The sequence below is a fragment of the Tursiops truncatus genome (genome assembly GCF_011762595.2).
Source record: "Tursiops truncatus isolate mTurTru1 chromosome Y unlocalized genomic scaffold, mTurTru1.mat.Y SUPER_Y_unloc_1, whole genome shotgun sequence".
Classification (NCBI taxonomy): Eukaryota; Metazoa; Chordata; class Mammalia; order Artiodactyla; family Delphinidae; genus Tursiops; species Tursiops truncatus.
The window spans coordinates 917,948-990,036 of NW_022983136.1; the positions used below are offsets into that span (position 1 = coordinate 917,948).

At 41.4% G+C, this 72,089-nt stretch overlaps 1 protein-coding gene across 6 annotated transcripts; it reads left to right on the forward strand.

The window, feature by feature from the left end:
- Positions 1-5,359: 5,359 nt before the first annotated feature.
- On the forward strand, positions 5,360-41,324 carry LOC117310592 (immunoglobulin-binding protein 1-like). Of its 6 annotated transcripts, none has more exons than XM_073799770.1 (6): positions 5,360-5,573; positions 5,958-6,251; positions 15,220-15,301; positions 16,874-16,953; positions 17,650-17,762; positions 32,454-36,902. In XM_073799770.1, exons 1-6 carry the CDS (start codon positions 5,383-5,385, stop codon positions 32,636-32,638), a joined length of 945 nt encoding a protein of 314 aa, XP_073655871.1. In that variant the 5' UTR covers positions 5,360-5,382; the 3' UTR covers positions 32,639-36,902. The 6 variants fall into 6 exon arrangements, with proteins under 6 accessions (XP_073655871.1, XP_073655870.1, XP_033706199.1 ...); XM_073799769.1 differs by having other exon boundaries at positions 5,363-5,573; positions 15,106-15,301; XM_033850304.2 differs by lacking the exon at positions 32,454-36,902 and adding an exon at positions 40,998-41,290 and having other exon boundaries at positions 5,366-5,573; positions 15,106-15,301.
- The last annotated feature ends 30,765 nt before the right edge of the window (positions 41,325-72,089 follow it).

Below are 72,089 nucleotides of genomic sequence, written 5' to 3' on the forward strand. Positions count from 1 at the left end.
GAGGAAGGATAGTCTTTCCAACAAATGGTAGTGGGGCAATTGGACAACCATAGGCAAAAAATAAACCGCAACCTTATACAAAAATGAACTCAGAATGGATTACAGACTTAAATGTAAAACACAAAATTATAAAACTCTTAGAAAAAAATAGGAGAACATCTTTGGGACCTAGGGCTAGGCAAAGAGTTTTTAGGCTTGACTCAAAATGCACAGTCCATAAAAGTAAAAATTGATAAGTTGGACCTCATCAAAATTAAACATTTTGTTCTGGGAAAGACATGTTTGACTCACATAAAAAAGACACGAATGTTCATAGCAGCCTAAAACTGGAAACAATCCAGATGTCTTTCATCAGGTGAATGGTTAAACAAACTGGTGCATCCATACCATCTGATACTTACTATTCAGCAATAAAAAGAATGAACTCTTGATATATGCAACAACTTGGATGAATCCCCAGGGAATTATGCTGAGTGAAAAAATACAATTCCAAAAGGTTATATACTATATGATTCCATTTACATAAAATTCTTGAAATAACAAAACTGTAGACATGGAGGACAGATTTATGGTTGCCAGGGATTAGGGATGAAGGGAGGGAAGTAGGTGAGTGTGGATATAGAGGGACAACACGAGGAATTCCTTGTGGTGATTGAACAGCGCTGTGTCTTCTAAGGCTGTGGATACATGAATCTCCACATATGATAAAATTGCATTAGAACAACACACACACACACACATACACACACACACATACAAATGAGTTCATGTAAAACTGGTGAAATCTAAATAAGCTCTGTGGATTGTATCAGTGTCCGTTGACTGGTTTTGATATTATACTGGTAGTTAGGATGCCAACATTGGCAGAGGTGGGGTAAAGGATGCACAAGACCTCCCTGCAGCTTCCTGTGAATTACTTCAAAATAGAAATTTCAAAACAAACAACCTTAGAAGAAACAATTAGAGATTCTAAACAATAAACTTATAGAGTATTCAAGCAAAAAATTTTGAAGACCTCCACTATGTCAGTTTAAATAAACAAAAATAGCTTAACAGATTTACTAGCATTCATACCTAAAAAAAATCAGTTCCTCAAGAGAAGATCAGAACTACTTATGATCTGACATTAATATGGGGATATTCAAGGTGACAATTAGTCCAATACTGTTATATTACAGATGGGGAAAATGAGGCTCAGAGATAGGAGGCTACTTGCCTAAGGTCATACAGCAAAGAAGAATGGTGAAAATAAAGTCCTCTTGGTTCCTGGTTTCAGTGAGGATGATAAGAGACTCGGCAGGGGAAACAAGGTCAGGTGCCTCCCCCTCTGTGAGCCTTTCTCCCTTAAACTCTGTAAAATGTCTGGTTTGAGTATGTAAAGAGCCTAGCCCAGTGCCTGGCACCTAATTGGTACTTATAAAGTGTAATTTCCCTACCCCCCCGTTTGTTGAGAGAGGGACCCCCATGCCTTCATTCAAAGCCAGAGGGAAAGAGACAAAGACTACAGCCACAGCAGGGAGTCACCCTCACCTTCCTTTGAGCGCCCCCTCATTTCTAGACTTCTAGTAGGTATTGATCCTTGTTATGTCCTGGGGGTAAGGTTGAGGGTCACCATGGAGATGCCTGGGGGGATGGGATGACATTTCTGTTTCTATGGTGACAGCCTGAGAAGCAGGATGTGATTTGGAAGAAAGGTTGGGGAGCATGGAGTTCTTTCCATGGAGATGGGGAGGGGGCTCTCTGAATCTCACCTAGGGGTGGAGGTAGGGGAATTAGAGAAGTGAAGCCACTCATCTCCATGGTAACAGATGGGGAAGGGGTGGAGTCACCTAGGGAACAGTGGGAGGTGAAGCCTTCTATCTCTAATGCTAGAAGGCTGCTAGGGGTATCGCTTAGAGCTATTTAAATGTTTTAAGTGGTCCTCCATGTACCACCTAAATTCATCTGTCATATCACCAGTATGCCTCCACATTTTGGAAAGACTGACCAGTATACCTACTGTAGTCTCTCTCAGAGCTACTGTGGGGCGCAGTTAAGACATTTCCAAGTTCTTTGGAAAGAAGTGCTGTACAAATGGGCATGCAGTAGCTCCTGCTTGCCTTGCGATCCGCAGGCGCAGGAGTTTTGTCTGTCTCATTCACTCCAGCACCTAGAACGGTGTCTTGCACATAGCAGGCATTCAATAAATACACGTTGAATGAATTAATTACCTACCTTTTGTTGCATCCAACTGTAAGTTCCAATAATAGTGAAATGCTTCAAATTCCCTACACATCCTATCACCATTCAAGACTCAGTTTTGGCATCATCTCCTTTGAGATGTATCACTCTCAATGTATCACTATGTATCACTATAAAATCATATACCACTTTACATTGACTTTTTGTCTGTTTCCCTCACCTGGCAGTTAGAGCTTTGGGAGCAAAGACTATGCATATTTATATCCCAGCAGCTAGCACAGTGGTTGGCATATAATAGGTCCTTAATAAATATTGAATTAAACCAAATGCCTCCTTATTGCTTGCAGCACATCAAGTCTACACACTTCTGGCTGACTCCACATCCTCCATAATGTGGGCCAGCCTACTGATTCAGCCTTCCTTCCTTTTACTTTTTAGCACAATCTGTTACATGTTCATTTCCCCTTTCATTCTTCACTGGGTCTGTAATTTACCCCCTCTTTTGTAGTATAGTATAGTGGTTGAAAGCATGGGCTGTGGAATAGGATCTGGATTCAATGCAGTTGGGTTCAAATAATGTGGTAAGGGAACACTAAAGGGCCAGTTACTTTAACCTCTCTGAGCCACAATTTCCTCATCTGTAAAATAAGGATATAACAACACCTATTTCATAGGGCAGTTGTAGGGATTGAGAAAATGCATATAAAATACTTAGCACAGGCAGGAAATGAGCACTCAGAGAAGGTAAGGTATTATTGTTTGTAATTCATTTAACACTGAGTCCCTACTTAATGACCCCACAGTGTCAGGTGCTGTGCTGAGGTAAACAAAGTCAAACAAGACACTCCCTGACCTCAAGGAGCTCTCAGGCTACTGAGAGACAGCTGTGAATAAAGAAAACCATAGTCCAGTACTGTCATAGGGAAATGAATAAAGTGCTGTAAGAGCTAAGAGGAGGATACCTCACCTGCAGGTAAACGAACAGGAAATGCTTTCTGGAGGAAGTGATCCTTCAGCTAAGTTGTCAGTACTAAATACAGATTTGCCAGGCAGACAACGGAGAGAAGGACATTGCAGGCAGAAGGCACGACCCATGTAAATGCATGAAGGCCTAAGAGGACATGATAGTTTGGAGAACTAGGAGAGTCAGCTAAAGGTGGAGCTTAGGATCCATGGGTGAACAGAATGAAAAGGATGTCAGCAGCAGGTCAAAAGGATCAGAAAGTCAGGTATGGAGTTTGACCTTTAACAGAATGCCCCCCTCAGGGCTAAAGTTATTCCCTCCATTCTTACCAAATTCCTATTTGATTACTTGTTTACTGGTCTTTCCCATTGAACTATGGGCCCCTTAAGGTCTCAAACCCAGTGTCTTGTTCTTTAAATTTCCAGTGCCTAGGATTTAGGTAGCACATAACTAATGTGGAAAGGAAGGAACTTCTGTAAGGTCACACAGCTACTCAGTAGCAGACGTAGGACTCAAATATCAGTCTCCAGAGTGTTTGTAACTGTTTTACCACATTCCTCAGAGTTGGATATACAAGGAATTTAAATCTTTCATTTAATTCAGTCTTCATTGTACTGGAGTTTTTCCTTTCATGGCTTAATGAACTTCTTCATTCAGAAACAGGCTACTAGGGAGGCAAATTCAAATCTCAGAAATACTTAGTGAAGATAGTTTGAACACTAGGGATTAAGTCATTATTCCATATATAATTTTTGGCAAGTTACAGCCTGCTCTTGGCTTTACACTGTGCACAATATGACCTCATCTAGTGTTATTGCTGGCATTACAGGTACAAATATCAGTAGAACATTACTCGCTCAAGACAAAACAGCAGTAGACCAAAGAAGGTCTAAATTGCCAAGTGCCTCAATTCAGACAGGCCAGAAAAGGTCTACTATACCATTTCTCTCATGACTCACAAAATTTATCTAAGATAACAAATCTGTGTTGGTCCAAACATGACAAATGAACATCATTTCGATCAGAGAAGCACAACAGGAAATACTTGAAAGGTCATCTCATTTCTGTAGTTATGCATAGATTACTTAAAATTCTTTCTACTATTTTCCTGGACTTTAGTTTCTCCCCATTCCGACTCACTCTATATACTGTCGACCAGTTAGTCATCCTAGCTCTGCAACTTTGGGCAAGTTACCTAACTTCTCAGGGTCTCAGTTTCTTCATCTGCTAAATGAGGGGGCTGTGCTAGATTAGTGCTTTTTATACTGTGTTACTTAGAGCCCTCGAGTGCTTAGAGCCCTCAGAAGTGCTTTGGTGCCTTGTGTGCCACTGCACAAGTTGGGGAAAAGATGGGCTGAGTTGGAAGGCTTCTGTGTATCTACTTCAAACACAGCAGCCCTTTTAAAAACTATGGGCCTGTCTAAAATTTGGTTTGGAAAAAGAGTTCTGCTACTACAAAAAGTTTAAGTGACATTATACTTACAAGATTTCTAAGGGCCCTTCTGGTTCCCCTAAACTAGGATTTTTTTTTAAAATGTCTCATACACAACAGGGATTTAATGGGATAAAGTGTTTACACACAGAAACACAATAAATGACTCATTGTTATTATTACCTTTTTTCTAACCACTTTTTAGTCTTGGTATTATCTCAATAAGATGCAATGTAATACATAAATGATGATGTGAATATACGATATGCACTGTGAAAGTAACTGGCGATTCTCATGAAGACTGTCATTTTGAAAGCCATAGAAAAATGGCTTACAAAGTTCAAGACCAAATTCAAATTCTGCATATTTTTTTTTCTCTTAGGCAACAGTAAAACTATGTCTTAATCCAAGCAAATATGCAGGAACAAATTATCTTTAGTCTCACAAATACTGTTTTAGAAACAGCAGCCTCATCACACCCGCGCCTCAGAGCGTACGGCACTGCCCAGACCCGGATCGGCGACGAGTAGACACGCGAAAAGCAGCACCTAGGGTTTGCTTGTTTGTTCGCGCGTTGTGTGTCTGTAACAGATGCCTAATACTGGTAATAGACAGCCTGGTAAAATGAGTCTACGGAAACAGTTGCTAGGTTTATCTGACAGCCGCTTCTAGTAGTCGTCCGACGCCTAGGTAACAATGGAGCCACTGGACCAATGTTGCGCCCCGTCCGGTTTCGTTGCTGGCAGCCCCGCCCATTTGTCCCAGGGCCGGAAGTGAGGTCTTCGGTGTTCTTCCCTGCCCCAAGATGGCAACGGCCGAAGACGAGTTACTGCTGCCGCGGCTCCCCGAGCTGTTCGAAACCAGCAAGCAGCTTCTGGACGAAGTGGAAGTCGCGACTGAACCCACCGGCTCCCGCATCATCCAAGATAAGGTGCTCAAGGGATTGGACCTCCTGAAGAAGGCTGCCGAAATGTTATCGGAGCTCGACTTGTTCAGGTATGGGGAGAGGGTAGTATGACTGAGAACGTAGGTAATAATAGTTACCAAGGGCGGAACCGTTGATCATGGGTGCAGGAGACCTTTAAAACCCGGAGCCTTTCTTTCCTACCTCCCACTGCGACCTTGTGTACATTGTTTACATTCTCCACCTCTCTTCCGAGATAAGTATCACACGACTCTGCTCCCTAGTGTTGGCTATTTGCATAGGCATTGGGTGTGAGCGCACAGCCACTGTCAGTGAAGAAAACTGGCAGCTGTTCCCGGTGCCTCCTCCCTTTGTCCCACCCACACCCACACCCCAGCCCTTCCCTCCCCCAGGAAGACAGGGCCACAGTTTTAATGCCCAGCCAGACTTCACAGCCTTCTCTTTGCTCTTTCCAGCCGAAATGAAGATTTGGAAGAGATTGTCTCCAGCGATCTGAAGTACCTGATGGTGCCAGCATTTCAAGGAGCATTCGCCATGAAACAAGTCAACCCCAGCAAGCGTCTAGATAATTTGCAGTGGGCTCGAGAACGCTTTTTAAACTACTTAACTCAGTGCCAATACTATCATGTGGCAGAGTTTGAGCTGCCCAAAACCAAGACCAACTCCACTGAAAATAACACTGCTAATTCCTCCATGGCCTATCCTAGCCTCGTTGCTATGGCATCTCAGAGACAGGCTAAAATAGAGAGGTGGGTCATTTGAGGACTGCCCAATGGCAGTGCTGTTGGTGGGGAGGGGTGCATGTTTGTTTTTTTTTTCTGGGGGTGGGGTGGGAAACAATGGTGTGTGTCACTCTTTGGATTCTTATTTAGCATAGGCCCTGGTGAGAGCAAACTCCTGAGTTTCTCAAGAAACCACTGCCTTGGTTGAAATGATCATACCTAACTGTCAGATCCCTAGCACCTTATGGTTGCCAACAACAGCAATGTAGTTTAGCAGAGTGTCTCCCAGTCTCTCCCACATCACAGCACAGCAATACTCACATGGTACAGTGAGGTATCTCTGAAGGGCACAAATATCTTGTACCTATAGTCCATTTATGGTCAATTGATTGGGAAGCTCTGTTCTAACAATACTGGATGAGGTGTGTAACATCCTGAACTAATATTAGTACTGGCATACTTTATTATGTGACCTTGAACACCTTGCTTACTCTCTTAGTTTAGTTTTTTAAAAAGAGTGCTCACAGTGTTTAGGAGCTATGCTAGGCACTGGGGATTCAAACTAAGTATGGGTGTTTGTATGAATATGGGTGGTCTCTGCCTTGGAGGAGCATGCAGTGTGGTGAGGAATAGAGGCATAGAAACAGTATAAATTATAAAATGATGTGATAGGGAAATGCACAGCTTATCGGGAGAGCAGACAGGAGGGGCACCTAACCAAAGAGGGAGCAGGAGAGAGGAGAAGGCTCCCTGGACGAGGTGACTCCTGTGATGAGTTGTTTAAGGATGCATAGGAGTATCATCTAGAGGAAGAAGAAAGGAGGGCTTTAGCCAGCAGAGATAATAGCATTAGTAAAGCTACAGGGACATTAAAGACCACAGTGCTGGGGTGGGGAACAACCGTAAGCAATTAGGTGTTGCTAGGACACAAAGTGGGTGGTGAAGAAGGGGAAAGAATGGTGCTGAAGAATTTGTAGGGTTCACACCAAGGAGAGCTTGGAGTGCGAGGAAGGTGAAAGAATGACCTTGTTCCTGAGAACTTGGGAAGGGGGTTTGAATCCCAGCTCCAAAATTTAATCATTCTGATTTTGGGTAGGTTGCTTAATCCCTCAGTGCCTTAATTTCCCCAGATGTCAAATTGGATAATAATAGGTCCTATAAAATAGCAGAGAAAAAGCTCTTACCACATTGTCCGATACAGTAAGCGCTCAAAAGTCAGCTATTGTTGTATCTTTGTAACTGAGTACCGGTTGTGGAATGAGAGACCTGGGTTTGAGACCAGCTTTACTTATAAGACATTGAACTTTGGGTAACTTATGTAACCTGTCTGAGCCTCAGGTTTCCTCATATGTGAAGTCTAAGTAACAGTGGTACCTATCTCATAGGGTTAAGAGGCATTAATAAAATAAGCCACATAAAACAGCTAGCATAGTATGTGTTACATAGTAAATATTCTATAAATCTTACCTATTATTAGGCTATGCTAAAGAGCTTGAGATTTGTTTGTGACTAGGGATCCACCGGAGGTGGGTTTTTTTTTTTGTCTTAAAGGGTAGCAAGGTCATATTTGCATTTTAACTGGCATACTCTGGCAGCAGTTAGGAAGCATTCTGAGGGAGAAGATTAGATTCAGTTACGTCACAGAGGTGATGAGACCTTACTACTGCAATGGCAGAAGGGATGGAGGGGATATATTTATAGGGTTGAATCTGCAGAAAATGATCAATTGGTTGTGACAGGTAGGGTAGAAGGAAGCAGCAAGGAAGATGTCCATGTTTCTGATGTAGGTGGGTGGCTGTGGAACTCATTGAGATGGGGGAATAGAAGAGGAAGAACAGATAGGGGAGAGTATGAATTGTATATTGAGACATGTTGCATTTAAGGTGCCTAGGAGACATCCAAGTCAAGGTATCTGTAGCATGAAGCTCAGAGGAGAGGCCTGGTCTAGAGACCTGAAAATTGATTGATTCAGTTAACATATTTATTGAGCCTTTACTGTGTGCTAAGTAATGGAGACCCAGACAAAGTCCATGACCTCATGGAGCTCTTGTTTTGGTGGAGGAGACAGACAGTAAGCTAGTAAATAAAAATGTGATTTTAGGTGGTAAGGGCTTTAAAGAATAATAAAGTTAAGAGCTAGTGAGTGACAGAGAATGATTTTTGAGGAAATGGGATAGACTGATATGAAGTGGAATTCAGTATCATGTCCTTTGTAAGAAGGTAGGAAGCCCATTGGCATATAACAGTAGTTTAAACAGTGAGTTTGGTATCCAAATAATCGTAATATAGGAAGGTAGGAAGCCCATTGGCATATAACAGTAGTTTAAACAGTGAGTTTGGTATCCAAATAATCATAATATAACCCAAAAAAAGACTGTAAATGCACTAGAGAGATGCAAATGGTGTTGTGGACAAAGACCAGGGAGTGATCACATCTGGTTGGAGGGTTAAGGGAAAGGTTTCCGAATGTAGTTGCATTTGAGGTGAGACTAGAAGGATGGTTAAAAATGCAAATTATAGGTTAGCCTGAATGTAAAAGTAATAATACTCATTGTAGAAATTTGGAAAACAGAACATTTTTTTAAATTAAAAATAATTCTTCATCCTAGCACTCAGAGATGATCTTTGTTAACTATCTGATGTATTTCCTTCCAGATATATAGTTATTTTAGTTAATAAATTTGGAAGAATACCATAAATATAGATTTTTTAATCCTTTTTTTTTTAAACCTAACATCCTGTTTTGGTTTCCCAATGTCTTTTGACGCTGTGGTATTTAATAGTTAAATAGTATTCCAGCTTAACAGTCATATCATAATTATTTAAACTAATCTTTTATTGTCATGCTTAGCCTGTTTATGGGTTGATTTGTTGATTTGTTGTTATGAGGAAACATAACTGCATCTGTCACTGTTCCTGTAGGACAGATTTCTAGAAGGACCAGTGGCTAAATCAAAAGGTTTGAATATTTTGGCTCTTGATGGTAATTATATTGCTTTCCACAATAACAAAGTTTCAAAGTATGTCCCACTGCAACAGTATTGAATGGCAACACTTAGAAAACCCAGATGGGCAAGCAGGAAAGATACCACATTGTTTTGGTTTGCATTTCTTTGGTTAGAAAGCTTGATCTGTGAATTTGTTTTTTAATGCCTGACAGATGAGATACCAACACTATCTTTTCGCTAATGGCTCCCATATTTATATCACTAACCCAGACCTCTCCTGACTTTGAACACCATACCATATGTGGATGTTTCACAGACATCTTAAACTTAACATGCCCTAAATTGAACTGCTGGCTTTTTAATCCCCAAATGTGCCCCCACACTCATGTCTTTACCATCTCAATAAACAGACCACCACTCACCCAGGTATTAAGCCAGAAACGTGGGAGTTAGCTTCAGTTCCTCCCTTCTGAATTGCCACATCCAGTCCATCAACAAGGCCTGCAAGTTCTAGCTACAAAACGTACCTTATGTCCTTCTGTTTCTCTTTCTCCACTATCATACCTTCATCTAGGCCACCAGCATCTCGCACTTGAAATATCCAAAAAGACCTGGATGATCTGGCACCTGCCTCTCTCCAATCTCGTCGTATATCATACTCCTCTTGTTCACTAGACTGCTGCCGTAATAGCCTTCTTTCAGTTCTGAACAGATCCAGTTCTTTCCTTCTACAGAGTCTTTGTACATGTTGTTCTCTTTGCATGGAATGCTCTTTATTTATCTGTCTTTCTGGGCTTTGTCTTTCTCCCCTACTGGAATGTATACTTCATGAGAGCAGTAGCCATTTCTCTCCTGTTCTCTGTGGTATGTCTAGCACAGGGCTTGGTATATAGAAGGTGCTCAAAATATATTTATTCTTGACAAGCAGGGGGGAACAACATGAGCAAAAGCCCAAGGCAGGGTAGTTGGAGGTATGTACAGGAAATGGAGAATAGTCTGATTTGGCAGAAGCTAAGAGTAGTATGGTTGGAGGACTATAAGGAAGTGATGTGTATGGAACATTGAAAGGGAAGAGAAGAGCAGAAAGACAAGTTAACGTGTTATAATAGTACGTCAACTGGGAAGAAGTGATAAAAATGAAGTTACAACTATCAGATGTTATTTTTTTCTTACATCTTTATTAGAGTATGATTGCTTTACAATGGTGTGTTAGTTTCTACTTTATAACAAAGTGAATCAGTTATACATATACATATGTTCCCATATCTCTTCCCTCTTGCATCTTCCTCCCTCCCACCCTCCCTGTCCCACCCCTCTAGGGGGTCACAAAGCACTGAGCTGATCTCCCTGTGCTATGCGGCTGCTTCCCACTAGCTATCTATTTTATGTTTAGTAGTGTATATGTGTCCATGCCACTCTCTTACTTTGTCACAGCTCACCCTTCCCCCTCCCTGTGTCCTCAAGTCCATTCTCTAGTAGGTCTGTGTCTTTATTCCTGCCTTACCCCTAGGTTCTTCATGACATTTTTTTCCTTAAATTCCATATATATGTGTTAACATACGGTATTTGTCTTTCTCTTTCTGACTTACTTCACTCTGTATGACAGATGGGTAAAGAAGATGTGGCACATATATACAATGGAATATTACTCAGCCATAAAAAAAAACGAAATTGAGCTATTTGTAATTAGGTGGATAGACCTAGAGATATTACTTTTGCAAGAAGCATTTATATGATTAGAAAAGAAATTGTTCAAATCCTTGTTTAATTTCTGTAAGTCCTCTATCCCCCACCTCATGACTTTACACACTGAGGCCATCCTACATAAAACACCTGAATGGTATGTTCTCTCTCTCCCTCAAAACCTGTTTCTTCACATATCTTCTCTAATTCCCATCTTTGAGGCATAAGTCTTGATTAACTGTACCTACATTCTTTCAACAGAACTGGAGAAGTAGAAGCTGGGTAAGTAATGAGTCTAGTTTTAGGTTTACTGAATTTAGGTCCTGAAGTGACAACTGGACAGCCATGTCCATAGACAGATGGAAACGTGTAACTAAAACTTATCAGACTGTTTTGCTACTAGTGCTAAAAATTCAGGAGTGTCACTGGGTGTGGATAGTTTGCCAAGAAAAAACATGTAGAGAGAGAAAAAAGTCAAGGATAAAACCTTGGGGCAAATTAAGGGAGAAGGAAGAGGAAAGAAAGAGCAGAGGTAAGAGACTCAACAAGGTACAGGTAAAAGTACTTACAGAAGCATGGGGAAGAGAGAGGACAAATGTCATATCCTCTTTGAAGCTTCTCTCTACCTGTCTTCCCTCCCAAATACTGTAGCACTTAGTTTATGTTACTTACCAGGCCATAACAATCTGTTATTTTCTAGACTTGGAAGTTCTAAAGGTCAGAGACCTTGACTAATTTTATCCTTAGTATCCTAATTATATCATTATATCCTTGGTACCCAACCGGTAGTTGGATCATAGTAGGTATTTGAGGTATCTTTGGGAAGGACAGAGTAGTCATCAGAAAGATGGAAACAATAGAGTATAGCAGAAAAAACCTGGGCTTTGGAGCCAGGCCTGGGGTTACCAGTCCAATTTCTGCCACCTAGTAGATGGGTATCATCTGGCCTCCCTTAACGTCAGTTTTTCCCATCAGATAACAATATATTGCTGCTTACAAAGCACTTTCATGAATATTGTTTATTTGACCCTCTTAACAGCCCCATGAAGCAGATATTATCCCATTTTAGAAATAAGGAAATGGGCTCTGAGTACTGACTTGTCCAAAGTTACATGGCTGGTAAGTGACCAGGCTTTATTTTTGTTTTTGTTTTTTTGTGGTACGCGGGCCTCTCACTGTTGTGGCCTCTCCCGTTGCGGAGCACAGGCTCCAGACGCGCAGGCTCAGCGGCCATGGCTCACGGGCCCAGCCACTCCGCGGCATGTGGGATCTTCCCAGACTGGGGCACGAACCCGAGTCCCCTGCATCAGCAGGCGGACTCTCAACAACTGCGCCACCAGGGAAGCCCCGCAGGCTTTAGACTCAGGTCTTCAAATTCCCAGTTCTAGTGCTGTTTAGAAAAGAGAGAAAAGTGGTCATTTGAAAAGGCAGAACATGGATTGAGGGAAGGTGTTTCTAGGATAGGGGAAAGGCACCAGTAGAGTAAAAAATTGTAACTGCTAATGACAGGGAGGATGATTGAGTGAGGCTTGGAAGAATGTGGGTGGGGACAGGATTGATAGCCAAAGTGGAATGGTAAAGACATTAGCTGCTTAAAGGCAAGAGGAGAGGAGGAAAGGTGAAGCTATAGAGATTTTAAGTTAAAAAGGGAAATTGAATTTGTACATTGGCTGGCCATCTGGTGAGCATGATGGTGGCATGGAATCCACAAAAAAATGAGCAAAAAGATAGCTGAACAAGAGTGACCGTTCCACTGAGGTTTGATCATATGAATTTGTAGTTGACTCATTTGACACAAATTTGTAATTCGTTACCTCTCTTCAGCACCTTGGGAACAGAAAAGGGGAATGAATGATGAAAGTTGCCCAGAGTCAGAAGGGTGTCAGGCAGTGGGGAATTCTAGGGTGATAGGGAGTGTTTGCATGCAGCGGCTCACCATAGGAAATCTAGAACAGTGACAAAGGCCTAGGACAGTGGTTTACAATCTGTTCCTTCGAGCCCTAAGATTCCACCACAGTGCATGGGTAGGGGGCATGTTGGGAGCCCTCCTCTGATTTAACCAAGGTGGATTTTATCTTTTATTACTTTTTGGAGGTCCAAATAAGCTCTTACAAGAAGAAAGCGTTCTTCTGCTAAGACAGAAAGGTTTAAAAAACACTGGCCCCAAAGAATAGGAGTTCAGGAACTTAGAAGTCCCAAAGATGACTAGGAGCAAAGTCATAGAAGCAAAGGAAGTACAGAAGAAGGAAAGACCAGAGAATGTGACTAGACCACATGCATGCAGAGGATAGGAAAGGAAGCACAGGAACCTTATTCAAAGGCCCAATAGACTAACCAAGAATATACCCTGGATTACATACATTCTAAGGCCCTGATATGTGTGTGTGTGTGTGTGTGTGTATTTTTTCCTGACTTAGGTACATCCAGGAAAGAGGATGGGGGTAGGAGTGGCACCAGAGTTAAATGTTCTCAAGTGATATCTGTAATAGAATTCATGAAGTAGGAACTGACCTGTGTAGTGTTTGACTCAGAAGGCCACCTATGATGATGCTGTGACAGTTATTTGTAACATTACATAAAGTGCCCACTTATTGATTAAAAGGAGCAGAAGAGCCTAAAAGTTTTTATAATAAAGAATGTTTCCAGAGGGGAGGTTCTTGACTTTTTGTGGGTCGTGGACCTCCTTAACCTCTCCCCAGGGAGAAAAAAAAAGAAGAAGAAGAAGCATACACGTAGAATTCTATACAAAATTTCGGGGAGTTCAAGAACATCCCTCCCTCCAAACTCTGTCCGTGGACCTCAAGTTAAGAACTCTAGATTTGGGTGAACAAGCACAGAGGAGTGTCTGATTCTGGAGGTCTAAGTGTGGGGTTCCAGACATAGACATTTCAAGATACTTCTCTTGGAAGTCATGGAGTTTTCTCTTGACTCCTGTCTTTGCCTCAAGACCTTACATCCAATAAATCAACAAATACTGTTATATTTTAATTGCGTCCACATCTCACCACCTCCCTATTTCACGTCACTGTCTCTCACCTGGATTGTGGCAATATCCTCTTACAGATTTTCGTGCTCCACACTTGCCTCCCCCCATTGCCCACAGTCTACACACAACAGAGTAGTCCATTAAAAAAAAGTTCATTTCATGTATTCTACTTTAAAGCTTCCAGTGGCTTTCTCTTCTCAAAATATCATGACATTTGATATTTCATGTCTTCTTGGCCTACAGGTTCTACAAATTATGGTCCTGGCTATCTCTCTGACCTCACTTCCTATTATTCTTCACGCCATGCCAGCCACACTGACCTCCTTGCTATTTCTCAAACATGTCAGGCCAGCACTCTCCCACCCCAGGCGCTTCATATTTGCTTTTCTCCCTTAGAACACTGTTTCACATACTGGCATGGCTTCCATCCTTATTTCCTTGAAGTCTTTCCTCAAATGTCATCTCTTCAAAGAAGTCTCTCACCCCTACTTTTGCACCATCACTCTATCCACTTTACCTTGCTTTTTTTCCTTCTTCAGAGCACTTCACCACCACCTGACTCATCTATTTCTTTTTCTCTGTCTTCTCACACTAGAATGAAAGCTTTAAGAGAACAAGGACTTTCTTGTATGCACTGTTGTGTCTCAAGCACTGAGAACAGTACCTGTCACACAATAGGTACTCAGTAAATAGTCGTCCAGTGAGTGACAGATAACGTACTAGAAGGCATCTTGAAAAAGGCAGGCGGGGTGGATATGAGTCTTCAAATTATACTAGGATGAGTTAGAGGAGCTGGAAATGTTTTGCCCATAAGAAAAGAAGAGATGACCATTTTTTAGGCTGTTTCACAAGGAATTCCAGCATCAATGGCAGGTAAATGACCCCTAAGATTCTATGACTATTTGAATCTGTAATTCCCAAATGGACATTGTATATACTAAGCACCCAACCTAGTAAAGGTTGATGTCATAAAGTTGCTAAGGCACTCCCATCTCAAAATATGGGAAGAGTTGCTCAGATCAGGTTACTTCGATCTTTTTCTGGTTTCAGAATGTATTTCTCAGCTTCTGCTGATCGCTTCATTGCCTTGTAGTCTTAAGAGAACTGCCTTGGTGGCAAATTCTGAGATATAGAATCTGTATTTTTGCCTAAATGGAAATCGGTGTACCTGGTCATTTGTAAAGGTAAAATTGTATTGTGGCCTTCTTTTGAAGGAACACCTCTTTATTTTTAAGTTCATGGCTAATGTGTTTCTGTGGAACAGATACAAGCAGAAGAAGGAGGTGGAGAATAGGTTGTCTGCAATGAAATCTGCTGTGGAAAGTGGTCAGGCAGATGACGAGCATGTTCATGAATATTACCTCCTTCACCTTCGAAGGTGGATTGGTATCAGCCTAGAAGAGATTGAGAGCATTGACCAGGAGATAAAGATCTTGAGAGGAGAAGACTCTTCAAAAGAGGTAAGCCTGGTTGCTGCCTATATCGCTAAAAAAGCTACTGTCACAGATTTGAATCTTCTACAGGAGAGTAATCGAATTAAAATCCTTTTAAGTCTCCATAAAATCATTGTTCTTATTAAGATTAGTGGAGGAAGGCTGAAGGTTCACTAGGATAGCTTTCTTTCTAGCTTATAGTATTGTTCCCCAGTGTTTTCTAACCTGTAACACACTTCCAGTCTTTTGTAATTTTGTGACATGCTAGGAGGGAAAGAGCCTTCTCTGAAGTGAAAATTGGTTTGGGCTGTGAGCAGTCATGACTGCTGAAGGAAGGCATAGGGAGGTGGGCCTTGAAAACCTATGCGTGACTGTAATAAACAGGAAGAGGGATAGGATGGGAATGAAGAAGAAGTGTGTAACTGGAGAAAGAGAAAAGAGTAAAAAGAAGATAAAGCAAAAGACATGGAATGTGTTTAGATTGGGGGAGAAACCAGGATTTAACCTTACACAGTGATACACTCTCACACCTTAGGTCACCCAAGTATGAAACACAGCAAGGACATCTCTGTGCACAAAATATTGGGCATATTGGTAAAGAAAATTTGTTGTAACCCCACTTTGGCTGCCTCTGAAGATCATAACCGTGTTTTGGAGCTGCTACTTCAAAATATTAGGCTCTGCTGCCACTTATTTTTTGGTTCAGAATATAACATGAATTGAGTTGAATTTATCAGCTAGTTGCAGGCATTTAAGTCCTCAGAGAAACCTCTTGCTAATTTGATTTGCACTAATTAGCTCAGGAGCTTTTGCCTCAGGGTAACATCAACCTAGTTTCTCCTGTGAAAGGATCAAAGAATGAACAATTAGTATTCTAAAACCTTAAGGCCCCTTGGGCATATCTAGATGAGTGGTTCACAAGCATCCTGAGGCTGGACTCTTCTGGATCCTCCCATCTCCTTAGTTTTTTGTTTTTATGCCCTCTCATTTGGTATTGGGATTGGCTCTGGAAGTGATGGAGTTTAGAAGCAAGTGAACATCTTTTCTTTGATCTTTTCTTTGGTGTGCCCCTGGACAGCCAAGTTTCCTTGAAACATTTCTATACACCTATATATGAAAGATACTAACCCATTCTTCACCTCCTTGCATTTAGGAACATCCACTTCTAAAACACCCTAGGGAGCTCATGACAGTTAATAGCAAAATTACATTGGACAGGGTTTTAGCAGAAGGGTCTTCATAATTCAGCTTTAGCACTGAAGGCCAGGCTAAGGAAAGGGGCTTCAAATTCAGCTCAAGGGTTTTAGATGGAACATGGAAGAAGGCTTTGGAATCTTCCTCTTTGGAGGGGAGTATTTTAAAGTCAAGTAATTTTTCACTTGTGGTGAAATGGTTCCTGGGAGAGCTTTCTCTTCCTCCCTTTCCAGCAAGATACTTGGGCCACCTCAGGAGAGCTAACCAACCTCCACCATTAGTATTCTGCATATATATGTTAGAGACTGATAAGTAGGGCTCTTCAAGCACCTAAACACATAAGAGCCTGCATAGTGGGGTGGGCAGAATGATAAGTACACTTCTGATAATTAATTTCCTTTTTAGGTATCAACTTCTCACTCATCTCATCAGGACAGGCCTCCAATGAAACTGTTTGTTCCCACTCGGAACATGGTCCAAACCAAGTAGGTAGTATTAAAAAGTGGGTTGCCTTTGCAAGCCCCCTGCTTTTATGGTTCATTTACAGTGCATGAGTAACAGAAGGTAATGGCTTCACCTGGGGAGGCTGTTCTTTCATCAGAGGGATATTATCTCCTCTGATACTTTCTCTGTCTTCATCAGACATTTCCCTCACAAACTTGAGCTTAAAAATAGGCTAGAAAGGAAACCAACAAAAATTAATTAACTAATTAAAAACAGAAAAAAGAAAAGAATCTAAGGGAGAATTGTAGACCTTAAAATTGTTTCCCACTGTTTCCTTGAGCTACAGTTCTCAAAAGGACATGTTTGCCTATCTAGGTTTTAATTCTGAGTTTTGGGATGCTTTTCCATAGGGTGACAGAAGAGTCTTCTTCCTCTGTGTATCTTTTATACCCTCCAAGTATAAATACTCCTTCCCTCGTATCATCACTCCTCTATGGGGCGTTAGCCTCCAGGATTGCTTACTGGGAGATGATTCTGGGCTATGTATCTTCTCATGAAAGCTCTTGCCTTTAATTCTCCTTTTTTACATATCCTAACAGGAGTTTGCACAAATCCTCAGAAGATAGCTGGGTAGGGGAGCAAGGATGAAACAGACACAGACTTTATGACTAAAGAGAAGAGGCTTTTTAATAGAGCTATTTATGTTTACTTTTCTAAGTGCAGTGTGATTCTTGCAGAGTATTTGGAGCTGGTTATCCAGGTCTGGCATCTATGACAGTGAATGACTGGTATGACCAGCATCAGAAATTTGGAGCATTACCCGATCAGGGTATAGCCAAGAAAACATCAGGTATGGAGGGGTGGGAGGAGAGTAGTTATACTACTTCACTACTGGTCCCTAACTCTGGAGCAATTAAATTCAGACCAAGTATTGTTGCCCTTTAAAAGCAAAAGAAATCTGGACAAAGATTCTGAGTAATAGAACGGGTGGTTGCCACAGGAGAGGGAGGTTGGAGAGGGGAGATAGGTGAAGGGGATTAAGAGCTATACACCTCTAGTTATAAAATAAAGCCATGGGGGTGTAATATACAGCATAAGAAATGTGGTCAATAATATTATGATAACTTTGTGTAGGGACAGATAGTTACCAGATTTATGGTGGTGATCATTTCATAATATATGCAAATGTCAAACCACTGTAATGCACCTGAAACTAACATATTGTACATCAACTATATTTTGATTTTTTTTTAATTGGTTGAGATTAATAGATTGGCAATGACAGGAGAAAGCGTTGGTTAACTTGAAATAAGCCAATCTGGGGAAAAAAAAAAAAAGATTGGTAGAAAATGAAGAGCCTCAATGACCTGTGGAACAATGTAAAAATGTCTACCATATGTACAATTGGAATACCAGTAGGAGAGAAGAAAGAGAGAGAAGGGGCCATTAAAAAAAATTGAAGAAATGATGGCTGAAATATTCCCCAAATCTGTGAAACGCAAATTTTCAAATTTAGAAATATCAGTAAGCCCTAACTAAGCAGGTTTTAAATACAGTGAAAACCAAGCATAGGCACGTCGTAGTCAAACTGCCGAAAACAAAAGAAAAAGAGAATCTTGAAAGCAGCCAGAGATAAAGTACATATTACACACAGAAGAACAATGATATGAATTGTTGTCACCTTCCCATTTGAAACAGTGAGTCCCAGAGATAGTAAAGCAATGCCTCAATTAAACACTCCAGTTTTATTTATTTATTTATTTAACTTTTCATTACGTTGGGTCTTCATTGCTGGGCGCGGGCTTTCTCTAGTTGCATCGAGCGGGGGCTGCTCTTTGTTGCGGTGTGTGGGCTTCTCGTTGCGGTGGCTTCTCATTGCGGAGCACAGGCTCTAGGTGCTTGGGCTTCAGTATTTGTGGCACAGGGGCTTAGTTGCTCTGTGGCACGTGATATCTTCCCGGACCAGGGCTCAAACCCATGTCCCCTGCGTTGACAGGCAGATTCTTAACCAGTGCGCCACCAGGCAAGTCCCTAAACACCCCAATTTAAAAATGAGTAGAAGACCTTAGACACCTCACTGAAGAAGATTATATAGATGGGAAATAAGCATATGAAGAGATGCCCAATATCATGTGTCATTAGGGAATTGCAAGTTAAAACAACAGTGATCCCACTACACCCCTATAAGAATGGCCAAAATCCAAAATACTGACAACACTAAATGCTAGCATGGATAATGGAGCAACAGGAACTGTCATTCATTGTTGGTGGGAATATAAAATGGTACAGACACTTTGGAAGACAGTTTGTCAGAATTAAACATTCTCTTACCATACTATCAAGCAGTCATGCTCCTTGGTATTTACCAAAATGAGTTGAAGTTAGGTCCACACAAAAATTGTACACAAATGTTTTTAGCAGCTTTATTCATAATTGCCAACATTTTGAAGCAACCAAGATGCCCTCAGTAGGCAAATGGATAAACTGTGGTACATATAGACAATGGAATAATATTCATTGCTAAAAACGAATGAGCTATCAAGACATAGAAAGACATGGAGGAACCTTAACTGCATATTACTAAGTGAAAGAAGCTAATCTGAAAAGGCTACCTACTGTATGATTCCAGCTACATGACATTCTGGAAAAGGCAAAACTATGGAGAGAGTAAAAGGGTCAGTGGTTGCCAGGGATTAGAGGAAAAGGAAGGACGAATAGGCAAAACCCAGCGGATTTTGGGGGCAGGTAGACTATTCAGTATGATGCCGTAATGGTGAATATATGTCATTATACATTTGCCCAAATCCATAGAATGTACAACACCAAGAGTGAACCCTAATGTAAACTGTGGACTTTGCATGATGATGATGCATCAATTTAGGTTCATTGATTATAACAAATGTACCACTGTGGCTCAATGTTGTTAGTGGGGGGAGGCTGTGTCGGTGTGGGGCAGGGGTATATAGGAATGCTATGTACTTTTCATTCAGTTTTACTGTATATCTAAAACTGCTCTAAAGCTAAGGCCTTTTTAAAAAAATAATGTAAAGAGAGAAAGCTATAAAGTCAATGGAGAAATTAAAAGGGAGAAAGGCAAGAAAGAATGGAGAAACAAAAAACAGATGAGATAAACAGAAAACCAATAGCAGAATGGTAAATCCCAATTCAGCCATGTCAGTAATTATGTTAAATATAAATGGAGTAAACCTTCAAATTAGAAATCAGAGATTGATTACCAGACTCAACCACATGCTGTCTATAAGAGGTGCATTTTATTTGTTTTTTAATTAAAGTATAGTTGATTTACAATATTAGTTTCAGGTGTACAGCAAAATGATTCAGTATTTTTGTAAATTATGCTCCATTATAAGTTATTACAAGATAATGAGTATCCCTGTGCTATACAATATATCCTTGTTGATTATCTATATTATACGTAGTAGTTTGTATCTGTTAATCCCATACCCCTAATTTGTCCCTCCCCAGTTTCCTTTGCCCCCTTAGGTAGCCGCAAGTTTGTTTTCTATATCTGTGAGTCTGCTTCTGTTTTTCATATCCGTTCATTTGTATTACTTTTTAGATTCCACATATACATAATATCATACAGTATTTGTCTTTCTCTGTCTGACTTATTTCACTAAGCATAATACCCTCTAGGTCCATCCATGTTGCTGCAAATTGCAGAATTTCATTCTTTTTTATGGCTGAGTAATAGCCCATTCTCTGTGTGTATGTATGTGTACATATATATGTATACCACATTGTCTTTATCCATTCGTCTGTTGATGGGCACTTGGGTTGCTTCCATCTCTTGGCTATTGTAAATAGTGCTGCTATAAACATCAGGGTGCATGTGTCTTTTCAAATTAGTGTTTTCATTTTTTCTAGATATATACCTAGGAATGGAATTGCTGGATGATATGGTAGTTCTATTTGTAGGTTTTTGAGGAACCTCCATACTGTTTTCCATAGTGGCTGCACCAATTTACATTCTTACCAACAGCGTACGAGGGTTCCCTTTTCTTCACATCCTCTCCAGCATTTGTTATTTGTAGACTTTTTGATGATAGCCATTCTGACAGGTGTGAGGTAATACTTAATTGTGGTTTTGATTTGCATTTTTTCTAATAATTATTGATGTTGCGCATCTTTTCACATGCCTGTTAGCCATCTGTATGTCTTTGGAAAACTGTCTCTTCAGGTCTTCTGCCCATTTATTGGGTTGTTTGTTTTTTTGATGATGAATTGTATGAACTGTTCATAATATTTGGGGTAGTAATCCTTATGGGTCACATCAGTTGTAAATATTTGCTCCCAGTGTATAAGTTTAATTATGTCCCATTTGTTTAGTTTTGCTTTTACTTCTTTTGCCTTAGGAGAGAGAGCCAAAAAAAATATTGCTACGATTATGTCAGAGTGTTCTGCCTATATTCTCTTCTAGGAGTTTTATGGTTTTAGGTCTTATATTTAGGTCTCCTAATCCATTTTGAGTTCATTTTTGTATATGGTGTGAGGGAATGTTCTAATCTCATTGTTTTACATGTAGCAGTCCAATTTTCCCAGCACCATTTATCAAAGAGACTGTCTTTTCTTCATTATATATTCTTGCCTCTTTTTTCATAGATTAATTGACCATAGCCTATTTCTGGGCTCTCTATTCTGTTCCATTAGTCTGTGTGTCTGTTTTCAAGCCAGTACCATGCTGTTTTGATTACTGTAGCTTTGTAGTATAGTCTGAAGTCTGGGAGCATTATACCTCTGGCTTTGCTCTTTTTCCTCAAGATTGCTTTGGCAATTCAGGATCTTTTGTGGTTCCATATGAATTTTAGGGTTATTTGTTCTAGGCCTGTGGAAAAATATCATGCATCTTTTGATAGGTATTGCATTAAATCTGTAAATTGCTTTGGACAGCATGGCCATTTTAATAACATTAATTCTTCTAATCCAAGAGCACAGGATATCTTTCCATTTCTTTGTATCATCTTTAGTTTCCTGCATAAATGTTTTATAGTTTTAGAGTATAGGTCTTTCACCTTAGTTAAGTTTATTCCTAGGTATTGTATTCTATTTGATGCAGTTTTAAGCAGGATATTTTTTTACTTTCTCTTTCTGATATTTTATTGTTAGTGTATAGAAATGCAACAGATTTCTGTATATTGATCTTGTATCCTGCAACCTTGCTAAATTCATTTATTCTAATAGTTTTTGGGTGGAGACTTTAGGGTTTTCTGGATATAGTACCAAGTCATCTGCAAATAATGACAGTTTTACCTCTTCCCTTCCGATTTGGATGCCTTTTATTTCTTCCTTATCTGATTGCTGTGACTAGGACTTCTAATACTGTGTTGAATAGAAGTGGCGAGAATGGGCATCGTTGTCTTGTTCCAGAATTTAGCAGGAAGGCTTTCAGCTTTTCACCATTAAGTATGACATTGGCTGTGGGTTTGTCCTAATTGGCCTTTATTATGTTGAGATATGTTTCCTCGATACCCACTTTCAGAGTTTTTATTATTAATGGATGTTGAATTTTGTCACATTGGTTTTTCTGCATCTATTGAGACGATCATGTGATTTTTATCCTTCCTTTTGATAATGTGGTGTATCACACTGATTAATTTGCATATATTGAATCACCCTTGTGACCCTAGAATAAATTCAGCTTGATCGTGGTATATGATCCTTTTTATATATTTTTAGATTTGGTTTGCTAATATTTTGTTGAGGATTTTTGCATTTATATTCATCAAATATACTGGCCTGTAATTTCCTTTTTTTGTAGTGCCACACTGTGTCATGGAGTGAGCAGGGCCAGAACATTCAGCTTGGGCTGGGGTACACATGCAGCAAAGTAGCTGTGGGAGACCCAGCAGCTCTGCTGCCATAAGAAGTCTGGGCTGCTTCTGGGGTGCCTCTTGAGTAAATTCCAGCAATGGTCACCACTGCTGCTGCATCTGGGCTCCACCCCAGGGCCAGGTCACCTCTCCATCTCAAGGTCAAGTCTTTTCCCAGGTCCTGGCCACCCTAGATCCAGTGCCATGCATATGGCATGAAGTGAGCAGGGCTAGAACATTCTTTCAGCTCTGGCTGGAGAGCACAGCATGGCTGTTGCATGAAACCAGTAGCCTAGGGCAGCAGGCTACTGGTTTCCCTACCCTACCTGAGGGCAATCTACCCACGCAGTACTCATGAGTGGAACCCAGGCTTCTCTATGGACTTCTGTGTATCTTTCTTACAACCTTGGTTGTACAGGAGTCTTTCTGCCAATTTCCAGTTAGTTTTCAGTGAGAATTGTTCCACACATTGATATATTTTTGATGTGTTCGTGGGGAGAGGTGACCTCCACCTCTTCTTACACCACCCTCTTGATCTCCTGTCAAGAGATGCATTTAAATATAAAGGTACAGATTGGTGGAACGTAGAAAGATTTTCTAAATATACCATGCTAACAGTAAACATAAGAAAGCTGCAGTAGCTATGTAATGTCAGATAAAGTAGACTTCAAGACAAAAGGTGTTACTGGACTTTCAAAAGGACTTTTAGTGCTGATAAAAAGGGCAATTTATCTGGAAGACATACCAATCATAAACATGTTTGTGACTAATAACAACCTTCAAATCACATGAAGAAAAAATTGACAGAATTAATGGAGAAATAGATGAATCTACAGCCATAGTTAGAGATTTTCATACTTCTCTTTCAGTAACTAAAAGAATTTCTGGACAGAAAATCAGTAAGGACATAAAAGATCTGGAGAAAATTCACAGCCACCTTAACCTGTTTGACATTTATAGAAAAATATATCCAGTAGCTGCAAAATACACCTTTTTTCAAATGCACATTGTACGTTTACTAACTTAGACCATATTCTGGGCCACCAAATAAGTGTCCATAAACTTTCTTTTTTTAATTAAGTAATTTATTTTTAAAATTAATTAATTTGGCTGCATTGGGTCTTAGTTGTGGCACATGGGATCTTCATCGTGGCACGTGAGATCTTTCGTTGCGGCCTGTGGGCCCTTCATTGCAGTGTGTGGGCTTCTCTCTAGTTGTGGCGCATGGGCACTAGAGCGCACAGGCTCAGGAGTTGTGGCACACAGGCTTAGTTGCCCCATGGCAGGTGGGTTCTTATTTCCCCAACCAGGGATCGAACTCTTGTCCTCTGCACTGGAAGGCGGATTCTTAACCACTGGACCACCAGGGAAGTCCCTCCATAAACTTTGAAAGATTGAAATTGCACTATGCTCTCTGACCACAATCTAATTCAGTTAGCAATCAATGACATATAGGAATTCACTAAATATTTTAAAATTAAATAAGATACTTATAAATAACCCATCAGTCAAAGAAGAAATCACAAAGAAAATTAAGAAGTATTTTTAACTGAATAATATTGAAATACATTAAAACTTGTGGGATATAACTAAAGCAGTGCTGAGAGGGAAATGTATAACTTTAAGTAGTTATATGAGAAAAAAGAAAGGTAAAATCAGTTACTAAGGTACTAACTTAAGACGTCGGAGAAAACGAGAACAAAATTAGCTTAAAGTATATGGAAGAAAGGAAACAATAAAGATTGAGAACCTTGAGGGGGGTTGGTGGTCGTAGTGTTGCACAAGAGTCAAACATATGTATACCCTCATGACCTGGCAGTTTCACTCCCAGGTATATACCTAAGGGGAATGAGACCATATTTCCTCAAAGGCCTTGTACAAGAATGCTCATAGCAGCATTATTTGTAATACCCCAAACTGAACACTACTTAAATGCCCATACATAGTAGAATGGATAAATACATTTTGGCATATTCACACAGTGAAATACTATTTAGCAATAAGGTTAAATAGACTATAGTTCTTATAAGTAACAAATATAGCTAAATTTTACAAACATAATTTGAATAAAAAGAAGTCAGGCACAAAAGAGCATAAAGTTCAGACATGGCTGAAACTTGTATATGCCAGTTAAAAGCCAGTATGGTGCTCACCCTTAGTGGGAGATCAAGAATGGAACTGGATCTGAGGGGGACTTCTGAAGAGTTAGTAATGTTTTGTATCTTAATCTGGGTACTGATTACATGGATGTGTTCAGATGTGAAAATTGATTGAGCTATACTGTGTATATTTTTCTGCATGTATGTTATATTTCAGTAAAAAGACAAAAGAAAAAATTCATGGATAATATTTACAGCAAAACTAAGTGACAGTGTATCCCCATGAAACTCAAAATAAAAACAGTTAAGGGCAAATCATTCATAGCCACAAGATCAACAAGGAATGGACATCTGTGTAGGAGAAAGCACAAGGAGTTGACAGACCATGTGAAAGACCTGACAAATGGGAGAATTCCAAAACAGCAAACAGGTATTCACTAAAAAGCGTGGCATTCTGACAAGCGTGAGGTGGTATCTCATTGCATTTGAGGTGGTTTTGATTTACATTTCCCTTATGATTAGTGATGTTGAGTACCTTTTCATGTGCCTGTTGGCCATCTCTATGTCTTCTTTGGAAAAATGTCTATTCAAGTCTTCTGCCCATTTCTTATTCAGATTGTTTGTACTGAGTTGTATGAGTTCTTTATATATTTTGGATATTAACCCCTTAACAGACATGTTATTTGCAAATATCTTCTCCCATTCAGTTAAGTTGCCTTTTTGTTTTGCTGATGGTTCCCTTTGCTGTGCAAAAATTTTTTAGCTTCATATGATTCCATTTGTTTATTTTTGGTTTTGTTGCTGTTGCCTGAGGAGACAGATGAAAAAAAATATTGCTAAAACCAATTTCAAAGAGCATACTGCCTGTGTTTCCTTCTAGAAGTTTTATGGTTTCAGGTCTTACATTTAAGTCTTTAATTATTTTGAGTTTATTTTTGTAAATGATGTGAGAAAATGGTCTAGTTGCATTCTTTTACTTGTAGCTATCCAGTTTTCCCAACACCACTAAGCCATTAAAAAGAATGAAATCTTGCAATCTGTGACAGCATGGATGGACCTGGAGGGTATTATGCTAAGTGAATAAGTCAGACAGAGAAAGATAAAACAAATGAGTCCTAAAAAACCCAGAAACAGACTCATAGATATAGAGAACAAATTAGTGGTTGAGAGAATGGGAGGATGGGTGAAATAGGTGAAGGGGATTAAGAGATACAAATTACCAGTTATAAAATAAATAAGTCACAGGGATATAATGCAGAGCACAGGGAATATAATCAATAATATTATAATAACTTTGTATGGCACATAATTGACACAAATATAGAATCACTATGTTGTACATCTGAAACAAATATTATATTGTAAGTCAACTATACTTCAGTTAAACATTTTTAATGAAAAAAATAAAAGTGTGGCAGTTCAGTGTAAGAACATTAGTTGAAATGGGAGGGGTTTTGCCCTCCAGTAAAAACTGAATGAATACAAGGAACCTGTGGTCAGAAGGTCTGAAAGGGATGGAGCAGGCTAACCCTTAATGAACTCTTGAAAATGAGCCACCAGATCTCCTGACTCATACACCGTCCCACACTGAGGAGAAATTGCTGATAATAAAATTCAGATTGAGCAGAACAGGGACAATAAAGAATAAGGAAAGAAAAGGTCTAGATAAGAATGGAAGACAGGACCAGAACCAAGAACTCTAATCAAGCAAGTCATCGTATTCCTTTAACATATATAAAAACAGCAGAAAGGGAGCCTCTGTGAAGTTAGAAAGCCACCCTGAACCATACTTTCTAAAAGCTCAGGAAAGCTTAGCACACATAAGAATGAGCAACAGATTGTGATGATGGTTCCACAGTTCTGAATATACTAAAAACTACTGAATTGTACATTTTAAATGTGTGAATTTTATGGTATGTGAAAAATATCTCAATAAAGCTGTGAGAAAAATGAATGGAAAATTAATCAAGGTCAGATCCCACAGAAAATTATCATAAGGAGAAAAAGAAGAGAATCAAAAGCATTCCATGTTGCTTATCTTTTTTAAGTATAGTAGTTTGTTAATCCCATACTCCTAATTTGTCCCTCCCTCCCTCCCTCCCTCCCTCCCTCCCTCTCTCCCTCTCTCTCTGCTTTGATAATGATAAATTTGTTTTCTATGTCTGTGGGTCAGTTTCTGTTTTGTATATAGATTCGTGTTATTTTTTAGATTCCACATGTAAGTGATATAAAGGATGTAAACTGAAAAAACAAATATATATAACTGAATCACTTTGCTGTACACCTGAAACTAACACAGTATTGTAAATCAACTATACTTCAACTAAAAAAAAAGAGAAAAAGGCGGGGGGGAAACATTCCAGAAAGACACACTCAAAAAACAACAAATTTAAAATATACTGTTTAAAAATAAATTGGAAGACATTAACAAAATTAAATAAGACATGGAAGAACAATACAAAGCAGGATTAGAAAAACTCTGAAATGTAGTGACAACTTGGGGGAAGTAAGTAGAAAGAATCACTTGACAAATGAAGGCTGAGGGACTTCCCTAGTGGTCAGTGGTTAAGAATCTGCCTTCCAATGCAGAGGATGAGAGTTCAATCCCTGGTCAGGGAACTAAGATCCCATATGCCATGGGGCAACTAAGCCCTTGCACTCTAGAGCCCATGAGCCACAACTAGAGAGCCCGTGTGCCGCAACAGAGAGTCTGCATGCCACAACTAAAATCCAATGCAGCCAAGTAAATTAAAATAGAAAAGAAAAGAGAAAGGAAGGCTGGGACTTCCCTGGTGGTCCGGTGGTTAAGACTCCATGCTTCCATTGCAGGGAGCGCAGGTTCGATCCCTGGTTAGGGAATTAAGAGCCCACATGCCATGTGGTATGGCCAAAAAATAAAAATAAAAAAAAATAGAGATGAAGCCTAAGGCAGAACACTCTTTGACATAAATTGTAGCAATATTTTTATGGATCTGTCTCCTCAGACAGAGGAAACAAAAGCAAAAATAAACAAATGGGACCTAATTAAACTTAAAACTTTTGCACAGCAAAGGAAACCATCAACAAAATGAAAAGACAACCTACAGAATGGGAGAAAATGTTTTGCAAATTATACGCCCAATAAGGGGTTAATATCCAAAGTATATAGATAGCTCATATAACTCAATATAAAAAAAACTTAAAAATGGGCAGACGACCTGAGTAGACATCTTTCCAAAGAAGATATACAGATGGCCAACAGGAACATGAAAATATGCTACTCATCAACATTGCTAATGATCAGAGAAATGCAAATCAAAACCATAATGAGATATCACCTCACACATGTCAGAATGGCTATCATCAAGAAGTCTACAAATAACAAATGTTGGCAAGGATATATAGAAATGGGAACCCTACTACGCTGTTGGTGGGAATATAAATTGGTGTAACTACTATGGAAGGCAGTGTGGCAGTTTGTCAAAAAATTAAAATAGAACTACCATATGATCCAGCAATTCTACCCCTGGGTTTTTATCCAAAGATAATGGAAACACTAACTAAAAAAGATGCTGCACCCCAATGTTCATAGCAGCATTGCTTACATTAGCCAGTATATGGAAGCAACCAAAGGTGTCCATCAGTAGATGAATAGATATGGAAGATGTGGTGTGTGTATATATATGTGTATATATATATATATATATATATATATATACACACACACACACACACACACACACACACACACAGTGGAGTATTAACCCTAAAAAGAGTGAAACTCTGCCATTTTCAACAACATGGATGGCCCCTAGAGGGTATTAATGCTTAGTGAAATAAGTCAGAGAAAGACAAATACTGTATGATATCACTTATATGTGGACTCTAAAAAATAATCTAATAAAAAATATAACAGAACCAGACTCACAGATATAGAGGACAACCTAGTGGACACCAGTGAGGAGAGAAAAGGGAGGGAAGGGCAAGATGGTAGGGGATTAAGAGGTACCAGCTACTATGTATAAAATGAATAAGCTACAAAGATACATTGTACAGCACAGGGAATATAGCCAATTTTTTTTAACATCTTTATTGGAGTATAACTGCTTTACAATGGAGTATTAGTTTCTGCTTTATAACAAAGTGAATCAGCTATACATATATCCCCATATCTCTTCCCTCTTGCGTCTCCCTCCCTCCCACCCTCCCTATCCCACCCCTCTGGGTGGTCACAAAGCACCGAGCTGATCTCCCTGTGCTATGCGGCTGCTTCCCACTAGCTACTGGTTTTACATTTGGTAGTGTATATATGTCCATGCCACTCTCACTTTGTCCCAGCTTACCCTTCCCCCTCCCCATGTCCTCAAGTTCATTCTATAGTAGGTCTGTGTCTTTATTGCCATCCTGCCCCTAGGCTCATCATGACCTTTTTTTTTTTTTTACATTCCATATATATGTGTTAGCATATGGTATTTGTTTTTCTCTTTCTGACTTACTTCACTCTGTATGACAGACTCTAGGTCCATCCACCTCACTACAAATAACTCAATTCCCTTTCTTTTTATGGCTGAGTAATATTCCATTGTATATATGTACCACATCTTCTTTATCTATTTGCCTATCAATGGGCATTTAGGTTGCTTCCATAACCTGGCTGTTGTAAATAGAGCTGCAATGAACACTGTGGAACGTGACTCTTTGAATTATGGTTTTCTTACGGTATATGCCCAGTAGTGGGATTGCTGGGTCGTATGGTAGTTCTATTTTTAGTTTTTTAAGGAACCTCCATACCGTTCTCCATAGTGGCTGTATCAATTTATATTCCCACCAATAGTGCAAGAGGGTTCCCTTTTCTCCACACCCTCTCCAGCATTTGTTGTTTATAGATTTTCTGATGATGCCCACTGTAACTGGTGGGAGGTGATACCTCACTGTAGTTTTGATTTGCATTTCTCTAATAATTAGTGATGTTGAGCAGCTTTTCATGTGATTCTTGGCCATCTGTATGTCTTCTTTGGAGAAATGTCTATTTAAGTCTTCTCATTTTTGGATTGGGTTGTTTTTTTTTTAATATTGAGTTGCATGAGCTGTTTATATATTTTGGAAATTAATCCTTTGTCCATTGATTCGTTTGCAAATATTTTCTTCCATTCTGAGGGTTGTCTTTTCATCTTGTTTGTAGTTTCCTTTGCTGTGCAAAAGCTTTGAAGTTTCATTAGGTTCCATTTGTTTATTTTTGTGTTTATTTCCATTTCTCTAGGAGGTGGGTTAAAAAGGATCTTGCTGTGATTTATGTCATAGAGTATTCTGCCTATGCTTTCCTCTAAGAGTTTTATAGTGTCTGGCCTTACATTTAGGTCTCTAATCCATTCTGAGTTTATTTTTGTGTATGGTGTTTAGGAGTGTTCTAATTTCATTCTTTTATATGTAGCTGTCCAGTTTTTCCAGCACCACTTATTGAAGAGGCTGTCTTTTCTCCATTGTGTATTCTTGCCTCCTTTATCAAAAATAAGGTCACCTATGTGCATGGGTTTATCTCTGGGCTTTCTATTCTGTTCCATTGATCTGTATTTCTGTGTTTGTGCCAGTCTTGATTACTGTAGCTTTATAGTCTAAACTGAAGTCCAGGAGCCTGATTCCTCCAGCTCTGTTTTTTTTCCTCAAGATTGCTTTGGTTATTCGGGGTCTTTTGTGTTTCCATACAGATTGTAAAATTTTTTGTTCTAGTTCTGTGAAAAATGCCAGTGGTGGTTTGATAGGGATTGCATTGAATCTGTAGATTGCTTTGGGTAGTAGAGTCATTTTCACAACGTTGATTCTTTCAATCCAAGAACATGGTATATCTCTCCATCTAGTAGTATCATCTTTAATTTCTTTCATCATTGTCTTATAATTTTCTGCATACAGGTCTTTTGTCTTCTTAGGTAGGTTTATTCCTAGGTATTATTTTTGTTGCAATGGTAAATAGGAGTGTTTCCTTAATTTCACTTTCTCATTTTTCATTGTTAGTGTATAGGAATGCAAGAGATTTCTGTGCATTAATTTTGTATCCTGCTACTGTACCAAATTCATTGATTAGCTCTAGTAGTTTTCTGGTAGCATCTTTAGGATTCTCTGTGTATAGTGTCATATCATCTGCAGTGACAGCTTTACTTCTTCTTTTCTCATTTGGATTCCTTTTATTTCTTTTTCTTCTCTGATTGCTGTGCTTAACACTTCCAAAACTATGTTGAATAATAGTGGTGCGAGTGGGCAACCTTGTCTTGTTCCTGATCTTAGTGGAAATGGTTTCAGTTTTTCCCCATTGAGGACGATGTTGGCTGTGGGTTTGTCACATATGGCCTTTATTATGTTGAGGTAAGTTCACTCTATGCCTACTTTCTGCAGGGTTTTTATCATAAATGGGTGCAGAATTTTGTTGAAAGCTTTTTCTGCATCTACTGAGATGATATGTTTTTTATTCAATTTGTTAATATGGTTTATCACATTGATAGATTTGCATATATTGAATAATCCTTGCATTCCTGGGACAAACGCCACTTTATCATGGTGAATGATTCTTTTAACGTGCTGTTGGATTCTATTTGCTAGTATTTTGTTGAGGATTTTGCATCTATGTTCGTCAGTGATATTGGCGTGTAGTTTTCTTTCTTTGTTACATCTTTGTCTGGTTTTGGTATCAGCATGATGGTGGACTCATAGAATGAGTTTGGGAGTGTTCCTCCCTCTGCTATATTTTGGAAGAGTTTGAAAAGGATTGGTTACAGCTCTTCTGTAAATGTGTGTTGGAATTTGCCTGTGAAGCCATCTGGTCCTGGGCTATTGTTTGTTTGAAGGTTTTTAATCACAGTTTCAATTTCAGTGCTTGGAATTGGTCTGTTTATGTTTTCTGTTTCTTCCTGGTTCAGTCTCGGAAGGTTGTGCTTTTCTAAGAATTTGTCCATTTCTTCCAGGTTGTCCATTTTGTTGGGATGTAGTCACTTGTAGTAATCTCTCATGATCCTTTGTATTCCTGCAGTGTCAGTTGTTACTTCTCCTTTTTCATTTCTAACTCTATTGATTTGAGTCTTCTCCCTTTTTTTCTTTATGAGTCTGGCTGATGGTTTATCAATTTTGTTTATCTTCTCAAAGAACCAGCTTTTAGTTTTATTGCTCTTTTCTATTGTTTCTTTCATTTCTTTTTTCATTTATTTCTGATCTGATCTTTATGATTTCTTTCCTTCTGCTAACTTTGGGGGTTTTTTTGTTCTTCTTTCTCTGATTGCTTTAGTTGCAAGTTTAGATTGTTTATTTGAGATGTTTCTTGTTTCTTAAGGTAGGACTGTACTGCTAGAAACTTCCCTCTTAGAACTGATTTTGCTTCATCCCATAGGTTTTGGGTCATCGTGTTTTCATTGTCATTTGTCTCTAGGTATTTTTTGATTTCCTCTTTGATTTCTTCAGTGATCTCTTGGTTATTAAGTAGTGTATAATTTAGCCTCCACATGTTTGTGTTTTTTACAGTTTTTTTTCCTGTAATTGATACCTAGTTTCATAGTGTTGTGGTCGGAAACCATACTTGTTTTTATTTTTCGTTTGTTTGTTTGTTTGCGGTACGCAGGCCTCTCACTGTTGTGGCCTCTCCCGTTGCAGAGCACAGACTCTGGACATGCAGGCTCAGCGGCCATGGCTCACAGACCCAGCTGCTCCGCGGCATGTGGGATCCTCCCGGACTGGGACACGAACCCATGTCCCCTGCATCAGTAGGTGGACTCTCAACCACTGCGCCACCAGGGAAGCCCTGGAAACCATACTTGATACGATTTCAATTTTCTTAAATTTACCATGGCTTAATTTGTGACCCAAGATCTGATTTCTCCTGGAGAATGTTCCTTGAGCACTTGAGAAGAAAGTGTATTCTGTTGTTGTTGGACGGAATGTCCAATAAATATCAATTAAGTCCATCTTGTTTAATGTATCATTTAAACCTTGTGTTTTCCTTATTTATTTTCATTTTGGATGATTGTCCATTGGTGAAAGTGGGGTGTTAAAGTCCCCTACTATGATTGTGTTACTGTCTATTTCCCCTTTATGGCTGTTAGTATTTGCCTTATGTATTGAAGTGCTCCTATGTTGGGTGCATAAATATTTACAGTTGTTATATCTTCTTCTTGGATTGATCCCTTGATCGTTATGTAGTCTCGTTCTTTGTCTCTTGTTATACTGTTTGTTTTAAAGTCTATTTTGTCTGATATGATCATTGCTACGCCAACTATCTTTTGATTTTCATTTGGATGGAATATCGCTTTCCATCCCCTCGCTTTCAGTCTGTATGTGTCCCTAGGTCTGAAAGGGGTCTCTTGTAGACAGCATATATATGGGTCTTGTTTTTTTATCCATTCTGCCAGTCTATGTCTTTTGGTTGCAAAATATAATCCATTTACATTTAAGGCAATTATTGATATGTATTTTCCTATTACCATTTTCTTAATTGTTTTGCGTTTGTTATTGTAGGTCTTTTCCTTCTCTTGTGTTTCCTGCCTAGAGAAGTTCCTTTAGCATTTGTTGTAAAGCTGGTTTGGTGGTGCTGAACTCTCTTAGCTTTTGCTTGTCTGTAAAAGTTTTAATTCCTTTGTCGAATCTGAATGAGATCCTTACTGGGTAGAGTAATCTTGGGTGTAGGTTTCTCCCTTTCATCACTTTAAATATGTCCTGCCACTCCCTTCTGGCTTGCAGAGTTTCTGCTGAAAGATCACCTGTAACCTTATGGGGATTCCCTTGTATGTTATTTGTTGTTTTTCCCTTGCTGCTTTTAATATGTTTTCTTTGTATTTAATTTTTGATAGTTTGATTAATATGTGTCTTGGTGGGTTTCTCCTTGGATTTATCCTGTATGGGACTCTCTGCTTCCTGGACTTGATTTACTATTTCTTTTCCCATATTAGAGAAGTTTTCAACTACAATTGTCTTCAAATATTTTCTCAGCCCCTTTCTTTTTCCTTTCTTCTTCTGGGATCCTTATCATTCTGTTGTTGGTGTGTTAAATGTTGTCCCAGAGGTCTCTGAGACGGTCCTCAGTTCTTTTCATTCTGTTTTCTTTATTCTGCTCTGTGGTAGTTATTTCCACTATTTTATCTTCCAGGTCACACTTATCCGTTCTTCTGCCTCAGTTATTCTGCTATTGATTCCTTCTAGAGAATATTTAATTTCCTTTATTGTGTTGTTCCTCACTGTTTGTTTGCTCTTTAGTACTTCTAGGTCCTTGTTAAACGTTTCTTGTATTTTCTCCACTCTATTTCCAAGATTTAGGATCATCTTTACTATCATTACTCTGAATTCTTTTTCAGGTAGACTGCCTATTTCCTCTTCATTTGTTTGGTCTTGTGGGTTTTTACTTTGCTCCTTCATCTGCTGTGTGTTTCTCTGTCTTCTCATTTTGCTTAACTTACTGTGTTTGGTGTCTCCTTTTCACAGGCTGCAGGTTCTTAGTTCCCGTTGTTTTTGGTGTTTGCTCCCAGTGGGTAAGGTTGGTTCAGTGGGTTATGTAGGCTTCCTGGGGGAGGGGACTAGTGCCTGTGTTCTGGTTGATGAGGCTGGATCTTGTATTTTCTGGTGGGCAGGACCTTGTCCGGTGGTGTGTTTTGGGGTGCCTGTGACATTATTTTGATTTTAGGCAGCCTTTCTGCTAATGGGTGGGGTTATGTTCCTGTCTTGCTAGTTGTTTGATATGGGGTGTCCAACACTGTAGCTTTCTGGTCGTTGAGTGAAGCTGGGTGTTGGTGTTGAGATGGAGATCTCTGGGAGATTTTCGCCATTTGATATTACATGGAGCTGGGAGGTCTCTGTTGGACCAGTGTCCTGAACTTGGCTCTCCCACTTCAGAGGCACAGCACTGACTGCTGGCTGGAGCACCAAGAGCCTTTCATCCACACGGCTCAGAATAAAAGGGAGAAAAAGTAGAAAGAAAGAAAAAATAAAATAAAATAAAGTTATTAAAATAAAAAATAATTATCAAAAGTTTTTATTATCTTAAGAAGTAGTTAAAAAGAAAGAAAAAAGAGGGCTACCAAACAAAACAAATCCACCAATCATATCAAGTGCTAAAAGCTATACTAAAAAAAAAAAAAAAAAACCCAAAAAACGGACAGACAAAACCCTAGGACAAATGGTAACAGCAAATCTTTACAGACAAAATCACACACAGAAGCATACACAGTCACAAAAAGAGAAAAAGGAAAAAAAAATATAATTGCTCCCAAAGTCCACCACCTCAATTTTGGGATGATTCCTTGTGTATTCATGTATTCCACAGATGCAGGTGCATCAAGTTGATGGTGGAGATTTAATCCGCTGCTCCTGAGGCTGCTGGGAGAGATTTCCCTTTCTCTTCTTTGTTCACGCAGCTGCCGGGGTTCCGCTTTGGATTTGGACCAGCCTCCGCGTGTAGGTCGCCCTCTGGCGCCTGTTCTTCGCTCAGGCAGGACGGGGTTAAAGGAGCAGCTGATTCGGGGGCTCTGGCTCACTCAGGCCAGTGGGGAGAGGGAGGGGTATGGATGCGGGGCGAGCTTGCGGCGGCAGAGGCCAGCGTGACGTAGCAGCAGTCTGAGGCGCGCCGTGCGTTCTCCCGGGGAAGTCGTCCCTGGATCCCGGGACCCCGGCAGTGGCGGGCTGCACAGGCTCCCGGGAGGGGCGGTGTGGATAGTGACCTGTGCTTGCACACAGGCTTCTTGGTGGCTTTACGTAACAGCAGCCTTAGCGTCTCATGCCTGTCTCTGGGGTCGGCTTGCGCCCGTCTCTGGAGCTCCTTTAAGCTGCGCTCTTAATCCCCTCTCCTCACACACCACAAAACAAAGAGGCAAGAAAAAGTCTCTTGCCTCTTCGGCAGTTCTAGACTTTTTGCCAGACTCCCTCCGGCAGGCTGTGGCGCACCAGCTCCCTTCAGGCTGTGTTCACGCAGCTAACTCCAGGCCTTTTCCTGGGGTCTGACTTCCGAAACCCGAGCCTCAGCTCCCAGCCCTGCCCGCCCTGGCGGGTGAGCAGACAAGCCTCTCGGGCTGGTGAGTGCTGGTCAGCACCGATCGTCTGTGCCTGAATCTCTCCGCTTTGTCCTCTGCACCCCTGTTGCTGCGCTCTCCTCCGTGGCTCCAAAGTTTCCCCCACCTCCACCCCTGTCTCTGCCAGTGGAGGGTCTTCCTAGTGTGTGGAAACCTTTCCTCCTCCACAGCTCCCTCCCACTGGCGGGTCCCATCCCTATTCTTTTGTCTCTGTTTTTTCTTTTGCCCTACCCAGGTACGTGGGGAGTTTCTTGCCTTTTGAGAGGTCTGAGGTCTTCTGCCAGCGTTCAGTAGGTGTTCTGTAGGAGTTGTTCCACGTGTAAATGTATTTCTGTTGTGTTTGTGGGGAGGAAGGCAATCTCCACTTCTTACTCTTCCACCGTCTTCCCAATATTTTATAATAACTCTAAATGGAATATAATATATAAAATATTAAATCAACATGTTGTACACCTGAAACTAATATTGTAAATCAATTAGACTTCAATTTGAATGAAAGAAAAGAAATGAAGGCTAAACTAGAAGAAAACAAGAATGAGTCAATATAACAGAAAATGCCTTTCTAAAGTAGAAAGGAAAATGTTTTAAATCAAAAAGAGGCAAAGATGAACAGATTTCTAGAAAAAGTGACAAATATGAAAGATAGCAAAGAAGACCTGACATATAGATAATAAGATTATCTGAAGAAGAATACCAAAGCAAGGAAAAAGAAAAAAATGCTTAAAACTAATATTGGATGGTTGTAGAGATTGTCATACAGAGTGAAGTAAGTCAGAAAGAGAAAAACACCATATGGTAATGCACATGTATGTAATCTGAAAAAACGGTACTGATGAACCTAGTGGCAGGGCAGGAATAAAGATGCAGATGTAGAGAATAGACTTGTGGACACGGGGAGAGGGAAGGGTAAGCTGGGACAAAGTGAGAGAGTGGTAGTGTATATATGGACATATACACACTACCAAATGTAAAACAGATAGCTAGTGGGAAGCAGCCGCATAGCACAGGGAGATCAGCTCAGTGCTTTGTGACCACCTAGAGGGGTGGGATAGGGAGGGTGGGAGGGAGATGCAAGAGGGAGGGGATATGGGGATATATGTATACATGTAGCTGATTCACTTTGTTGTACAGCAGAAACTAACACAACATTGTAAAGCAGCTATACTCCAATAAAGATATAGTTTAAAAAAAAAACTAATATTGAGGAAACTTTAGGTTTGCTTTTAAAAAGCACACCGTGTACCTAAGAATTTTGCTCCAGAATGACCAACAGCAAGACACATTCTAATAAAATTACTAGACTTTCTTTTTTTAAAAAAAGAAATGCCTTGGATACTTCAGGAAAAACAGCAGGTGGATGGTAAAGGAAGGAAAATTAGATCATCTTCAAACTTTTTGACACCGACACTTTATGCCAGAACAAATGGCGTAACATTTAAGATACTCAAGGGGAAAAAAATGTGAGCCAAGAACATTATATCTGGTAAAACTGACTTTTAGGTATAAAGGGTACAGGTATTTATCAACATACAGGAACTCAGGAAATATTGGTCCCATGATCCCTTTCTGAGAAAGTTGCTAGAGAATGAGCTTAAGACAACCAAAGTGATGAGAGAGACATTGATATAAGTACTATCAGTCAGCATGAAATATATAGTTACTTGTAGAACTAAGACTAAATGAGATTTGAAAGAGAGAAAGTATTAATGCCTATATGCCCAGTGCTCTGGTAATATAGATATAATGCAACTTTTAATGGGGAAAGAATTTGCAAAAAAAGAACTGTTCTCAGCAATTATATTGGTATCAGTATTAGTGTTATTCCAGGACTGTGTAATGTGAGATAATATTAACTGAGTAATTATGAGATACTCTAATTCCATCATCCTCTGTCTTTGAGAGCCAAGACTATTAGTGTGGAAGAATACAGATGTAATTCAAAAGAATTTGAGTTAGAAACAAAACACCCCTTTAGTCCTGAATATGAACTCATGAGAAATTTTATTGAAAAGTACACACACACACACACACACACACACACACTTTTGCTTTATCCACTGAAAAGGCTTAGAAACAATGACCAGCCCAGAAGCAATGAGCTCACCTAGTAACCCAGGTTCTGTTCTTGAAATACCATTCCCATTAAAAGAAATCAGGATTTCTTAGACAAATAGCTAATTCCAAGTTTGCAGCAGGAAATAAATAACATGAGCTTGGAACATCTTTTCATAAAGGTTAGGAAAGAAGCTTTCAAAGACTACTATGGTCATATCAAAAGGACTCAGAAGCCACTGGAGACGTTTGCACTGGCCAAAGACAGTTTGGCTTGAAAAAGGATAATTGCCAGTAGCAACGAGCACATCTAGTGCCCAGATCTTGGTGTCTAATACTATTCTCCAATTAAAGGGCTCCTTAGAGAAGTGGATAATTCTGGGGCTGGACAGGGAATATACAAGATGAATCTGAAATATCTTGTAGTACTAGAAAATAAAGGAGCACTCAAAAAACAACAGCAAACAAAATATTGAGGTATGTTAATGTGACACAGGGCCTTCTGAAAGAACTGTGGCCAAAACTGGAAGAATGTGAGCAGGAAAATAACAGTATTGGATTATAACACAAGGAATAAAATGTGTCCGTGAGTCTATAGTGATAGAAATAAATGATTAAATAAATAGATGGGGGTGAAGAGACCAATCTCCCCTACAGAAAAATTATAATTTGTGTATATACACCTGTCTCAAGGAGGTGCAGCATAACTCCTCACCCCTTAAGTGTAGGCTGTGTTTAGTTACTTGCTTCCAAAGACTATAGTATAGAAGGAGGGGGGAGCAGTTGGGAACCCTACAAACACTACCTGAAGTGATCCCAGTTAACATCAGCAGTGATAAGTCATGTTGGTGGTGTGTAGCCTTGGTTTGATGTGATAAGGAGGAAACTTCACTGTGTTATTCTCTTCCAAAAATCATAACCCTAGTCTAATTATGAGAAAAATATGAGACAACCCCAGGTTGAGGGACATTCTGCAAAATACCTGATGAGTACCCCTTAAAACTGTCCAGGTAATCAAAAACAAGGAAAGTGAGAAATTCTCACAGCAAAGAGGAGACGAAGGAGACACAGGACTAATGTAATATGGAATATTTGATGGGGTCCTGGAATCAAAAAAAAGAACATTATGTAAAACCTAAGGAAATCTGAATAAAGTATGAACTTTAGTTGTTAGTTATGTATGTATCAGTATTGGTTTATTAGTTATGACACACAAACCATAGTAATGTAAGATGTTAACAATAAGGGAAATTGGGTATGGATGTATAAGAACTCTGTACTATCTTCTCAGTTTTTCTGTAAATTAAAACTAAAATTAGCTTATTTGAATAGTTTTTAGAATTCATTGCAATTCATTGAAACCCATCAAGTGTGTTTAAATCCGTGAGTTCATAACTATAGTTAAAACAGAAATTGTTCAATTTCAGAGGATGATAAGGAACCAATTTAATAACTTGAGAAATGGTAAATTAAAGCAGAAGAATCAAGCATTAATCTTGTTTTCTTTTCCTGGGTGACTAAATAGTAGTAGATGAGGGAAAGCCTCTCTTTATAAAAAGCATTCTACTTAATAAAAAAAGAAATGTTATAGAGTATCACCATTTTGAAACCCTGGGAAAATTAACGAATCTAGGCATTGAGCGTCAACAGCTGCTAACATCACAACATAGGAGACACAGATACTATGTGCCACCTGCTGAGGGAGGACAGCACCACCTGTATTCATGCGAAGGGATCAACCCTAAGTCATGTCAAGCTCCGTGTCCGGTTGCCAATCTGCAGAAATACAGAAGAACGTGTTTGACTCCATCATGACTATGCGGTCGGCAAAAACCAGAGTTGGGGAAACTACAGGTCAAATGCCCCAGCCTCTTCAATAGAGAACTTGTAAGGAAAGAAAGGGATGGAAGAAGAAACCTGTAGATTAAAAATATATCAAAATATTTGAAAATGGGTAAGACTAACCTCAAAAGCATTTTGCTAAGTGAAAGAAGTCAGACACAAAAGACCACATGTTACTTGATTCCATTTATGTGAAATGTTCAGAATAGCAACTCTATAGAGATAGAAGGTAGATTGGTGATTTCCAGGGAGGGAAGGAATGGGAATTAACTGCCAGTGAGCACAGGGTGTCATTTGGTAGATGCTCATGGAGAAGCTTTGGGGATGGGTACAGAAAATGTATATCTTGACCCAAGTGAAGGCTATAAAGGTATAGCCTCCTTATCAAATTTTAAGTTATATATATTTTTGTGTGATTTCCAGTATCTTTTACTTTACAATAAAAGGGTTAAAAGAAAAGCAGAACACAAGACTCCTAAGCTGTAAGGAGAGATCAGATTCCCCACATATTTCATTCTTTATCATGGTGATGAGAGTATTTCTCGTGAGCAAATTCAAGGTAGCTAGGAAATGTTCCTTTACCTCAAAAAGGAAAGAAAAAAATAGTGCAAAAGAGATGTAGTATTTGGTACACTGCATGACAAGTGCGATGTGGACCGCAGACTGTTGCAAACGTGCAAAATAAGACACATTCTTTTCTGGTAGGTTCAGCTGCCCCCTGATTTCCAATTTTATACACACACAGAATTGTAGAACTGTAATAAAGGAAATGGATGAAGGAGGAGAAGTCACCTGTAGTCCCACCTCCCTGGCAAGTCACAAATCATAAAATCATAAATATTTTTTACTTTAGTGTTTTTGTCAGGCGAGTGTGATAACCACTATACTATGGAAACACTTCACTGTTTTTGGTTTGCTGAGGTTCTGTTGGTCAGTTGGTGTTTTGTTTTCTGTTGTGAGGGGTTGGCCTTTTTAGCAAGAATTCGTTCCCAAAATAGAATTCATTTTGAGGGGCAACTTTGTTTTTGCCTTCTCGTGAAAACCACTTAGAGGATCCTGTATTACTATTATTTAACATGTCACCTGTTAAGTAATAGTAAGTACTCTCCGCAGTTCTGCTGGCTCCAGGGTAGGCAGCTAGGTATATATTCCTTGTTCTCTTGTTATGTGGTCGTATTCAGAGTGGAGCTGGGGCCCATGACAGTCGCTCTTTCCCTCACCCTGCTTTCTCATTTTTCTACTTGAGCAGAGTTCAGAACAGCTCAGCAACAAGATCAGGAACAGGAGGAAGAGGATGATGAACAGGCAGTCCACAGAGCTCGGGAGTGGGATGACTGGAACGACACCCATCCTATGGGCTATGGCAACCGACAGAACATGGGTTAGTCTCCCCACAGCAAGACAGGACTACAGGGGCTTCTGTCTTCCCCACCAAGGAAAGCTGTGCAGTCTTCCCCTCCCTGGGCTCCTGCTTCAGCCATGTACAACGAAGGCAGAGATGCTTAATCTTGCCTTGCATTCATTAAAATGTCAAACAATTAAGTGTGTATTTCTACCCTAGATGATGAGCCAGCAATCTTGTCTTGGAATTACAATCCTCGTCATGATATATTCCATTTTTCTTAAGTGGAAAGCAAAGAGTACTGAGAAATGGTTCTATATAATCAATGGCTGTATGAATTCTCTTTGAAAAAGAAAAGTCCCCTCTATCATGTGAGCCTGTGCAGAAATATGAATATCAGCTGCTTTCTTCCAGGGGGTGAAGGGAGGGGGTCAGCTATGGTTCCCTGGGCTTATGGAGAGATCCTAGTCATCTCCCTTTGATGTGGGCAGTGAGTTACCCAGCATCAGAGCTGCCCAGACTGGCTGGAGCTTGCTTTCTCCTTTCTACCCCAGTGCTGTTAACTAACCCAACACTTGCTTTACAAGGGACAAGCACAAAAGCCGGGACTTGCCCTGCCACACAGCTCTATTTTCAGGAATTACAGCTGTCAATGAACAGAACATAACAATCCTATCTACCCAATCTTCCTTGCTTCAGCCATGAGAAATGAGGAAACCGATAAGGCACTATGAGAGCCATCCTTGTGTGAGCATCTGAGGCCAGGGTCTTTACTCTGGAACTATCTAGAACCCTGAGAGTAAGAGCAGCTCAGGCCATAGCCTAGCTCTTAAGTGGGCTACTGGAAGACCACTTTGGCCCTCTTTGCCTGTTCTGTGCCATACCTGGCACAGTCCCAAGCGGTCAGTGTGCCGTGGCAGTCATTTTGCTAGTTAATAAGGTACCTGCAGTCATGCCTATAACTGGGAGTGGAGGAGGGGGGACCGCACAGATGACAAGGAAAGGTACCTACTTTCTGCAGTAAAGAGAAGACATGTCCTCAGCTCCCGGGTTGATAACCTAGAAAAGAAGCCATGTGTTAAAACAAATGATCTCTATAGAAAACATACTTTTGTTCTATGTGGCTTTGGTACACTTCGTCTTCTTTTAAGAAGATGACTCAGCCTTCCTATTCTAGCTTCTGCAGTCTAGCTTAGGACAGGGGTTTGAAAAGGAGACTCAGATCCCTCTGCTTTGTAGGGTGGTAAATGGAGGGCTGTCAGACGATGAGAAGGACGTTATGTTTAGTGGGAGATGACAGAAGACTACCAATAATATATTTATTGCTAAATATATACTGCTTAATAAAGGATTCATGTCACCCTCACAACATAAGCTCCTGAAACTGGTAGAGCACAGATTAACTTCCCCACTGATTTGGGAAGCAAGCATTCATTTGTAGTTCTCTTCCAGTTATTGCCAGGTTGCCTCTAGCAATGGCCTGTTTCGTGCCCTTGAAACTCCACCCTGAGCTCATTCCCAAAATGGGCCAGGTTGGGGTTATCCCCTTGGTCTGATCTATTTAAAGATGGTCCTTCTAGAAGATCCAGCCTGATGAAACCCCCTCACATTCTGATATCTAAGAGGCAAACTAGACAAAGTGGGTTTGAATCCTGGCTTTAAAAGTTGAAAGCTGTGTGACCTTGGGCAATATAACTTCTCTGAACTGCTCCTCTGTTTTCTCTATGTTTATAGATGAGCTGTTTCATAGGGTTGTTTTGAGAATTAAATGAATAATGGCAGCCATTATAATAGGCTGAAGAATAAGTGTTTTCATTTGAGCTCAGTGACTATGGTCTGTCCACTAGGAAGGGAAAGGAAATGGACAGGTAGGTGTTGGAAACTCTGTTCTGTGCCAGGCACCAGACCCAACACTTCCACATGCTATTAATACTCACAATGACCCTGCAAAATAGGTAGCATTGTCCCCATTTTACAGATGAGAAAATAGGCCCAGAAAAGCTGAGTGATTTCTTCAAGTTCAGATTAGTAACAAGCTGTGCTTCTGTCATTTTCCATGTCCTTCCTAATTGCATGTGCTTTTAGTTCTGCATCTTAAAGCAGCTTAAAAAGAAGGAGCAGCTTGAAAAATCCAAACCCAAACCACCACTTATACGTTATTGGAGCTCTAGAAATGCCTTTTTAACTGACTCACCGAAGAAAAGGTTATGCCAGACTGCTTCCCCACTGCCATTTCCCCCTCAGCTGGGGGATAAGAAGACAGAGGCCGTGAGCAAATCCATCTTCCTCCATTTTCCTCCCCAGTTCAGTCTGCCTGCCTGGCGGCTAGAGAAAACAAAAATAGAACCACCTTCTCTACTCCCACCAGAACAAGGCGTTTCAGGGTCCTAGAGTGAGCTGGGTGTGGTGGACTGCAGCAAGCGAGGACTCAAAGCATTCTACGGATAACAGTACTGCCTCATCGTTTGCACTGTGCTTATTTCACGTATGCTGCATATTTCATTCTCACAACCTGTCAGGCAGGAGATGATGCCTTCGTTTTACAGGGAAGGAAACTGGCTTGGGGAAATACAGTGAGTGACTTACTTCAGCACACATTTAATACATAGACCATGCAAACATATCAGTGTAGCCAAAATATTTGCCCTCTGTAGCTCTCACATGGAGGCCAATTAGTTATTTGGAAGAGGTGAACGCTGTGCACTACTTCTTTTAATGCCATCATGCAGTGATTTGTCCTTTCCACTCTTGTTCTTTTGAACACCCCTGTAAGACAGGGCAGGGGACTGAATGAGCTGATTTCAAGCCCAAGAAGTTGGAGTTAAGGATTCTGAATTGAGTCTCAATCCTCAGTGCTCTGCCCCTCCGTAGCCGGGTGACCCAGGGCCACCCAGGTCACTGGGGTCCCTGCTGTCATTTAAAACAACGTGCAAAGGATAAAACTTTTGAACCTAAATCCACCTCTCTATGTTAACTGAATTCCGAAGTCCTCCTCTCCTTACTGTGGGCCTCTGGTTTGCTCATCAGCACAACAGATACACTGCCACCCAGCTCTTTCAGACACCCGACAACAAGAGGGCACTGTGACCTTTGTCTCCTTGCAAAACAGCTCCCTCCAACATCTGCACATCGTTTCCTCACAGATTGCTTTTCACCCATTCATCCAAGGTTTAACCTGGCTCAGTTCACTCACGCTCCATAGCAAGGAAGTATGGGTTCTAATAAAAGCTCTCTCAGTTTTAGCCCCTCCCAGTTGCTGACTTACCTCACAGTTACCTCACAGTTCAGAGTAAGGAGCAAATGAAATAAAATATGGAAAAGCACTTTGAACAATTAGAAAACATGGCACAAATGTTTGTAAGTTTTGCGGCCAGAGGAGGGGGTGCATTATTTTTTAAATTCAGTATTTCACAACTTATTTTAACCCCTGCTCCCCTATTGCTTTCTCAGTCTTCTATATATATCACCACCAGCGAAAAGGTTTGTGAACATGCTTTCCTTTGTGTGCTGGAGAAGACCAGCACAGGAGAGAATTGTTACATGCAGTGGAAATTGAGAACTGGTTTTTACTTACCTGCCCATCAGGCCGCCTTTGACAAATGTATGTGAAAAGATGGTAAAAGATTTCAGTTTCTTGTCCCAACTGGCAATAAATCCCTCCAAGAGAGTACAACTCAGCAAAGACCTAGGCCATCCTATTCTCATGTGGTAGCAAAAATAAGAAGAATTCGTGTATTGAGCACCTACTGTATACTAGGAGTTGACTATATCTAATCCTCACAACAACGTCCCAAGGATATTATTATTGCCTCAATTTGTAAATGAGGAACTTGAGGCTCAGAGAAGGGACTTCCCAAAGATCACTCAGCCCTAAGTGTAGAGCTGGGCCTGGATTCCAGGTGGGCCTGATTCCACAGACCATGTCCATCCAGTCTACCACACTCTGCAGGAAGCACAAAGCACGGGGGACATATGAAGGTGGTCAAGATACCCCACTGGCGCAGTGCTCTGGGAATCACCCCTCCCCTTTCTCTGTCTACATTTTGAGCAATGATTCTATCAGGTTTGCCGGATAGGCCCTTTAAGGGCACATCTGAGACCTGCTCACTAGGAGAATACCCTGGACTCAGAACTCTCCCCTTCCTGGGGCCCTACGTCCCTCAACTGTAGAATTCCTGCTCCCAGTGCCAGGCCCACCTGTTTCCTGCCCTATCCGATCTTGGTACAAGTAAATCTTTAAAACCCTGTCTCTATTCCACCCTCTCACTTAAGGGTTCCTACACATTTTCTGAGCCTGCCAAAGCCCCCCCTCTTGATCTACCAGGCCCTCCTGGACAATTAAGACAAGACCCAGGTTGTGAGCACATGAGACTTGGCAGCCAGGGGCTGGGAGGGAGGATTTCTGCCTGAACTCTAAGGCCCTCCCACACTCAGAGACAGATACCACCTCTGCTACCCTGGTGCCCTTGTCCTCGGCTCAGAGACATTGATTGGCAGAAAGACTCCTCACCCACTTTATGGAACCTGTCTTCTCCTTTCCTTTTCTACCTTCTGCCTGGGTGAGCTCACCCCACCTCCAGCTTCCATGACTCACCACATGTATACTGATGGCCAGTGCTAGCCCTGACCTTTCTGCTGAGCTCCCTGCAGATAGTTACCGGAAAAAGGAATCCACAGGCTTGGGACCTGGAGACAATCTTTAATTTTGAAAAGGCTGGTGTGCAGAAGCAAGCCTTTTAGCCTGAAACATAATAGATGTTCAGTAGACATTCATTTAATTAAACAATGAATAATAATAGGAAACACTTACAGTAATACCTCCTGTGTGCCAGGCCCTGTGCTAAGTGCTTTACATTCACTCACTCAATACTCAGAACAACCCTATGAAGCAGGTGCTATTATTATCCCCATTTTACAGTTGGGGAAACCAAGGCACAGAGGTCTGCCAACTTGTAAGTGGCAGAGCTGAGATCTGAACCCCAGCTATCTGGCTCTAAAGTCCATGCCTTTAGCCGCTGGAATGCCTCCCGACAACAGATCTAGAGAGACGGAACGATTCCCCCACAGCGTCTGGGGAGGAACTTGGCAGAGCCAGGACCAAAAGCCAGGTCTGCTCTCTGTGCAGTGCTTCTCCCAGGCCACTGGTACAGAACCCCTGGGAGTGGAGGCACAAGGAGGGATCTGAGAAGTCTAGATATTCATGCAATAAAAGGCTCTAGTCGACTAGGTGGTTCCCAGCAGAAGGCAGGAGGAGTCAGAGCATCCACCAGGGCAGACTGCTTTTCAGAGATCCTATTTGAGGCCTAAGCTATTCCCTTTTCCTGCATTAATTTATCAGGGACCCCTCCTCCCCCACCCCACCCCACCCCCACACAGCTAGAACCAGCCGGAGGCAATTGAGCATCTGTGGGGAAAGGATGCATATTAGAGAGATTAGAAAGTATGATCTAAAGCCTGGTGTGTGTGTAGGAAGTTGTGGTGGGGAGAGAACAGGGAAGACTGGAGAAAAGGTTAGGTCAAGGCTAAAACCTCCAGCAGATAAAGGGACTCAGTGATGAGATTAAGGCAAAGCATCTGCAATCAGCTCAGCTTTGGAGGCACCAGCCTTCTTACCACAACAGAACAGCACCGTGGCCATGGCCTTCCTCTCCCATCTGGATCTTCAGGAAAGCCTCCAAACACTCTCTGTTTTGCAGTGGATCCCAGTCTATGCTTTTTTAGGTGAGTGAACCCCAGGGGTTGGAGAGCACAAGGGAACAGATGAAGAAAGAGACCAGGAATCTCCAGATGAGGGCTCCAAAGAAATCATTTGGTTGGTCACTGTCTCTGGGAAGGACTGTGCCTCTCTACCCAGAGAGATTGCTATTGTTAAGTTCATTAGATTTCTCTCCTCCCATCTGAGGGGCATGAAGGCCATGAGTGAGGCTGCAGGTTTCCTGGTTTAAAGATAACCCCAGCCTTCTCTCAGGACTGCCCCCTGTGAACTAGCTGAAGAGTCCTATTCGGGGGCAGGGGCAGAGTTGGTGTTACTGCGTAGACGTAAGGTGATTTTCCAGTATAAGACTATGAGAGAAGTATGGAAAATCTGTGGGCTGCGTGAGTGACACATTAGATAGAATTTTGAGAAAGGGCCAGCTCTTCAATGCACTCAGAGAATGACAGTCATCGGTGCTGGGCAAATGGGCTAAGAGCTCGAAGCTTTTCTCAGTCAGAAACCAGGGCTTTGTGAGCAGCCAATTACAGGGGCAAGTTTGGAAACTGGAAACTGGAAGAAATGTCATCCTGAAGGACGAGACAGGTTAGGAGGCTGCCAAGTCCAATCTGTGGGAGGCTATATGACCCCGTAGAGCAGTGGTTCTTAACTAGGGACCTATAGACCTAGAATGAGGCAGGGAGGGACACCGTTGAATTTGGATGGAAAAAATTACCTGTTTATTTTCACTAATCTCATATTGAAATGATGAATGTAGTCAGCAAACCACAGAAATACCTGTGAATTTGTCAGTAATAGACATAACAGAGATTTACATTTCACATGCCCGTTGTTGCAGTAATCTCAAAAGTTCATTTATACTCGTTACCCCTTCCAAATTCCAACAGTTATTGGAACTACCATTAGGTGTGGTTATTTAATGCATAAATCAAGAAGCTCATGTTACTGTATGACATTTTTGGCAATATTTTGATAACGGTGTTTTACTATGATGAGTTTCATTTGTAAGTCTGTGTATTTTATTTTGTGCATTTAAAAATACTGTTCAGAAAAGGGCTTCACCAGACTGCCAAAGGGGTTCATGGCTAAATGCTCCTTACAGAAAAGTGTCCTTCCTCCCTTCCTCCCTCCCTTCCTACTTCCTAATTCTTTTCTTCCTTCTTTTTCTTACCCTCCTTCCTTCATTCTTTCTATCTTGCTCAGAGCCTCCCTCAGCACTTCCTCTCCTTCCTATATGATATTCAGAATCATGGCTGATTACTGAGCACTACTGGGAGTGATGGGGGAAAAAGTAGGGAAGAGGGGGGAGAGAAAAGGCAGAGGGACAAGAAAGAGGAAAGAAGTGAGGAGAGAAGAATGAAGAGATGATTTGGGGGAGATGTGGAATATAAATATTCATGACCCTTGGAATTAGGCAATGCTCCTGAGATCCCCTCTGAGGCCCAGCTTCCAGTTAAAGGATGGCTCTCCATCTGTCTAAAGGATGGCTCTCCATCTGTCTCTTCTTTTCTGGGCTTGTTTTGCCATCTATCTAAACTGTTGCAATATCCTCTTTCCTGGCCTTCTATTCTCCACCTTCTCCCATACATTCCACTGCCTACAGCCAGAAGAGTCTTTCAAATGCATCTTTGATTACAGCCCTCTGATGCGCAAAAATAGTCAGCAGTTTTCCCTTGCCTACTTGAAGTACAAATGTGTTATCCTGGGCATTCAAGGCCCTGCTCCACTCTCTGCCTCAAACTCTTTACCAGCTCATCCCCCTACTCTTCCCCTAGGTGAATCTCGTATTCCAGGCAATCTATTCACAGAACAAATGCGAAGAGTACTTACTCTCTCACTCCTTCACTTCTGCTCTATTTCCTCCACTTGAAAGATTCCCTGATTACCCTTCCTGTACTATCCCTGGACAACCCCTCCTTTGAGATATTGCTCAAGTCATACCTTCTCTGGAACATTTTCCTGGCAACCTGAGACTCCATTATCTCTGAAAGTCCAGAGCATTTTGGAAAAATTGGTTGCATAGCAGCCTTTATGCCCTTTGCCTCCTCTACCCAATAAGCTCCATGAAAACAGGAGCCACGTCTTGTCATTGTTATATTTCTTGCAAGACCAGGCTTGACACTGTTGATTCTTCCAGATTTCTTCTCCTCAGTAAAGAACTTTAAGTCCACCTCTTGTTCTTTTTTCTGTCTCATGGACATCTTTTTTTTTTTTTTTTTTTTTTGTGGGTCTGCCTCAGACAGACCAGGTCTGCCATTTACTTTTTATGTGAGCTTGTGCAAGTAAGTCATTCACCCTCTATCATTGTAGAACAGAGCTCTCAAGACTATTCTGATAATCAAAGAGGAAAGAAAACCCTCAGTAGATGTTCATTTTCTTTCTGTTGTAGAAAATGACATTGGAGCCCAACCACCCCACCTCAGAAGACGTTTGATCAACAGAATTAATGCCTTAACCACTGCACCACCAGGGAAGCCCTAGACAGTAAGCTTCTTGAAAACAGCCTTCAGCACAGTGCCAAGCACAGGAGGATGATTCAGGATAAATATATTTGTTACATTCAGTTGTAGCACAGGGAAATTTGATTTCAAAATTCTCCAAGTGGCAGGTGAATGTTAACAAGGAAAGAAACACCAATGCCCTTATTCCAAATAAAGAAAGGCTTTCTGAAGTTCCAGGGTGTGCCTGAGTGTGTAAAGCTATGGGCAGCCAGTCATTTCTAGTGTAAAGCGAAAACCCGGCGTCTTAATCAGTTGGCTCAAAGCCTTCAGAAATCCAAGAATGTGGCTGGCTATGGGCTTCCCTGGTGGCACAGTGGTTAAGAGTCCGCCTGCCGATGCAGGGGACACGGGTTCGTGCCCCAGTCGGGGAAGATCCCACATGCCATGGAGCCACTAAGCCCATGCGCCACAACTACTGAGCCTGTGTTCTAAAGCCCGTGAGCCATAACTAAGCCCACGTGCCACAACTACTGAAGCCCGCGTGCCTAGAGCCCATGCTCCGCAACAAGAGAAGCCACCTCAGTGAGAAGCTCATGCACCGCAACGAAGACCCAACACAGCCCAAAATAAATAAATTTATTAAAAAGAAGCTTACTGTCTAAAAGGCAAAGGGCCAGACATGTAAAGTACTACCTACACAAGCAGCAAAATGCAATCGGGCCAAATACATGCAGAAGTAATGTGCTGTGGGTGTGTAGAGGAGGGAACTCTTCATTCTGACCAGAGAATAAGCAAAGATATCATCCAGGAGGTATCATTTGAGCTAAGCCTTGATGGCTGAGAGAATTTTGATATAGACAGAAAGTTGGAGAGAGGATAGTCAGAATAAGGGAACAGCATCACCAAAGGCATGGAGAGGTGAAATCGCATGGTGGGTTGAAAGAATGGAGAGTAGACTAAGGTAGTTGGACCCCCATTTACCATTCTTCAGCCATTTGCATCTCACTTTCTGGTTCTTTCCACAGCTAAGTACCACGTATGCTATTATTACTTAACATTTTTTCCCCCAAATTGACTCATTCCTGTAACCTAAATTAATATATTCTAACAGGAAACTTTACATTATCACCATGAATTCACTTTTATTCACTACACATTAAAATAACTTTCCATCCATGAGCCACTTCAGATCACCTTGTGTCCTTACAGTGGTGTGGATATGATCACTTCATGCTAGATCATAAGGGCTGTGAGTGCTGCTGCTGAGAGATGAGGCCAAGAAGGTGTGTGGGGCCAGCCCATGGAGGGCCTTAAACACCAGGTTAACGTGTTCGGACTTTATCCTGTCAGCAGTGGGAAAATACTGAAGGCTTCAGAGGAGGCAAACAACATTATGACTGTGCTTTAAAAATATATCTGCGGGGCTTCCCTGGTGGCGCAGTGGTTGAGAGTCTGCCTGCTGATTCAGGAGACACGGGTTCGTGCCCCGGTCCGGGAAGATCCCACATGCCGCGGAGCGGCTGGGCCCGTGAGCCATGGCTGCTGAGCCTGCGCATCCGGAGCCTGTGCTCCACAACGGGAGAGGCCACAACAGTGAGAGGCCTGTGTACCGCAAAAAAAAAAAAAAAAAAAAAAAATCTGCGGCATGGAAAATAGACTGGAGGGGAAGAGACCAGCAGGCAAGAATAGACAAAAGGCTGCAGTCCGGACCAGAGGAGATCAAGTTCTGGACCACAGCAGTGGCAATGGAGACAGAGGCAGGAGGATGAATGGGACAGAGTTTTTTTTGGAAAGGGAGAGAAGTTAAAGATAGCTCCAAAATGTTGAAAACTGTGACATTTATCCTGAGGCCTGAAATATGAATAGGAGCTAGCCAGGCAATGAGCTGAAGAAAGAGTCTTCCAGGCAAAAGGGACAACATGCACAGAATCCCAGAGGCCGGGGAACAGAATGAGTTGAAGAAACTGACAGAAGAACAGTATGGTGGCATGCAGAGAACCAGGGGATCGCCAGGGTCTCCATCAAGGAGGACCTTGAGAACCAAGGTTATGAGACTGGACTGGATCCTAAGAGTCATAGGAAGCCATGTGAGTTGTTGAATTACTGAATTACCATTAACCCCCATAGGTTCTTATATTTATCATTAATTTTGATCCATTAAGTAATCACAGAGCCACAGAAATGTCTCTTTGACAAACCAACCATGTTTTTGGTTATATGCTATAGAAGGACAGAGATTTGCATTTAGCATGCTGGCTGCATCATGGCTCAAGTCAAAGGAGGTAACCTGTTGAGAAGACATTGGCAGTTGGCTTAGAGAGAGATAATGGTGGCTTGGACTGGATGGTAGCATGGAGGTGGAGAATAGAATAATTTGGAAGATGTTTAGAGGACAGAACTGATGGGAATTAATAATTGACTAAAGGAAAGCAATAATTAATTAGAGCTCAGTGGCAAAGAGTACAGTCTCTGAAGGAAGAGTGTGAGTTCTCAACTCTGGCTCACCCACTAGCTGGCTTTGTGACCTTAAGTGGTTATTTAACTTCTCTGAACCTGGGTTCCTCATTCACAAAATGAGAATGCTTATTGTCCTAATGGGGGCTTTATGAAGATTAAATAAAATACGCATGTAAAATACTTAGTTTTACATGATGAGCGTACAGTAAATGTTGGCTATTACTATATGGGGAAAGTGAGCAAGCAAGATGAATCAGAAATGAGTTGAAGAAAGGACCCACTTAGATTCATATTGGTACCACCTTTAACTTAAGCTAGTAATCATTAGTAATTTGAGGGTGTACAGATTTCAATTTATTTTTTTTAAGTGAAGACCAAGGGTGAAAAAGGATATTACATAATGGTAAAAGGGTCAATTCACCAAGAAGACATAACTATCCTAAATTTCTATGCACCTAGCAATAGAGCTTTAAAATATATGAAGTGAAACCTGACAGAACTGGAAAAAAAATAGACAATTATATTTGAAGACTTCCTTGAAAACCACAAACAACCGAAACTCACCCAAAATGAAACAGATAACTTGTAACTATTAATTAAATTAAATTTTAATTTTGGAAGGTTATAAACCTTCCAAAACAGAAATCTGCAGACCCAGTTGGTTTCAACGGCATATTCTTCCAAACATTTTAAAGATGATATATCACAAATCCTACACAACCTTTTTCAGAAAATAGAAGAGGAAGGAACACTTGCCAACTCATTTATGAGGCCAGACCCCGATACCAAAACCAGACAAAACAGTACAAAAAAGAAAACTACAGTCCAATAGCCCTCATGAATATAAATGCAAAAATCCTCAAAAAAATACTATCAAATCAAACAAAGATTAATATACCATGACCAAGTAGGCTCTATCCCAGAATGCAAGTGTAAATACTTGAAAATCAATCAATGTAGCCTAACATATTAACCACCTAAGGGAGAAAAAGCACACACAATTATATCAATTGATGTAGAAAAAGCATTTGACAAACTTTAATCCATGAGAAAATCTCTCAGCAAACTAGGAATAGAAGGCAATTTTCTCAACTTGATAAAGAGCATCTGTAAAAACAACCTGCAGGTAGTATCGTACTTAATGGTGAAAGACTGAAAGCTTTCTCCCTAAGATGGGCAGCAAAGCAAGGATGTTCACTCTCACCATTTGTATTCAACATCATACTAAAAGTCCTAGCAAGTGCAATAAAGCAAGAGGAAAAAAAGAGAAAGAAAACCATACAGATTGAAAAGTAAGAAATACAACTGTTGTGATTCACAGATGACATGATCACCTGTGTAGAAAATTCCATTAAATTAAATACTTCTAAAATCTACTAAAAAAAAAATCCATCTAAGGGTGTGGAGAAAAGGGAACCCTCTTGCACTGTTGGTGGGAATGTAAATTGATACAGCCACTGTGGAGAACAGTACGGAGGTTCCTTAAAAAACTAAAAATAGAACTACCATACAACCCAGAAATCCCACGACTGGGCATATACCCTGAGAAAACCATAATTCAAAAAGACACATGCACCCCAATTTCATTGCAGCACTATTTACAATAGGCAGGACATGGAAGCAACCTAAGTGTCCATTGACAGATTAATGGATAAAGAGGATGTGTCACATGTATACAATGGAATATTACTCGGCCATAAAAAGGAACGAAACTGAGTCATTTGTAGTGACGTGGATTAATCTAGAGTCTGTCATACAGAGTGAAGTAAGTCAGATAGAGAAAAACAAATACTGTATGCAAACACATATATATGGAACCTAAAAAAGAAAAAAAAAAGATGGTTCTGAAGAACCTAGGGGCAGGATGGGAATAAAGATGCAGACCTACTAGAGAATGGACTTGAGGACATGGGAGGGGGAAGGGTAAGCTGGGACAAAGTGAGAGAGTGGCATGTACATATATACACTACCAAATGTAAAATAGATAGCTAGTGGGAAGCAGCCGCATAGCACAGGGAGATCAGCTCGGTGCTTTGTGACCACCTAGAGGGGTGGGATAGGGAGATGCAAGAGGGAGGGGATATGGGGATATATGTATATGTATAGCTGATTCACTTTGTTATAAAGCAGAAAGTAACACACCATTGTAAAGCAATTATACACCAATAAAGAAGTTGAAAAAAATTAATAATGATTCATATTTAACATTATCTGAGTTTTCTTCTGAAGATTACCCAGCAAATTTACCCTCATCTTTTATGAGGGTCAGAGGTAGCAAGATTTGTATCCATGGCAATCTTCCCATAAAATTCCTCCCCCTGCTATTTCCTATTTAATTAGTATGCTTACAACAACCACTTCAGCCAGCTCTTGTAAGGGGAATTCAGCCTATCACTAAGGTTTCTTCTACTTCATAACACAAAAAAATTTTTTAATGCCCATTCCATCTTTTTCCTGTTATTTTCATCTAAGCCCAAAATGCGAGAGACAAACCTGCTGGCAGGTAACTCTTGAGTTTCTTCCCCTTCTCTGAAACTTTTATCTACTATGATGTTATCTGGTCAAAGAAGTCATTCCTTTAGCTGGGTATTTTTTAATTCATGATATGTGTACTGAGCCCCTCTTTCTCATGAATGCAGATTTTAAAATGGAATTCAACTCCCACTGTTGCAAGATGTATCATGTCTGCATTTCACAGCCTGCTGTGACCCTTTGCTAACAGAGATGATTCTTCCCCCTTCTGAACTTTTGAGACATTTTGAATGGGACAAAATCGAACAAAGTAAAGCAGTTTCTAATATGTGTTTTCTTCTCAGCATCAAACAGCCCATACACTGCAAGCCGCCCCTCTCCACTGGAATGTGCTGAAAGAGCAGTTGCACAAAGGAAGGGGGGCTGAGCTTTCAGAAAGGACTTCCAGAGGTCTCAGAATGCGGATGTAAGCCACCATCCCAAGATGCTGTTTCCTTCCAGTTGCCAAGTAGTGCTGTCCTTTGACTCCAGCTGAGGACCTACTCTGAGAACATCATGGTTCTTCTGTTTCCTCAGTTAAGATATCAGCCATCAAGGGGACCCAGATCCAGGGACTCAGAGGTCATCCCAGACCAGAGCAGAGCTAGGAGTGGGGCAGGGAGTTGTGGGAGGATGCGGAGAGAAGAGTCTCACACCGGCCTTGACCTGCTCCTTCACTACAGAGCAGAGGTCAGGGTTATGAGAGGTGTATTAAACTTGAAGGGAACTGAAGGGCACGAACACTTTGCGTCCCCTCAGGAGCTATTCCTATTCTTCTTATACTCTACTTTCTGGTGTTCTCTAAGTTTGGGATGCTGTCCGTGCTCGCCTTAGCCTGGCTCGCCTATGACTGGAACACCCACAATCAAAGTAAGAAACGGGAAGAGTGGTAGTCCCTGTCTGTACCAAGGATGGAACCACAGGGCTGGAGTGGGGGTGGAAGGAGAGAGTGGGAGAGACAGAGGGAGAAGAGGTGGGGAGAGGAAAGAAGAGGAAAGGTCAGTGAGGCAAAGCAAGTGAGAGAGGGAGAGGAGTACAGGAAGGTAGAGGGAAGGGGAGGAGAGAGGAGGGCAAAGCTCAGCAAGGCTGCCCAGGAAGAATTGAGGCTGGTTTCTGGGCGGGTGCTCCCAGCATCCTACTACTTCCCTCCCACCTTTCTGACTGCTCCAGAGGAGCAGGGGCTTCCTGTGTCTTCTTGGAGGTTGGTTTCAGGGACAGTACCTATAGCTCTCTGTGCCCAAGATATGGAAATGTGAGAAGGAGGCCCCTCTAGTGACCTGAAGATTTTAGGAAGAACCCTCCACCTCCGGGAGAAGTAGAGGGATTGGCAAGATCTCACCCAGTCTTTCCTTCCTTTCTGTACCTGCAGGTGGTAGGCGTTCAACTTGGGTATGAAACTGGGCCCTCTGGAATTATTTCCAAATTACTTCCCAGTAAAGGTGACTATGCTGCCTCTGGGTGCCCTCAGTCCCTGTTGCCCAGACACTTCCTCCCCATTCAGCCCCATGTTTTCAAAGGCTTTGGTGGCCAGCAGTGGACGTTAAGGCCCAGAGGCATAATGCAGAGTAGACCCAAGATGGATGGGCAGGTGGGGAGACAAATGGATAACACTTTGCCTCAGAGTGGCAGACCCAGGTCAGCCTCTCTGAGCATCATAACCCCTGGCAATCCTGTGACAGTGAAGATATCCCAGTGAAGAGGGATTTGGGGCTCCCCAAGGGAAACACAGGCTACCTTCTGGGATCTGAGTCCACATGTCCTCTCTTCCTTCTATCCACTAATCTGATTCAATCTCCCCCTAACAGCTGGTGAGGACTCATGACCTCTGTCCCAGTTTCATATAACTACTAAATTTTGAAGCTTAAATTATTTTTTGTCTGCCTGACTTTGTATCATATTAAATTACCATATGCATTTTATCTTGTAGACATTCATGTTTCTGTTTAAAATTATTTTAACAGTTCCACTAAAAAATAAGGTAAGTAGCATATTTGCATAGCAAGCAAAATGCTTCATAATCTGGTCCTCCCCATTTTTCATCTATCAAAAAATCTCTGAACGCTCCCTACTGATTATATGGAAATTCACATTATCCCCCCAAATTGCCTTTTACTTTTTTCTTTTTTTTTTGTGGTACGCGGAGTCTGTTGAGTCTGTTTCTCCTGAGCAGGGCTTGGAGGGTCTGGTCTGTGGTCTCCCGCATTGGTTCTGGTATCCCATATGCTAAACGTGGACCTGTTAAGGTGTGGCTTATTCAGATATGAGTCGAGTCCTAGTCCATCAGGTGGTTCTGCTGTGAGGGGAATTGGCCCCTTCTTTAGGGCTGTGACTCACTGAATTTGGCCTGGGATTACCTGTATTGTTGACTGTGATCCCTTGAACTGAAAACGAATCTTCTGAGGAGTGCCTGAGTTTTCCTGTGTTGAATATGGGCCCACTGGTATATTGTTTGGGGGTGCCTGACCTGAGTCTGGGTTCTGTGCTGAGTCTGTGTGTCTCCTTAGGTGGGACTGGGATCCATTGTGGGCCTTGAGCTTCTACATCTGGGTCTGGGGCTGCGTAGAATTCGTCTGGGTCCATTCGGCATGATGTCTAGAATTCTGTGAGTTGAAACAGTGTCCTCTCTGAGGATCGCTGGACCCTCTGAGGTGGGTCCTGGTGGGGATGGCTGAACAAATTTGAGATGCTCAAGTGGTTGTAGGGTCGGCTCTCCAAGGTCTCAGTCTGGTTGGCTTAGACTGGAGTTCTTTAGGAGTGTCTAGGTTCCCTGAAGTATGTTTCAAGTGTAGGAAATGCCTGAGTGGCATTCTTGTGAGGTTCTGAGACCAGTAGGGTATTGGTTAGGAATACTTGAGCTGAGTATGGACCCTCTAAGGTAGCATTCAGGCCCAGAAACTGAGTCTGGGTCATCTGAGTTGGGTCTGGGGCACCCAGAGATTTGTTTATATTCTCTGAGGTGAGTCTGGGTCTCATGGAGATAAGTCACAGTTCCTGGTAGTCTATTAGGTGTCGCTAGAGTTGGGTGTTTCTCACCTGAATGAAGTCTGGGTGGATCTCGTCATGGGTCTGAGCCCTCTGTGGTTTGTTCTGTGTCCTGTATATCTTGTATATTGATACCTGAACTGACTCTGGGTGTCCTTAGGTATGTCAGAGATTCCTGAGTTGGAACCGGAGTTCCCAGGGGTACCTGGCTCTCCCTGAGTTGTGTCTTAGATTCACTGAGGTAGATCTGGGGTCCTCTGAGGGGAATATTTGCACCTCTGTGTTATTTGTGTATGGCTTACCTGTTATTTCCTCACTTGAACGGTTTCTGGTTTCCCCTATGGGGGGGGTATGTGCCTCCAGAAGTGAATCTGGATCCTCTAATGTGTTTCTGTGTTTTTTTGAGTTTGTTGTGGATCCCTCTGTGTTGGATCTGGAATATCCTTAGCTGAGTATTGGACTCCTGTGCTGATTCTAGACTCTCTGAGGTAGGTCTAAGACCCCTTACTCCTAGTGTGGATTTTTCAGGGTATTGGTGGTAGTTACCTGAAGTGAGTCTTAGTCCCCTCAATTTGTGATTTTCTGTGGGAGGACTTGGCCCTTCCTTTGTGTCCTGAACTCAGTGAGTTTCTCTGGAGTCACCTGCTGTTTCTCAGGGCCTCCAGAAATGAGTATGGGACATGTGAGACATGCCTAGGGTTCCCTCACCTGCATCTGGGGACCCTTTGGGTGGTCTGAGTTCCTTTGTGTGGAAGGCTGACTTGGTGAGGTGTCTTTTGGGAATGCGTGAGTTAGGCTGAGTCCCCTGTACTTAGTATGTATCACTTTGGGTGCATCTGGGATCCCATGTGGTGGGGTCCTTAGCTCCTTCATTTAGGTCTGAGACTCCCTGACTTGGTTTTGAGGCTACCTGGCATATTGTCTGTTGCACCCTGAACAGAGTCCGCATCTCTTGAGGAGTACTGAGTCCCTGCAGTGGGTGGGCTTTATCTGGAGATGCCTGAACAGAGTTGAGTGCCCTAAGTGGTGTGAGGTTTACTGTAGTAGGTCTTGCATCTCCTGAGCTTAGTCTTCAATGGTATTGTCCCTTGTTCCTTGAACTGAGTCTGCTTACCCTCAGGAATGTGTAGATCTCCTGAGCTGAGTCTGGACCTCTGAGGAGGGTCTTTGTCACCTAGGGTGGACCTAGGTTTCCTTGTGTTGAGTGTGAACATGTTCAGGTATTGTTTGGAGATAACTGAGCTGAGCTGATTGGGTCCCTGTGCTGAGTCTAAATGTCTTATGTGGATTTGTCATCTTCTGTGTTAGTTTTTCGTGCATCTTTATGTGGATGGAAGATCCGTAATTTGAGCTTGGAGCCACCTACCATGAAATTTGAGGTCCTCGATCTAAGTGTGGCTATCCTGAGAATATCTGGTTTACCTGCAGTTTTTAATGGGCCCAATAGGTTTTGGTTCCCTGTTATGGGTATGGGTATACTGTGGTGGGACTGGGTCTTCATATAAGAGTCTAAGACCCCTGTGATGTGGCCTGGGCATGCCTTAACTGAATTGGGGTCTTATAAGGTGGGTGTGGGATCTGTTAATGTAGATCACTGGCCCCAAAACTGATTCTGGGTCACCTGACTTTCATCTGCAGTAACTACAGGTGCATTTGTGTTCTCTGATTGTGGCTTGGGATCTCTTGAGCTTACCTGGGGTATCTGAAGCTGTCTGTAGTCCCCTGAGGAGGGTATGTGATCCCTGAACTGAGTATGCACCCGCCTGATGTGGGTCTGGGGATTTTGTGAGTATCTGAGTCTCTCGTGTTTTTTTGAGGATTTCTGTGCCTTACTGATATAGCTGTGAGACACTTAGATGTGAAAGTGGACTCTATGGTGATATGACTCTGCATACCCTGAATTTGGCCTGTATTTTCTGAAGTGTACCTGGGTCTTTAGAAATGATTGTGTTCTATGATATGGGACTGCGCTCTTTCGAGGTGACTCTGCACCCCTCTGGTTTGGGTTGGAGATCTTTAGGTGGAATCTGAGTCCCCTCAACTGAATCTAGGACTCTAGAGTGAGACTGGATCCCACATGTGGGTCTGAGGATCCTATGTTGAGTGTGGAGCCATTGGTGTATTCTTTGCAGATGCCTGAGTTGAGTCAATATATCCATAGGTTGATCTGGCATCCACTGTTTGTGGTTTTGGCTCCTTCATTTGAGTCTGGACTCAGTATAGTCTGGGACTACCTGATACGTTGTCTGGGGTCCCCTGGTGTTTCTTCCCCCTCTCAGCTGAGTCTAATCTAAGATAAATTTAGGTCCCTTGTGAGTCTAAAGTCCCTTAAGGTGGGTCTGACATATGTTTTGAGTGTGGGGTATTGGGGTGTTGTTTGGGGATGCCTCTGAAGAGTTGACATCCCCTGTACTGGGTCTGTGTCCCATTAATTGTGTATGGGATCCCTTTAGTGGTATTGGTCCTTTCAGTTTGGTCTGAAACTCTGAGTTTGATCTGTATCCACCTGGCATGTTGTCTGAAATCTCTTAGCTGAATCTGAGTTCCTGAGAAGGTCTGAGTTTCCTATAGTGTCCATGGCTCCTTGGGTTTTAGCTGGGGATGACTGAACAGAGTTGGGTGTCCTGAAATGGGAGTGGTTCCACTGTGGCTGGCCTGGTTCTTTCTACGAGAGTGTAAAACCCTGGTAATGTTGTCTTGGGTACCTTAGCTGAGTCTGGGTGTAACGACAATTATCAGCACTCTCCTCTTGGTTGTATGGTCCATGATGTATGTCCAGGTCCCGGAGGCATGTTTCAGCCTTACTGAAGTATGTTTGGGCCCTTTTCTGGTATATTTATACACCCCAAGTGATGTCAGTGAATGCTGTATCTGAGTTTGTGTACCTGAATTTGGTCTGAGTTTTCCTGTGTGGAACTTGGGAAAGGAATCTGGACTTTCTGGTGGGAATCTGTCTTTCTTCCTGGTTGGTGTGCCCTCCTCTGAGATGGATTTGGATACCGTTATGGTTGGGGGTAGCATCCGGGTTACCTTAGGTGGATCTGTGGTCCCTTGAGGCAAACCTGAGCACCCCTGTACTGAGTGTGGCATTATTGGAGTGTTGTTTTCATGTACCTGAATTGAGACTTTATCCCCTTGGGTTGGTCTGAAATCCTTGTATCGCTTTTTAGGACCCTTTATTTGGATTGACACATCCTCATTTCTGCCTTGAACCTCATATTTTTCAGATTTCTCTGAACTTAATGTCCCGTCATCTGAATTTAGGTCTCCTGAACTGAGTCTGTATATCCTTAGGTGGGTGTGGGTTCCCTGTGGTGGGTGGTATGTCCTTCCTCTTAGACTGGAGTTGCAGTTTGAGTCTGACATTGTCTTTGGTCCTCTGAGCTGAATCTGGGTTCCCTGAGTTCCCAAACGTCCCTGAAGATGTTTGAGTCTCCTGATGTTTGGGTTATTGCCCCCTGGATACCCAGGGATGCCCGGGGAAAGCTAAGTCCACTGTGATGTTTGCAGGTGTAGGGGGGTCAGGTGTCTCCTGAGATTAGTCTGAGTTGTCCCTAGAGATCTGAATTACCTAGAGTCACGGGCTGTCTCAACTGTTGTGTGGGCACACCTGACAGATCTTGAACTGTTTTGTGTCTTTTAGTAGATCTGGGTCTGCTTGTATCTGAATCCCCTGGAGATTTATGAAGTACCTGAGCTGAGTATTGGTCCTATACAATACTGGTTCTATACAGTGCTAGGCCTGGGGCCTAAAACTGAATCCTTGTCCCCTGACAAATGTGTACCTGTGTACCTGCCGGGTGCATTTTATTTCTCTAATGTGGGCCTAGTGTCTCTAGAACTGAGCCGGGGTGCTCTGAAGTTGATCTGGTTTCACTGAGGTGGATCTGACATCTCCATGGTGGGTCTGCAGTATTCAAATGAGTCTGCTCAGTTTGAACTGAGTATTGGGTCTGGGTGTGCAGAGGTGCATCTGCATGTCTTGAGCCTATTTTATGCCACTTGTGGGGTTTTGAGGACAATTATGTTGTCTGCAGAAGCCCACCGTAAGTGTGAAGTTGGCTAGAGTTTTCTGATAGTGTCTGGGGAACCTATGGTATGTTTGGGGTCTCTTGGAGTGTTACTTGGGGATGTGTCTGTATATACTGTGTCTGGTGTCCATGAGGTGACCTCCTGATTTGAGCCTGGGTCCTATGGGACCTGAGTCTAGATACTTTGGGGAAATGTTAGTGGATATTTGGGGCCATGCTAGAGGATCTGGATTCCAGTATGTAGGTCTTGGATCGCTGCGGGGGGGCGGGGGGGTCTGGGTCTCTTGAGTGGATGTCTGGGCATGTGTGAGTTGAATATGGGAACCCCAGAGGAGAGTTTGGGTGCTTGACGTGATTCTGTGGTCCCTGAGTCGAGTCTGTTTCCCCTGACCTGAGTGAGGTTCCTTGAGGATGGTTCAGTCCCATTAGGTAGGTTGTGGGCCCCCTGTACTTTACCCTGAGTTGGGGCTTAGACTCCTATGGTGTATTTTGAGTTCCCAAGTATGTTGCCTGGGGTGCTTGAGGTGAGTCTGAATTCATGAAGTGGATATTATTGCGCTTAAAGAGGTTTGCGTATCTGAGGTGATTCTAGGCTACCTGTTGGGGGTTCCCAGGACTGTGTGTAGGCCTGCCTGAGTGGTATGTTTGTATGAAACAAACATACTCTGAAACACGTCTTGGACCTGTAGGTGGATCTGAGTGTTCTTTTGAGTATCTGAGGACACGGCTGTTGTCTGGAGATGCCTGAGCTTAACCCAACTCATTCCTATGAATTAGGTTTAGGATCCCTGAGGTGTATGTATGGCAATGAATATGGGTCACCTGAGATTATTCTGTGATACCCCCTGATGCATTTGGTTTGTCTGAAGTGTGTCTGGGTCTCCAGAGCTGAGCCAAGTTCCTTTGAAATTGATCTGCAGTCTGCTGAGGTGGTTCTGGCAATTCTGAGGTGGATTTGGGGACTATTCAAACTGAATCTGCCTCTCGAGCTTGGGCCTGGGATTTCCAAAGGTGAGCCTGAATGTTCTGAGTTGACTTTGGATCAACTGAGGTGTTTCTAGGCTTTCAATATGTTGTCTGTGGAAGTCTGTGTCATTGAGATGGATTAGGACTGGCCAATATCAGTTTGGGGTCCCTGAGGTGTGTCTGGGGTCCTCTGGAGTATTTTCTGGGGATGCATGTACTAAGTCTGGTGCCCATGAACTGATGTCAGCTTTTGTAATCAGAGTGTGGGTCCTGTGGACAGAGCCTGGGTTGAATTTGGGTCTGTTTGAGGTGAGTCTGTGTTTAGCCATATATGTCTTAGTGCTCCTAGGGTGGGTCTGGGGACCTCATAGATTGATATCTGGGAGTGTGTGAATTGAATCTTGGTCCCTTGATGTAATCTGGGGTCTCTAGAGGTGTGTTAGGATACTTGAGAAACCTCTGGTTTCCTTGAGTTGAATCTATGTCCTCCAAACCGAGTTTTGGTATCCTGAGGATGGCTTGATTCCTTTAAGTAGGTTGCGAGCCCCATATCTTTTACCCTGTGAACTTGCAGTATGTTTCTGATTTCCAGGTCTGTTGCTGAGGAATGCCTAAACTGAGTCTGGATTCCTGAAGTTAGTCTTCTTTGCTCTGAAGTGGATCTGGATCTGAGGTACTTCTTGTGGATTTAGAGCCACTTGATTATGGGTCACTTGAAATAGATTTGTTTTCTCCTAGCTGGGTCCGATGTCTGCAGAACTGGGCCAGTGTACCTTGAAGTGGGTTTGAAGTTCCCCTACGTGTCATAACATAAATATATATAGTATAAATAATAAAATATATATGTGTATAATTATATATAAAATTATGTAATTATCTGTAAAACATATATTTTTATATAAACCTTATGATAACCATAAAGCAAACATCTACAGTAGATACACAAAAGATAAAGAATGGAATCAGAGCACACTAATCCAGAAAATCATCAATTTACAAAGGAAAGCAGCAAGAGAGGAAGAAAGGAACAGTGAAAGTACAAAACAGCCAGAAAATAATAGGACAGCATTGGTAAGTCTTTACCTATCAGTAATTAATCTAAGTGTAAATGGATTGGATCATCCAGCAAAAAGACATAGAGTAGCTGGTTGGATAATAAAACAACCAACTACATGCTGCCTACAGGAGACTCACTTTACCTGTAAGGACACACATAGGCTCAAAGTAAAAGTATAGAAAAAGACATTCAATGGAAACCAAATGAAAACAGGGTAGCTATAGTTATATCAAACAACATCAACTGTAGCCAAAACATTAATGAAACAAAGATGATCATAATTTAGCCCGGCGGTCCCCAACCTTTTTGGCAGCAGGGACTGGTTTCATGGAAGACAATTCTTCCATGGACTGGGAAAAATTGCGGGGGGTGGGGGTGGGGGCGGGTTGGAGGGGATGGTTCGGGCTGTAATGTGAGCGATGGGGAACAACGGGGAGCGGCAGACGAAGCTTAATTCCCTCCCCTGCCGCTCGCCTCCTGCTGCGCAGCCCAGTTCCTAACAGTACTGGTCCGTGGCCCAGGGGTTGGGGACCCCTGCCTTAGACCACCTGAATATACCAAGTAAGTACTAACAGATCTGAAGGGAGAAAAACACATATTACAGTGATAGTAGGGGACTCCAGTACCTCATTTTCAACAGTAATAGATCATCCAGGCAGAAATTCAACAGCGAAACATTGGATTTGAGCTATACCTCAAACAAATGGACCTAACAGACATTTTTCAGAACATTCCATCCAACAACAGCAGAATACACATTCTTCTCCAGCACACACAGAACATCCTCCAGGACAGACCATGTGATGGGCCACAAAACAAGTTTTAACAAATGTAAGAAGATTAATATCATACCAAGAATCTCTTCTGACCATAATGGTATGAAACTATAAATGAATAACAGAAGAAAAGTTCGAAAATTCACAAACATGTGGAAATGAAGCGACACGTTTCTGAACAAACAGTGAGTCATAGAAGAAATTTAATTATCTTGAAACAAATGAAAATGGAAACATATATCAAAACCAATGGGGTACTGAAAAAGCGGTTCTAAGAGGCAAGTTTATTGCAATAAATGCCAACATTATGAAAAAAGAAAGATCTGAAATAAACAAACACCTCAAGGAAATAAGTACAAATTAAGACCAAAATTTCTTAAAAAGGAAGGATATAACAAAGAGTAGAAATAAATGAAGTAGAGACCAGAAAAAAAAAAGAAAAGATCAAAGAACCTAACAGCTAGATTTTCAAAACGATAAACAAAATTGAGAGGCCTTTAGCTGGGCTAACTAAGAATAAAACAGAAAAGACTCAAATAAATAAAATCGGAAAAGAGAAAACATTACAATTGATACCACAGAAATACAAAGATCCTAAGAGACTAATGTGAACAATTTTATGACAACAAATTGATAAATTCTGAGAACATACAACCTACCAAGGCTGAATAATGAAGAAATAGAATATCTGAACAGACGAATAACAGGCAAGGAGATTGAATCAGTAATCAAAAGCCTCCTAATGCAAAAAAGCCCACGGCCACATGGTTTCACTGATAAATTCTACTAGATATTTAAAGAATTAATGCCAGTCCTTTTCAAACTCATTCCAGAAATTGAAGAACAAGAAGTACTCCTAAACTCATCTCATGAGGCTACTACTCTGATACCAAAGCCAGATAAGGACACTACAAACAAAAGAATACTATAGACCCATATACCTGATGGAGATAGACGCAAAATTTCTCAAAATATTAACAAATGGAATTCAATAGCTCATTAAAAGGATCATTCACCACGATCAGGTGGAAATTATCCCTGGGATGCAAGGATGCTTCAAAACATACAAATCAGGAAGTATGACACACCGCATTATTAATGAAAGATAAAAGTAATGTAATCATCTCAATAGATGGAGAAAAGGCACTTGACAAAATATAATGACTTTTCATGATAAACATACCTAATAAACCGGGTACAGAAGGTATATACTTCAACACAATAAAGACCATAGACAAACGCAGAGATAACATCATACTCTAAGCAGAAAGGGTAAAATCTCACCACTCCTATTCCACATTGTACATCAAGTCCTAGCTAGGACAGGTGGGCAAGAAAAAGAAATTAAAGGCATCCAATTTAAAAGGAAGAAGTAAAATTATCTTTGTTTGCAGGTGATTTGATATTACATGTAGAAAACCCTGTGGAGTCCACCACCAATTGCTAAAACTAATCAACAAGGTCATTAAAGTTGCAAGATACAAAATTTACATATAATTGCATATTTGTACACTAACAACAAAACATCTGAAAAAAATAACATAGTCCAATTACAAAAAGCATCAAAATAATAAAACACTTAGAAATAAATTGCATGCAGGAGGTGAAAGATCTGTACATTAAAACAAAAAGGCTTTGATGAAGTTAGGAAAAACATGGAAAAATATCCCATATTCTTAGATCAGAATAATTAATTGAATTTTCCATACTATCCAAAGCCATTTATAGACTGAATGAAATCCCTATCAAATTTCCAATGGCTTTAAATTTTTTTTTTGCCACACCATGCGGTGTGCGGGAGCTTATTTCCCCGACCAGGGATTGAACCTGTGCCCCCCTGCAGTGGAAGTACGGAGTCTTAACCACTGGACCACCACGGAGGTTCCTCTGATGTCTTTTATTATAGAAATAGAAAAAGCAGTTCTAAAATTTTTACAGAAGAACAGAAACCCTGAGTAGCCAAAGCAATCCTGAGAAAGAAGAACAAAGCTGGAGGCATCACACTTCCTGATTCCAAAGTATCACAGAGCTAGAGTAATCAAAAGAGTATAATACTGGCATAAAAGCAGACACCTAGATCAGTGGAACAGAATCAAGAACTCAGAAATAAATCTCCCAACTAATATTTGACAGGGGAACCAAAATGCTGAATGGGGAAAGAATGGTCTTTTCAATAAATGGTGTTGGGAAAACTGATAACCACAAGGAGAAAAATGAAATTTTACTCCTATCTTACACTATTCACAGAAATTAACTTGAAATGAATTACAGATTTAAGTAAGTCTATAAGAACTGGGATGATAAAACTCTTAGATGGAAATATAGGGGAAACACCTCCTTGATATTGGTATTGGCAATAATCGTTTTGTATATGACACCAAAAGCACAGTCAACAAAAGCAGAACTTAACAAATTGGATCACATTAAACTAAAAACCTTCTGCACAGCACAAGAAACAACAAATAAAATGGCCATGTATGGAATGAGAGAAGATATCTGTAAGTCATACAACTAATAAGGGGTTAACATACAAGGTATGTGAAGAACTCATATAACTCAATGCCAAAAACAAGTAAATAAACAATGTGATTATAAACTGGGCAGAGGAACTAAATAGGAATTTTTCCCAAGAAGACATAAGATGGCCAACAAGAGTGTGTAAACATGTTCAACACTGGTAATCATCAGCAAAATGCAAAACAGAACTACAATGAGTGATTATTGCATACTTGTTAGGATGGCTATAATATCATCAAAAAGACAAGAGATAGCAAGTAATGGAGAGGGTTTGGAGGAAGGGAGACCTCCTACACTGTTGGTGGGAATGTAAGTTGGTGTAACCACTATGGACAACAGTATGAAGGTTCCTCAAAAAATTAGAAATAGAGCTACCATATGATCCAGCAACTGAGCTTCTATGGATATATAGAAAGAAAATACAAAGCAATATCTCCAACAGTCAAGATATAGAAACAATAGTCGAGATACGGAAACAGGGAATTCCCTGGTGGTCCAGTGATTAGGACTCCGCACTTCAAGAGCATTCAGTCCCTGATTGGGGAACTAGTATCTTGCATGCTGCATGATGCAACCAAAAAAAAAAAAAAAAAGAGAGAGAGAGAGAGAGGTGGAAACAACCTATGCCCATTCATGGGATGAATGGATGAAGAAAACGCTGCATCTTTACCCATTCATCATGTTATCTATCTATCTACCTATCTATCTATCTATACAGTGTAGTATTATTCAGTCGTGAGGGAGAAAGAAATTCTGCCATTTGGCAAGGCAACATGGATGAACCACAAGGGTATTATCCTAATTAAGTCAGGCAGAGAAAGCAAAATACCGTAACTGCTTATACAGGGAAACTAGAAAAACAGAACTCATAGAAACAGATAGGGTTGTAGTTACCAGGGGCTTAGGGAGTGGGGAAAATGGGCAAATGTTGGTCAAAGGGTACAGACTTCCAGTTATAACATGAATTAGCTGTGGCAGGATCAAGATACAGCATGGTTAATGTAATTAATACTGTACTGTGCATTTGAAACTTGCTAAGAGAGTAGGTCATAACTGTTCTTACCACAGAAAGAAATGGTTAACTATGTGACATGATGGAGGAGTTAGCTAACTCTTTGTTGGGAATCATCTCTAGCATATGTGTATTAAATGAACACATTGTACACTTTAACTTTATTTATTGTTATATGCCAAACAATCTCAATAATGCAGAAAATATAAACTGTTTGTCAAGTAAGTCCAAAGATTTAATATCTGAATGGTTGGTTTTTGGAGATTTATTTTGTTCCTTTGAATAGGCCATGCTTTCCTGTTGTATTGTTTTTGTTTGTTTGTTTTTTGTCTTGGTTTTTTATCTCTGTTTTGAAAATCTGGCATTTGTAATAAACATTGCAGTCTGGGTTGGTGCAGGAGAAGACATTTACTAACTATTATGGAGAGAAGATTTGGGTCTTCTCAGGCCTTTTCTGGGTATGTGCCTCTGTAGGCTTCCACGTGTAGTTTTTTGTCAATTGTGTCCTATATACATCTACTTTTACATGTCTTATTTTCTAAGAGGCCCAGTCTTGTTTCTCCTAGGGCCTGAGGTGTTCCATTATATTCCTGTTCCCGTAATCTCTCGTACTCAGCCATTTGCAGGTCTTTACTATTCCAGCAGTTTTCACATGCTGTGGCACCTGCCATTGTTCAGTGGCCTCCAACCTATGTCCAAACTATGCTTCCAAACCTTTCTAAGCTTTCAGTCAGTAAGGACAGAAACCAACCCTTTGGCTACCATCAGTCCATAAAACGGCAAACATTTGGTTCTTTTTTTTTTTTTTCTTCCATCCTGTAGGAGGAACCAGGGATAGGTTGTTTCTTTCCAACTGCAGGGTTTTGAGACTGGGAGGAGTTGGGACAAGAGCTCTATGGAATTTCTTAAGATCTTGAGTGTGGATTTTTCTGATTGTGCACTTGCTTGGTTGCTGCAGATCCTGACTGGTTTCCAGAGCTCCCACAAAGGTATTTGAATTAATATATTACTGTTGAGTTGGTGTTGGAATGCGGGATGGGATCCTGGAGCTTCCTAGTTTGCCATCTTGATATCACCTCAGTCCTTGAATATTTTTCTGTTACCTTTAAAAATAATTAAAAACCCAGTATAAAACTTCATGACCACTGCTGGGGGAAGAGGGGGTGCTGAGAATTTCTCACAGGGTTATATTGAGTAAGCATCTCCTTCTCTGCCCTTATGATGCTTCCCCCTCTCTTGTTTTTTTTTACTTTCTTTTAACTGGCTCTCTTTAAATACCTTGGATACCACATGCTTTCTTTCCTCTAAACAAGTTATTTAAAGAGTAGTAACTCCCTTCTCAAATTTTGTTTGCTTGATTTTTACTCATCCTTCAGATTTTGATTCAAGCGTAAGTTTAATACCCATAGTTTTTCCATAGTTCATTATTATAGCTTTGTGCTCCTCTTGTTTGTGAGTGGTCATTTTTACAAATTTATTACTTTAAAATGTTTCTGAGTGTTATTGTAAAGCTGAATTGATAAGAGTAGTTCCTTGCACAGAGTACAAAATAAAGGGAGAAATACAATGGGGAGCATTGGAAGTGTCAGAAAAGGCTACTTATTGAGACTTAAATGTCTGACTCAGCTGGAAGGTATGAGATTTTGCCCTATTTCATTTCTTCTTTGAAATAGAGAAAGCATCTTTCAGTCATCTCGAGGATGAATGTCAAGTACAAAATTTTCCAAGTAGATAGAATGAACTCAGATTTCTGATAAAATCATAAAGCTGACTTAGCTGCTACCTCATGACTCATATGATATGAAATATAAATTCATTCTTATATAATTGATTTTGTACTGGATTGGCCAGCAGAAATTCACCTTAAATAACATACTCTTCCCCTAAATTGAAAACTCAATTAGGGTAAAAGCTTCTTTCCTCATGTTTATGTGTTCCGTATATAGCACATTCTATGTGAGGACTTTGGCAAACAATGATTGAATAGTTTCTCTTTGCCCCAGATTGCCATCATAGCAAAGTGAATTTAGGTCTTGAGATAATTTTCTACAAATTTATATGATAAGTGTTCCTGAGTTGAGAGTGATGACTAAGTAGGTATGGGCATGTGAATAAGTGTATAAGTAAAATATGGTATCATTTGTGTATTCATATCTGTAAATTATTTTAAACTATAATCAATCAGTATTTCATTAACTTCTATGTCAGGTCATATAGGCCTACCTAATTCCTTTACTTAATAAGTAGTGTGTAGTAGGTAAAGAAAGCCACGTGGTAATGCCCAAATAGATCATAATTTTTTCATGGTGTGGAACTGGGATATTGCTTGGCCCATTCCAAAAATGAAAGTTAATATTGAGATACATAAAACTTTTAATTTAAAAATATTTAACTTCGGGAGAAGGCGGAAGATGGCGGAAGAGTAAGACGCGGAGATCACCTTCCTCCCACAGATACACCAGAAATACATCTACACGTGGAACAACTCCTACAGAACACCTACTGAAGGCTGGCAGAAGACCTCAGACCTCCCAAAAGGCAAGAAACTCCCCAGTACCTGGGTAGGGCAAAAGAAAAAACAGAGACAAAAGAATAGGGACGGCACCTGCACCAGTGGGAGGGAGCTGTGAAGGAGGAAAAGTTTCCACACTCTAGGAAGCCCCTTCGCGGGCGGAGACTGCGGGAGGCGGAGGGGGGAGCTTCGAAGCTGCGGAGGAGTGCACAGCAACGGGTACGAAGGGCAAAGCGGGGAGATTCCCGCACAGAGGATCGGTGCCGACCGGCACTCACCAGCCCGAGAGGCTTGTCTGCTCACCCGCCGGGGCGTGCGGGGCTGCGAGCTGAGGCCGGAGCGCAGGGAGAGGACTGGGGTTGGCGGCTTGAACATAGCCTGAAGGGGTTAGTGCACCACAGCTAGCCGGGAGGGAGTCCGGGGAAAAGCCTGCACCTGCAGAAGAGGCAGGAGACTTTTCCTTCCCTCTTTGTTTCCTGGGGCGTGAGGAGAGGGGTTTAAGAACGCTGCTTAAAGGAACTCCAGAGACGGGCGCGAGCCGCGGCTAAAAGCGCGAACCCCAGAGACGGGCGCGAGCCGCGGCTGAAAGCGCGGAATCCAGAGACGGGCGCGAGCCGCGGCTGAAAGCGCGGAATCCAGAGACGGGCGCAAGCCGCGGCTAAAAGCGCGGACCCCAGAGGCAGGCGGGAGACGTTAAGGCTGCTGCTGCCGCCACCGAGGGGCCTGTGTGCGAGCACAGGTCACTCTCCACACCCCTCCTCCGCGGACCCTGTGCAGCCCGCCACTGCCGGGTTCCCGGGATCCAGGGACAACTTCCCCGGGAGAGCGCACAGCGCGCCTCAGGCTGGTGCAAAGTCACGCCGGCCTTTGCCACCGCAGGCCCGCCCCGCACTCTGTTCCCCTCCGTCCCCGCCGGCCTGAGTGCGCCAGAGCCCCCAATCAGCGGCTCTTTTAACCCCATCCTGTCTGAGCAAAAAACAGACGCCCTCCAGCGATCTACACGCAGTGGCAGGGCCAAATCCAAAGCTTAGCCCTGGGAGCTGTGAGAACAAAGAAGAGAAAGGGCAATCTCTCCCAGCAGCCTCAGAAGCAGCGGATTAAAGCTCCACAATCAACTTGATGTACCCTGCATCTGTGGAATACCTGAATAGACAACCAATCATCCCAAATTAAGGAAGTGGACTTTAGGAGCAAGATCTATGATATTTTCCCCTTTCCTCTTTTTGTGAATGTGTATGTGTATGCTTCTGTGTGAGATCTTGTCTGTATAGTCTTGCTTCCACCATTTGTCCTAGGGTTCTATCCGTCCATGTTTTTTTTTAAATTTTTTTTCTTAATAATTAATTTTAATAACCTTATTATACTTTACCTTCGTTCTTTCTTTCTTTCTTTCCGTCCTTCCTTCCCTCCTTTAGACAACGAATCATCCCAAATTGAGGAGGTGGTCTCTGACAGCAAGATTTAGGATTTTTCCCCATTTACCTCTTTTAGTGAGGGTGTATGTGTATGCTTCTGTGTAAGATTTTGTCTGTATAGCTTTGCTTCCAACATTTGTCCTAAGGTTCATTCCGTCCCTTTTTTTTTTTTTCTAAATAAGAAGTTTTTAATTCAATAACTTTATTATACTTTATTTTATTTTTACTGTATCTTCTTTCTTTCTTTTTTCCTTCTTTCCCTCCTTCCTTCCTTCCTCCCTCCCTCCCTCCTTTCTTTCCTTCTTGCCTTCTTTCCTTCTTTGCTTCTTTCTTTCGTTCTTCCTTCCTTCCTACCCTCCTTTCCTTCTTTCTTTCCTCATACTTCTACTAATTCCCTCTACTTTTTCTCCCTTTTATCCTGAGTCTGTGGATGAAAAGCTTTTGGTGCTCCAGCCAGGAGGCAGGGCTCTGCCTCTGAGGTAGGACAGCCAACTTCAGGACACTGATCAACAAGAGACCTCCCAGCTCCACATAATATCAAACGGCGAAAATCTCCCAGAGACCTCCATCTTAACACAAGCACCCAGCTTCACTCAACGACCAGCAAGC

Bases quoted from the DNA above. Each gene is read 5' to 3' on its own strand.
- LOC117310592 (XM_073799769.1), top strand. From the start codon at position 5,383: ATGGCAACGGCCGAAGACGAGTTACTGCTGCCGCGGCTCCCCGAGCTG. The intron at 15,302-16,873 runs GTAAGCCTGGTT...TTTCCTTTTTAG, and splicing joins GAGAAGACTCTTCAAAAGAG to GTATCAACTTCTCACTCATC. The intron at 17,763-32,453 runs GTATGGAGGGGT...CTCCCGTTGCAG, and splicing joins TATAGCCAAGAAAACATCAG to AGCACAGACTCTGGACATGC.